We start from the raw sequence: 66,949 nt of genomic DNA on the forward strand, positions 1-66,949 counted from the left end.
GGGAGCACGCTTGTAGTCACCTGTGCAGCTGTGGTTGTAGGGATAGCTGTAGCTGATTGCTCTTGAGCAGCTAGTAGAGCAGTCATGACGTCATTAGCTTTAGCCAATTCCTCCTTTAGAGAGGCTAACTCGGTGCGAAGCTGAGCGTTCTCTTCTTCCATAGCCCTTTTCTTTCTTCTGTATTCTCTGGTTCGATCAATTCTATCTGGTTCGTAAACTCTCTGAGCACGAGCCACTTTTCACACTGCGGCAGAGGAACCAGGAGATAGTGAGCACTTGGAAGCCTTTGTGACCAATGCATGATGCATATGATGCATGATATGCAAATGCGAATGCAAAAGACTTATTTTTTCATCGAAGGATTTTAAAACAAATTAGAAATCTTGCAAATAATCAAAACTACATAGTATCTTTAACAGGAAGACTTTGAAATTTCAACAAGATGAACACATGAAGCTCTCAAGCATAGGAAGTAGTCGGAGGATCATCGGACTCGGAATCTGAATCACAGTATCTGTCAAAGAAATCTCGTCGTCCTCGAGCTCTCTTGGAATCCCTCATAAGCAGCTCGTCTTTCTCTTCCAATTCCCTCCGGGCCTTAGCTAGCTCTTTCTTCAACATTAGATTCTCATGAGTCTTCTGCTCATCTCTACCATCCAAAGTCATGATTAGATTTTCGGCTTGATTGTACCGAGCTTTCCACACTTGCTTCTCACGACTCTCCATGGCTAGATGCTCCTGATACATATCCTGAGTCGCAGGGAGCAAAGGTAGAGGCATAGATGGAGTGGATGAAGATACGTATCTCATAGCTGGATAAGGCATACCAATCTCCTCAGCTCGATCTATCACCCACTGAGTATAGGCCTCATGAGCGACACCGGATCTCACACCTAGATGCTTCACACTCTTCCTTCGAACCTTGGACCAAGCATCCATGAAAGCTTTCCTTTGTCCGGTAGGAGCATTCGCATAGAAGAAGAACTCTGGAGATGTAGCAAGATTGATGGGCTTCGACTTCATAGGAAAACCAAACTGTCTCATAGCAAGCTCGGGATTGTAGTTGATTCCTCCACGAGTACCAAGAAGAGGTACATTGAGAAAGTCTCCACAACCCATGATAATCTCCTTCACCTGAGCGGCCGGAGCGAGCCAGACGACCTCGTCAGGAGTGAGGGCCATAATCCGCTGCGAGTAGGACCAATTCTCCGAGTTGTCATGGAAGGAACTCGGAAGGTGCGAAATAAACCACCTATACAAAAGAGATGTGCAGCAAAGAATATACCCACGGCCCTTGAGAGTCCTGTCATGAATGGCGTGGTAGGTATCTGCTAGCAAAGTAGGGACCGGGTTCTTGGAATGAAAGATCTCGATAGCATTCATGTCCACGAAGTTGTCGAGGTTCGGGAAGAGAATGAGCCCGTAGATAAGCAAAGCAAGAATAGCCTCGAGTGTGTCCTGACGAGTAGTACCGAGATTGGCCTGATCAAGAAGATACTTCGAAGTGAACCCCCGGATGTGAGACTTGGTGATAAGATGGTTGGAGACGTCGGAAGTCTTGAGGTAGAGATCCTTAGCAATAACCAGAGGAGTAAGAGGAGTTCCGGGACCGGTGAAAGGTGTCTTCTCGGCTATAGGTAAACCCACTAGATTGGAGTAAGCCTCGAGAGTAGGAACCAACTGGAAGTCCGGGAAAGTGAAGCAACGAAAGCTCGGATCATAAAATTGCACTAGAGTGTGCACTAGCTTCTCGTCCACATCGGTTCGGAGCAAAGTAAGCAATCCCCCATACCGGAGTCGGAACCCTGTTTGACTCTTGACCTTGAGTGCCAACTCTCTCAAACTAACCAAATCCACTTCCTTGAACTTGTAGCACTTAGTCTTCTTCATACCTGTGATTATTTACAAAAATTTCCATTTGTTTAAACCCTTCGATGAATGCATGAAAAATGTTTATGCATGAATGCATGTATGCATGATTGTGTTGTTTAGTTATAATGTGGGTTGAGATTCAAAGTAACGGATGGACATGGCGTCCGGTGAACTAAGGCTTTGGATAGTAGTAACCAAGGTTCTAACACAGTTCCCAAACTGCAACCTCTCTCACATATATCATGGTAGTACAGGACGACACCCGTTCCATGATTATTTGTGAGAAGGTCTAGCTTGAGTGTAGTATCGCGTGACGACTAAAGTTTGAGACAACACTCAATTTAGCCACCGCACTACGTCCTAAAAAGGCTAGGATGGGTTTGGTAACTACGGTTCATAGCTTCGTCGAACAATTGAAAGTGAAGTGCCTAAGCATGACAACACACGCCGACAATATCACCTTCAAAATGCCTCAGCTATGTGAGATTGATCGCATAATCCAATACACGAGGCAACCCCCGGATCGAATTGTCGATTATATCTCTACCTAAACATAAGTTCACTCAGCCCGGGTATAGGACTTTTGATATCCTCACCCCACACGTCAAATGAAAGTAAACAAGTATTCACATATATAAGCAATAAAACAAAGCGTAAATATAAACTAAGGAAAACTAGGCGTGACCCGCTAAAAGAAATCCCCAGTGAAGTCGCCATTTCTGTTATCATGGTTTTTGGGTGCCAAGCCATTAATTGGACTTGAACCTTTCGACCGTTGATATCTCTCTTTTTTCTTGGGAAGGGAAAAATTGAGAAAAAAACCCTTAGATTCTAAGTTCGGGGGTCGGTTTTACTACGGGAAGGTGTTAGGCACCCGGAGTAACTATAGTCCTCTATAGAGTCGTTTTCCTAAGTCTATATTCACGCTTATTTTTACTTACTTTTGAAAATGGGAGGTTTATTTAGTTAAGAATGGGGGTGAGAAGAAGTAGAATTTTGATTTTATTTCGGCTTGGATGAGTTTTGACTCATTGCCTACGTACCCTTTTAAGGGATCAAAACCGTTCGTAGTTCTTGCTAAAAAACTTGTTTTTGTTCTAATTGTTTGATTTTAAGTTTTGAAAATGGTTTTGAAGAAGGAGATTGGGAGGCTTCATGAGCATTAGATTTAGCAAAAAAGTGAGGTTTGATTAGTGATTAGAAAGAAAGTCTAAATGGTTAAGATGAATTGAATTTTCCTTAAGAAAAAGAAAAGAAAAAAAATGAAGTGTTGACTTCATATTTATTATGAAATTTTTTGAAGTGAAGTTCAATTGTTTTTTTGGAAAAAGATGGATTTTCTCTAAGTGTTTAAAACCTAAACGCTTATTTAACCATACAATCCTATGCATACATCTAAGGTGAGTGTGTGCGTGTCGGTGCGCCATAGTGTCCATAGTCCATATTACAACATTTCCTAAATACATTCTATGGCCTCTTTGCCAAGCTACAAACCAATGATAACAAATTACATCACTAAATGAATCAAAACTTGCAAAAAAAAATAAATGCTAGACTAAAGAGGGTGGAGAGTGGAGAGGGTGGTGGAATGCTTATGAAATGTATGGCACATGAGATGAAATGGTTAGTAATCATAAAGCACAAAATAGTAGGAAATAATCAAAAGGAAATGTATAAGAATGGCAAAGGAAAGGTAATAAAGTGGCAATAAACCTAAAACTTTTGATGTGATACCTAAAGGTGCTTGTAACCCATAATCATCACATCATGGCAATTTTGAAAGAAATTTTGTTTCAAGCCATGACATGAAATTAGTGGAAGTACATGCAAGCAAAGTATCACACCAAACATAAAGAAATTTACCACTTTATTCCTAAAAATAAACGCTTATTACTTGTAAAACAAGAAATCCATAAAATCACATCCAAACACAGCAAAAATAAACACAATTCCAGAGGCATATTCATCACCATATTAGGCATCATTTATCCATGTCATACTATCAAAATGTCAAGAACAAAACATAGCAAAATGCATACAAAAAACATAAAAACACATGGAATTAGTTCACACCATTTTAACATCTTTTTTACATGCAAAGATACCCTAAAAATACCAAGAATATATCAAGAAACCACTAGGATTTTTTTAGAAATTTTGTAAACAAAAATGAGCAGGCCACAGGTGCAGATAGCAAAGAAAATGGTGTAAATAGCATACAAAAGCAAGCAAAAAAAACGTAAAACCTTAAGCCCAAACCAAAACCCAATACAGACTGGGCCTGGATCATCCAAAGGCCTTAGAGGCGTTGGATTGATCCAAACCTAGATCTGACGGTTCAAAACACGCAGCGCATGGTAACACAGATCAAACACGTGGGAGCAAACGCATCACAGCCATTCAAAAGAGAAACCCTAGATCCTACGGTCCAAAAAGGAAACCAAAGTGAACCGGACCGGTCCAGGTGTCTATATAAACGTAAGGACACCGGTCCAGCTCACTTTGCTCACCTCTTTCTCTCTCTAAGCTCTTCTCTCCTCTCAGTCCTCTCTCTTCTCTCCAGAAAACCACCACCGGAGGTGATGAAGCTACGGCGGAGACCTTGAAGGTCCGCCGGAAACTTCATCTTCTCCGGCGAGACTTATGAACTTCCGGTGACCTAAATTTCCAGATTTCAAAGATTCTTACTCCTTTTGATTCGTCCTTTAACCCTAAACACGAATCCAGCAACTATTTTTTCAAATACGGTTCGAAACGACGTAGATCTTGAAGGAACTTTGTACGGTTTTGAAATGATTTTTGATTTTTGAACAAAAACGTTTAGATTCTTACATCGTTTCGTTGTTTGATTGATTTTCTGGTATGCGTTCTTGCTTTCAAAACTTAGATCCTTATGGATCTAGGTTTTGTGTTTACGGTTACGGCTTTGGCTTTGAATTCTGGAAATCTTTGGATTCGGTTTGTTTTTTACTTCACTGATTCATGCTTTTTTTTTAAAGAAAATGATGTTGAAGTTATGCTTTTACCTGTGATTTCAATTGGAGGTGCTGATGAAGATTTCTTCGGAAAACTTCAGATGCGTTTCTATTGATTCTTGCTGCTTTGAACCGAAAATAAATCGGTGTTCTTCTTTCTCACTGATTCTTCGTGATTTTGGCTGGAAACTTCATCTTCTTTCTCTGCTTCTTTCTCACTGATTCTTCTTTGTGATCGGTGCTGGAGTTTGCTGCTGCTGCAGCGAGCTCGTGCCTTGAATTGCAAAGAAGATGATTCGATGATGATGATTCCTTAGGAATCTCTGAGAATCAATGGAAAATCCAATGAATTTTGATGATTTTTTGGTCTTCTGGAAATCTAGGGTTTGGATTTTGTTCTTGCTTGTTCTTGGAGAATTTCTGTTTTTGATCTGTAACTGAATGGAGAGAGAAAAGAAATCTGTTTGTGATGAATTTCTGACTTTTTGACTGTGCATTGAATGCGCCTTTTATAGGCTGCCATGTGTGCATTGGGACCAATAGGAAATCGACATGTGGCATTGGACTTAAAATGGACTTTGGACCTTTCTGCAATTTTGTAAAATATGGGACTGGACTGCAATTTTAAAAACAGAACTAAAAAAAATAAAAAAATAAAAATTGGACAGTTTGGACTTAAATGCAATTTTAAAAAGTTGAAGGATTAAAATGCAAAGTAAAAATAAAAAATGAATTAAAATATGTAATTTGACTAAACGTAAAGCGAAATAGAAATAAAAATAAAATCGACAAAACGGACTAAAACGAACCAATGGCCTAAATGAGGTACTTCAAAGTAACCTCCCTATGTCAAAATTTTGTGTGAAATGACCAAAATGCCCCTAGGGCTAAAACGACCTAAACAGATTCAAATTGATCTGACACTGACTCAGACGCAAATTTAAAATGAACTTAATCAAGATTTACTAATGAAAATGCAAAAACAATCTGAAAAGACTCAGAGACAGTCACAAGGATGAAAATGGGTCCCACTGCAGGAAATGACCAAAATACCCTTCTGTATGACTTTTTGCAAATTTTGAAATAAACTGTAGAAAAAGCAATGCAATGATTCAGAGACACTTCTGAATGACTTACAAGACAAGTAAAGACACTTCAAAAGGTTTTATGCAAGAAAAACATAAGTAAAATTGTGATTGGAAATACTGCGAGGCAGAGACAATTTGAACTTTGCAGTTGAAATCTGATAATTGACAAAGTTTGAAATGAAATTGGGCCCAGTATTTTTAGGTCCAAAAACAGGGTATAACAGGGAGGAATTATTGAGATGCTGAAAGAAGCTCAGATCTTCACAGATGAACAGTTGGGAACTGTTAGAGGGAAGATTATCAATGGTGAGACTCTAAGGGCTATGCATCTGATTAAAGCAAAAGATGTGAAGAAGAGTCCTACTGACTTGAAACCTTCTGATGCCAAATCAGATCTTATCCCAGACTTTCCTCCCATCTGTAAACAAGATCCCTTGGAGGTTCAAAGGGCATATATCATGGATCACTACAAATCCTTTAACCAGAAAATCAGCTTGAAGGATGTTCCTGACCAAATGTATGGTGGTGAGCTGCCTGTGGCCAAAAGTAGAAAATCTAAGAAGAAGCAGATCACCAAGGAAGAATACCTTGCTGAAAATGCTACTGAGGTGGGTGCTCAGAAGCATAAGAAAGCTAAGAAGGTAAAATCTGCTATGTCCACCATTCTTGAGGAAGTGGAGGATTTGGAAGATGTCCCTCTTATCAGAAAAAGGACAAGGAGTACTCAAGAAACAGCAGAACAGCCTGCTTCTGAACAAGCTGGTTCAGAACAAGCTGCTTCTGAAAAGCCTCCAAGTCCCAAAAATAAAAGAGAAGCTGCTCTTCAGACCATCAAAAGGAAAAGGTCTAATTTAACAAGAAATCTGAAGACAGGTGAAGGAAGAAGGGCACAAATGTTGGAAGAACTGGAAGAGAACTGGGATGAAGACTCAAGCCCTAAGAAAGCAAAAAGGACTGCAACTTCTGAGCCCATAGTCATGCCCAGTTTCGAAATGACTGAAGAAATGGAGCAGTATACTAGGGAGGTTGCTGCATCCAAGATAGCAGAAAAGAAAAGGATGAAGATTTTGTATGAAAAAGAAAGGGATGAACGTCTCAAGGCTGCAGGGTATGTGCCTACTCCTGACATTGCTGCTTTAGCATCGGAGTTAGAAACTGTTAAGTATGGAGCAACTCTGCTTTCTCAAGCCTTGAAGAATAAGCAAGCTTCAGGAGCAACTTCATCAGAACCAGCTTCAGAAGCTCCAGAAGCAGTTCATCCAGAAGCTCAGTCTTCAGGTAATCCATCTAACGCTCCAACTAATACTCAGATTCCATCTCTACCCTCTTCACCCTCTTCATCATCAACAGAATCAGATGACCAACCTCTTAGCCAACACATAGACAAGCTTCTAAAAACCAAACCTACCAAACTAACAGATTTAGGAACACTTGACTGGGAGCAAACTCAAATAGAATTTTCTAAGAATAGAATTAAACTTTGTGAGAAATTCAATTTGCCTCCTACTCATCCACTCTATCCAGATAATCCTGAACCTGTTAGTGTACAACAACCTCAACCCAACCCAGAACCTACAACAAACTCACCACATAACTCAACCACACAAAAAGCCTCTGAAGTAGCTTCAGATGCAACTACTTCAGAAACTCCCCAACACCAAGAATACTCAACCCTTCACAACTTAGAAAAACATCTAGGTGGTGAAATGCAACCAACACCCACTAAGGCCTCTAAGACAGTTCCTGAAAAGACTGTCTTGGAAACCCAAACAGAAACCCAAACCATCCCTGAGCAAACTGTTCAGGAGCAAACTGCCTCTGAACAAGTTGCTCCTGACCAAACAACTTCTGACCAACATATACCTTCTGACCAAACAACAGAACAACAACAACAACCAGATTCACCCACTATAATAGACTTAACCTCTGACCAACCTTCCATATCAAATACAACTCAAACCGAACCTTCACCCATCCCTGACCATATCCTAGAGTCTGAGTATATAGAGGAACAACTGATCAGACTCAGTGATGAGATTCAGGCACTGATTCTTCGCAGAACAGTTCCTGTACCTCCTATTCACTATTATGATCAGTGGATGGATCTACAGAAAAGCTTTGATGAGCTGCTGGATCAACTTAGAACTAAATGTGTGTCATCTCACTCTGCTATGCTGAAGAAGCTTTTGGATGATATGCATGAAGCAGCTAAGGAGAAAGAGCTGAATTTTGTGCCTCTGCTGGACATCACTCCTTTCTATCCAGAAGAAGAGTACATCACTAGGGCTGCTAGAATTCAGGCTGGATATAAAAGAAGAATGAGAGAAAAGGATGAGCTACTTCAGAAGAAGGATGATCAGATCAAGTATCTCTTAGAACAGTTGTATAAGCAAGCCCAACCTTAGTTGCACACCCAACTCTAGCTTGTTTTTTACTTTTGTTCTTAGTAGCTGTGTCTTTGTATCTTAATCTTTCTTTCTATATATATTATCATTGTTTCTGAATCTTGTGCTTTTTCACCTTCAATATGTTTTACAAGCTTTAATTCTGATGATATTTACTGTTTTCAATGCTGCTTGCTCTGAAATACTATCTTTAAAAGTTATATGTTTATATCTTGGAACAAAATGTGTTTCACAATGAACCTTATTAAGTTTTGATGATAACAAGGTATTAAAAATTGTCAATTGGTTATTACTAATAATTGTTCAAGTGTACAGGACCAAAGGCTACTCAAGTTATTTCAATAGGTCTTGGAAGAACAATGGAAAGAAAAAGAAATTCTGAGCATCTGAAGAAAACTGCTCCTGAAGCTAAACTGCTCCTGAAGAGATGACGTCATCAGAAGCAGAAAGCTGCTCCTGAAGCTAAACTGCTCCTGAAGAGATGACGTCATCAGAAGCAGAAAGTCATCAGAAGCAGAAAGTCATCAGAAGCAAAAGTTTTCATCAGAAGCAATATTTTCACCAGAAGCTACATTTGATCCTTTAATCAAACTGAAGATTCAAAGTTGCTGATTCTCAATTCAGTCTTATCAAAGAAGAACGAAGAATTGAAAGGGAGGTATCAACGGATATATGGATAGCACTGAGCACTTGTCTCTCATTAATAGAGTTGACAAAGTACAAGTGTACAACCACTACCTCCACTACTCTGTTTTCTGTCTACGCTACAAGACAAAACAACAGCCATGCCTGCAGAATTTGTACAACTCAAGATGGGAATGAATTTGAAGTTTATCCTTCAAAGGACTACACCCAAATCAGGCAAAAGATCACTGGTGGATAATCAAAGGATTTCAAACGACTCTTTAGACGTGCTGATTATCTCAACGTCTCTTTCACGCCTCTATATAAAGGAGTGAAGACTTGAAGATTCAAGATAGAGATACATAAGTTCAAAAGCGCCAAAACTCTGTCAATTTGATTCTACAAAGCACACTGAATTTCTGCACTGATTTGATACATCTTAGAAATTCAAAGTCTAGAGTCTTTTCTGTATTGTATTGTGAACACCACTGATTGTATATCAAGTGTTCAATTCAAACTCAATTCTCTGTATTTTTGTTTGATTAGAAGTCTCTTGCCTGCGTGCTTGAGCATTAGAAGTCTCTTGCTTAGTGCTTGAGCATTGGAAGACTCTTGCGTGTGTGCTTGAGCATTGTTTTGTGAAGTCTCATACTTTGAAAGTATTGAGCAGTTGTAATCTTGTGATTATAGTGAAATCTCCTTGGAAGTGCAAGGGGGACTGGACTACTTCCGTGTTGTGGAAGGAACCAGGATAACTGCCTGTGTCTTTGTCTTTCTTTTCTCTGCTCTGTTCTTTTCCGCTGCAATCTGACTCTGATCATTTCATCAGAAGCAATCAAACTGCTTCTGAAGTTTTATCAGAAGAAGAATCCTTTTTATTAAGAGAAAAAGAAAACACAATTCAACCCCCCCCTTCTTGTGTTTTTCACCTTCAGATTTTGGAGGATTTTTGGGGTTTATATGAATTTTTTAAATTCAATCTATGTTGTTATAATATTCTTAAAATTAAAGATATAATAAACATAAGCATTAATTTATCATTATCTAAAAAATTACTCTTTCTCATTCAATAGAAACTTTTTCATAAAATGTGAAAGATTTCTGCATTTCTCTATATATTTCTTACCTCCAAAACTCTCACCTTCAAACTCTCAAACAAACCCTTAGTATATTGTTACAAAATATAAAATATACGGTATATAGTAATATGTGCTAAACACTTGATGATTTTTTTCTTTTTTGACTCAGTAAGATCGTACAAAGTGTAATCTCATAACCCTTCATGGGAAATACAACAATGTCAAGCTACACTTTTTAAGCACAACCCTAAAGGGTAAATAACAAAATAAACAAAAACTCAGCCACCACGTGTACAATCTAGCGAACACAACTCGGAGTGCGAAACCAAATTGCAAAAGAAAGTGGTTTTTGAGCGTTCCTCTCCGTAACAATGGAATGAGTGTTTCTTCGTGTCAAAATTGATAATTGAAATTGTCAGCCAGCACAAAAGCAATTACACTTACCCACCACTCACTGATGAAACCAACAACAAATTTACGGCTATGAATCAACCTCAAAAAGCACTACAAGAAAGAAAAAAAAAGCTCTTTGCAACAGTTAAATTGAGATTCGCGACTATTCAAACCGTCGCAATTTTCCATTTGCGACACTTTCCCAATTGTTGAGGAAAAGGGGTCGCAAGAGCATTTTGATACAGCTCAAAAACCCGTCGTTACAACTGCCGCAGAGCGTATTGCAAAGCACTCGTTTTAATTTTGAAAAAGGGTGTTGCGATCGTTTAGAACCGTCACAATTCATGAAAAATAAACTTACAAAAATATTGCAGCTGTTTTGAACCGTCGTTATTTGGTGAATTTAATTTGAAAAAAAAAACAGATATTTTAGAATTAATAATAGAACATCCGAGTTATCATATTTTAATGACAACTAAATTAATTCATAGTAAAAAAATATGAGCTAATCCATAAACTAAAATATGAATTACATTCAAATAAAATGATTCAATAAAACATAAACAAGTGATAATACAATAAGGTTTCTTGAGCTAACATAAAAATTTAATCAATTATGTAGATGCTCCGTGGCAAGAAAATTGTTTTGATAAACTCAATGTGAATAGACTCCAAAATTGTTAAATAGTAGTTATTATTAATAAGGTTTCAATTTTCTAGAAATTAAAACAAAAATATTGAAAGAAAAATCAAGAAACAAGAAGGATAAAGAAGAAAATACTTAAGATTTTCATTTTGTTTGGATTATCTCTTTTTCCTTATGAAAGATGAAGTGACGAAGCAGATCTGACCTGAGACTAGGGTTTAACGAAATTGGGAACGGATTTGAGAAAAGGAGAAAGGGGCAACACACAATGAAGGAGGTTAGGTTCGATCTAAGGGTTACATCTTTTTCTTCGGTTGGAGGTTTGAATTGGACATGAGAGAAGAAAGAAGGGACGATCGATTCAAGGTTTAGAACAAATGTGAGAGAAGAGAGAAGGCTTTTTGGGATGGCCGATTGGGGGTTTCTCTTTTGGGATTTTTTCGATGCTGGACGGAGGTTTTTTTTTTCTTTCATAGATCTATATGCTAAAAGTTTTTTAGCGGTGAGATTTTTGGATTTTGAAAATTCAAGAGAGAAAAAAGGTTAGCGAGCTTTATGCTAAAAGACCACCTTTAATTTCACTCTAAAATTTGCGACGGTTGGGATTACCAGTCGCAAGACCCGCCTCAAATATACAATTGTGACCCTTATTATTGAACTGTTGCAGTTCATGTGTCGCAAAATAACAAATTTCTTGTAGGGAAGATTGCAAAGTCGTCGCCCTTTTGAGCATTACAGAACCAAATCAACAAATTTGGTCCTCTATGAATAGATCAACGACGAAGCTAGAAAGTGCAAGAAGGAATTGTTGCTTTTTAAGGTGGATTTCGAGAAAGCCCATGATTATATTGATTAGGGTTATTTAGATGAGGTGATGAGAAGATGATGTTTTCGACGCTTTGGCGAAAGTGGATTAGAGAATGTATTGGTACAACAACAACTTCGGTCTTGGTCAATGGGTGTCCTACGAATGAGTTTCTTATGGAGAAGGGCTTGAGGCAAGGCAATCCTCCCTATCTCTCTCCTTTCTTGTTCCTCTTGGCAGCAGAGGGGTTCCATGTTTTGATGGAGTCTTTGACTGAGAATGATCCTTTTGTTGTTTCTCACTTTCAATTTGTGGGTGATACGCTGATTTGTCTGGTTTGAAGGTGAGCTTTCATAAGAGCCAATTGGTTGGGGTAAATGTGTTTGATTCTTGATTAACAGAGGCAGCTATGGTTTTGAATTTCCAAGTTGGTAGGTTATCCTTTGTGTATTTTGGGATGCCAATAGGTGGTGACGCGATACATTTGTCTTTTTGGCAACCGTTGATTCTAAGAATTAATTCTAGAAGGTCGGGTTGAAAACCTAAGAACTTATCTTTGGGTAGTCGTCTGGTTCTTTTAAAGTCTGTCATGTCATCTCTGCATGTTTATGTTCTTTCTTCCTTCAAGGCTCCCTCAGATATTGTCTCCTCTATTGAATCTATTTTAATTTTTTTTTTGGGGTGGGGGGTGCGGACCATAGGAAAATCTTTTGGGTTGATTGGAACTATGTTTGTTTGAGAAAAGAGGTTGGAGGTTTGGGGGTCAGCAGAATTAGGGAGTTTTAACATTGCTTGGTTGGGGGAAATAGTGTTGGAAGTTGCTGATGGATAAAGAGAGTCTTTGGTTTAGGGTGTTGTTGGTGAGGTATCGTGTTGAGGGAGGTATTTTGAAGGAAGGGACGGTTCTATCTGGTGGCGCGAGCTTGATGTTGTGCATAATGGCTTAGTGATCATGTTAGCCGAAATGTGGGGAATGGCGGAGGTTCTAAGGTGCGGCAATCTATTGTGCACTTGATTTGGTTTGTTAGTATGTGAGAAATTTGGAAAGAAAGAAATAACATGATCTTTAATGGTAAAGAATGCTCAATGTTGCAGCTTGTGGAAAGATTAAGTCGATTTCCTTTTTGTGGTTGAAGGCGGAGTTTAGTTCTTTCCTTTTCAATTATCATATTCGGTGGATTAGTCCTCTCACAAATGTTGGGCATTAACTAGTTGTTATTTCTTCTCTTAATCTCTTGTTTTTTTATCTTCTAACTTTTGTTGCGACTCTTTTGTTCTCTTTTGACACACCTCATACTAGAAAGGACATTTTTAGTTAGTAATATATTTTATTTTGGCTTCTTAAAAAAAAAAAAAAAAACACTCCTCCATTGAGATAAAGAGTTGTCTCTTCTACTTAATACGAAAGTTCTAATATTATTTAGTCATCATATATATCATCCTTAACATGTGTGTAAGGTCACTTTCTTGAAAAGTATGAGTAACTGATAAGACAGAACACCAATGACAACAATTTTTTAGAGAGATTGTCATAATATTCTAACCAATTTATTGAAAATTTTATTAAAAAAAATATGAAGGTTAAACATGAGTTGACTAAAAAGTAAGGATTAATTCTTTCAAAAAAAAAAAAATTATGGATTAATTTCATGGATGAAATTTTTTGGAGGGACCAAAAGCCTAAGGGATATTTTAGGAAGACTAAAATCAATTGTTAGTATATTTAGAAGGACCACCATTTACTTATTTTTTTTTTTTTTTGGGTAGAAGACCACCATTTACTTATTTAAACCTTTTTTCAATTTATATGTGATATATGAATTCAATTTATATATTTTGTTTAACTAAACTTCATTATTATTGTATCTTTTTATTTTCTAATTTTTGATGGAAACTTAAACCTTTTTTTGTTTTTGGTGGTATCCAAAATTTGCCTTGAACCTTACATATATTATGCATTATCTATACCAACTGAACTAAGTTTACGGAGATAAACTTTTTTATTTAAACTCATACTAATAAATATGATATATGAGTTCAATATAAAGAACAACATACTTTATTTTAGTCTGTAAGAAAAAATGGTTTATAAATTGAACCGAAAGATGCACAGTAAAAGAAAATATATAAGAAGAGGCATTGGCAAATGTGGGCTGTTTTTTCTTGCTTAGCGGGTAGTTTTTTCTATTATGAAAAATAATAAAATAAAAGTAAAGATTAAAAATGGTAAAATGCATAAAAAGTTATAAGTTATACGCTCAAAGTTAGTCTTTTTAGCTTCTAAAAAAAGACTATAAGCTAACGAAAAAAGTTAGTTATCAAACATTTAATTTTGTCAAACAAACTTATAACCTAGTACAACAAACTATAATCTAGCTTATTTTATCATACAGGCTTTATTATCCTATTAAAATTTTCATTCATAGATAGAAGAACATCAATATGATTTATTTATCGAATTGATGTATTCTAGATATTTTACTAATAAAACTATATCTATTTATAAATCGATTTTGTAAAAATAATCAGTTATATATCCGCAAATAAATTTATAATAAAATAAGTCATGATTATTAATACATTTTTTTGAAGCAATGATTATTAATACATATCCATACAAATATTTTATAAGTGGGTATAATTTGGTTGGTTAAAATATATATTTTCTTTGAAATAACAAGATATTATATTAATGGATTAGATCATGAAAATATACATCATTAGTTTCATACTACATCCATCCCTAATTATAATGTCCTTTTAAAAAAATAACGGGAATTAAGATAGTGGATATTTGTATTAAATATGTTTGTAATTACTATTGTTTTTACAATTTTATCCTTTAAGAAAGAGGGTTGACTTATGTTTTCAACATTCTATTTATTGTTGATTAAAGAAAAAGATGTACAATAAATAGGGGCATATATGTAAAAAAATAATTAATGTAGTCGGAAATAAAAAATGAATTTTATAAAAAAGAACAAAAAAAAAATCTCAAAAGCGTCTTATAATTAGGGACGGATTTAGAATGGGAAATTTGAGCTAAATTATGGGCTATCTTTATACAAATTCTAGGGATAGATTGCACTGCCATTTGTCAAAATGCCATTGGAGGGATTGGACTTCCTGGTGGGACCTTTTTCAACTATGATGAGTTTTGACTTTTGACTATAAATGCTTGATCGATATCCATATAGTCTCCCGTGATCACCCATTTTCCTGTTTCTTAAGAAATCATTATCCATGTCGTCTTCAACCTCCAAAACCAAATGGATCTACGAAGTGTTCATAAATTTTAGGGGGGAAGATACTCGTAGCAATTTCGTTTCTCATCTTTATGCAACCCTTTCAAATGCTGGAATTAACACTTTTCTTGACGATGAGAATCTTGAAAAGGGAAAGGAGCTGGGACCAGAATTATTGCGAGCAATACAAGGTTCTCAAATAATCATTGTTGTTTTCTCCAAAAATTATGTTCAATCTAGTTGGTGTCTTGATGAACTCGAACAAATCATGGAGTGCCACAAAAGTACGGGTCAAGTTGTTATGCCCGTATTTTATGGTGTTACTCCTTCATTTATACGTGAATATGCTAGCCAAACTTTTGGGGAAGCTATCGTTAGCAAAACAAATCATTTCGTCCTCCATAATTCGGATCCGAGGAAAAATCCACGAAATAAGGCACAAGGCGATGATCATTATAGGTATTTTTTTTACTAAGATATTTTTTACTATGATAATTATAGGTAAATGTCTATTTTTGTTAGAGGTATGGTAAATGTCATCGTGAGTTTAACGGTATGAACTCTGAACAATGTATAATATATGTAAGGTCTGAGGTTCAGACTATGGCCACCACAAAAAAAAAAAAAACGGTATGGTAAAAAAAAAATTTGTCAAGTACTCGTAGCTGGAGCTCACATATTTTAAATGTGGAGATGTATGATAAATAAATGTTTAATAATAAAAATATGTGTTATTTCCGTAGTAGCACAATGGATATTTCAAATCTAAAAAAAATATGTGTTATTAGATTTCTTACTTACAGGTAAATGCCTCTTTTTTTAGGGGTGTGGTAAATGTCTAAACGTAAAAATACGTGTTATTAGGTTTCTTACAAATTTACTAAATTTTATTTTTGATTATAAAATATTTCTGGTAATAGAAAAAGTTTCCAAAGAAAAGGGTGTAAAATTAAAGTTTCTCGGAGATGGAAATAATATCTGTATATTTTCATAAAAGTTATTTTTAAGAATAAATATAGTAAACTTGAATGTCTATTACCAATTTGTAAATTATTATTTGACAAATAATCCGTCCATTTTAAAATGGATGTCTCTTAAGATTTTTACACACATATTAAAAAATATAAATTATAATGATTAAAAGGAAGATAATATCTATTTTTATCAAATTATCCTTATCAACTATTGATTTCATTTTTATTATCATAAATGCAAAGTAAAAGTAATGTTTTGGGAGTAGTGTGTATAAGGGTACGATTGAAAATATGTAATTAATATTGCATTGGAAATCAAAAGTGACATTCATTTTAAAACAATTTTTTTTACTAAAATGACACTCATTTTAAAACGGAGAGAGTAGTAAATTAATATGTGTTCTAAAATGTCTGATCAATTTTCAATAAATCAATAATTATTTTATTCACCTATACTCTACTCCCTTTAGACTCATAAATAATTGTTTTTTTTTTTTTTTACCAAAAAATAAAAAATAATAATTGTTTTTAAGTTCATTGAAATAAACCTAAAAAAAATCTTTTCTTATATATGAGACTAGATTGAGTAATTAACGGTACTTCTTTCACTTTCGATTTCATGTATTTCACATCCCATTTATTATAAATATGAATACACCAGCGCAAAATAAATTTGTTAATCTAGATAAATTAGTCAACTAAATCTTTTATTTCTAGATAAATTTGTCTTTTGAAAAATATTTATTGTTGCTGCAATTATGTAAAGCCGTGACAGGCTGAAAATTTCAGAAAAGAAAGATTCACTTGAGCAAGCACTCGGGGATGCTTCGATCTTGGCTGGTTGGGATATGGATAATTACAGGTAAATGTTTATAGTATTATGTTTTGTTTAGTATACTTGTAGCAATGATAAGAATTCCGCTCTTCTTCCAACAAAAATCACTTGTTCCCAATTGAAATATCCACTAATAAACTCACGCACCTTATGCCTACAATGTGAGTTAACTCACGCACCTTTGAACAGTGGCAACGAGACTTAACTCAAGCACCTTTGGTTGGTGGCGTGAGTTAGATCACGCAATTTTGGTCGATGGTCTATGCACAAAGAACACATTTTTTTGGACGTGGTCACTTATTCAAACTTGGTTTTACTCGATTTTTACAAGTTTTTACACGTTTTTTTATTGTATTTAGTGTAGTTAAAACCTATCTAAGACATTCCCCCTATAAATACCCTTCCAACCTTCACCATTTCTCACACCATCATCTCACACTCTCTCCTCCTCTTCCTTCTACAACAACAATGTTTTTCCATTCTTTGCCTTTCTTAGAAAGATTCATCTTTGAAAATTTCAGGGATTGTATGAACGGTCAATGAAAATGGCAACACACTGTGTCGCGTCATTTTTGGAGATCAAGGCTATTTGATTAGCTTTTGACTCACTAATTATTTCACGACTGAACATTTAATTTTTAAGGAAAAGGGGAAAAAAGTTCAAAACACCCCATATTGAAAAGATTTAGGGTTCGGGGGTTAGTTACATAAAGGGAAGGTATTAGCACCCTTTACGTCCGTAGTACTCTACGGGAACCTCTTGGTTTTATTTAATTTAATGTGCTATAACTTGCTTGCTTTTGAAAAAGAAGTTAATGTGATGATTAAAAGAAAAAGAAAGTGAGACCTAATTTATCTACATTTTTTATTGTTTGGAAGGACGAGTGTCCTCTGCCTACGTACCCGTGAAGGATCAAAACCTCGTAGTTCGGGGTAGAAAATGACGCTTGATTGGTTTTGTGTTTTTTTATTAGTTTTTGAAAAAGGTTTTAAAGATAAAAGCCAAGTGGCAAATAAGAATTTGTTTGTGTTTTTTAATTTAAATGAAAATAAACTCAAGGTAGAATTAAATTGATTGATGTTTGATTAAGAAAAGAAAATAAAGATGCGGTCACTTGATTTGGATCAAGGTTTATTATAAAAAATATTTTTTGTGATTTTTTTTTTGGTTATTTGCATGTTTTGTGATTTTTTTGAAAATATTTAAACTAACGGAGCATAAAGAATAAAAGCGTGGCTACCCTAAGTTAGAAATATAAAATCTATGACTATTACATAAAAACCTATTTACATTCTAAGGTCTGCAATAAAATTAAAATGCTAAGAAAAATAAATAAATACGAAAAAGAATAAAAAAAGGTCCAAACACATGGTGGGGTGCAGTGGTAAACAGGGGTGTGCAGAAAGCAGAAAAAAAAAGGATTGGGCTCAAGGAAAATGAACCGGGTTGCGGGTCATGGGTCATGGGTCGTGGGTTGACCCGTTTGGGGGGTATATAAGGGCTGTTGGGCCCTTTTTCTTTCATTTTTCTTTTTCCTTTCTCTCTCTTCCTCACCGGTTCTCTCTCTTCTTCTCTGTTCTCTCTCTAACTCTCTTCTTCTCCGGCGGAGTGGGGTGGGGGTTCCGGCGGGATTCCGGCGCGGTGGCCGGCGAGCCATCGCGGCTGCGCCGCCGCGCCGGAGCTAAAAAAACTCCCCCTTTTTTATTTTTTCGCTCTTTCTCTTCCTCTTTTCCCCCCTTACGTGATACTAAACCCAAAAATCCCAAAACCTTTACTCAAACGTCTAGATCTAAAAAGAAAGAAATTTATACCTTTTTGTTTTTTTGTTGATCCGGTTTCGTGATGTGATTGTCGCTGTTGTGACGGTTTGTGCGCCTCTGTGTGTGCGTGTATGTGCTGTGTTGTGTTGCCCGCGGCCGTATTCCCGTTTCTGTGCACGTGCGTGTGTTGTGGCGTGGACTGGTGCGTGTGTGTTGTGCGCGGACTGGTACGGTTTGGACTAGTGCGTGGCGTGAGTTGTTGGCTTGTGCGACTGTGTTGTTGCTTGTGCGACTGTGTGTTTGGCTCTTCTTGCTGCTTCTGTTGTTTGTGGCCTCTTTTTTTCGTTCTGCTGCGTTTTTTGTTGTGTTTTTAATTGTTGTGCAGGTCTCTATTTATAGAGTGGGTTTGAAGCTTGAATTTGTTACTGATGAGCACAAAATCAGTGGCTTGTGGAGGAGAAAAAAGGAAATGTGTCTGTTTGTTACTGGATTTGTTTCAGAGGAAGCGTGAATCCGGATTTGGATTAGAATGGAAAAGGAACAGAACGTGTATAAGGATTGAGATGAATTTGGACTATTTTGTTGGACTTATTTTTGGACAATTTTGGGATTTTAATTAAAAAGAAAAAATTAAAAATAAAAAAAGGATAATGTCTATATTTTTGGTTTTTAAAAAGGAAAATTTAAAATGGGAATAAAAGGAATTTAATCTAAATTGGACTAAAATTAAAATTAGAGTTCTAAATTAAAAATTTAAAAGATGGAAATAAATAATTAAAGACTGAGAGAAGAGGGCCCGATTCGGAACTTTATGAGGTATTTCAAAATACCTCCCTGCCGAATTTTTCACTGAAATGCGAGTCTGGTCCGAGTTCGGAGACGTGTGTCAGTGGGACCTTAGGTCAAAATTTGGGGTATGACAGATGCCCCTATTTAAGTTTCTTCGCTCAGAGATTCGAAGGTAAAATCCTTGACTCGACGAGCCGAAGAGACTTAAATACAAAAGTGCACCAATTTTGACCTAAGAGGTTTATGAATGCTCATGATTTAATTATGAATGCATGATGATAATGACGGCTCGACTGGAATGAAAAGACACTAGGATACCCAAATTCTTTGAAGAAAGGGATCCGACTTTACTGGGGAATCTGGTTTCACTGGGGAAAATGGTTGTTCCTCATTGTTTCGACATCTCGAAACAAAGTGCAATGGTTCAGACCTCCATGTCTATTTGTGGACTTGGTTTTGAAAATGGAAAAAAGAAAGATACAAGCTTTTTGTTGGTTGAAATTGGCCACTTGTCACAGATTGTTCGTTGGTTGGAACTGGTTGCTGAGCATAAAGATAAAAGATTGGCTCGAGTTGTTCGTTTGTTGGAACTAGTTGCTCGGAAGGTAAAAGACATTGGCATAGGCTATTCGTTTGTTGGAATCGGTCGCTGGGCATAAAGATAAAATATTGTCATGAGTTGTTCGTTCGTTGGAACTGGTTGCTCGAAAGGGAAAGAACTGACATAGGCTATTCGTTTGTTGGAATCGGTCGCTTGAAACATAAGTTGTTCGTTGGTTGGAACTGGTTACTTAAAATAAAGACACAAGCTGTTCGTTGGTTGGAACTTGGTCGCTTGAAAAGTTTGGATTGGTGACATCTCTAGAACAGCTATGCTGGGGATGATACCTGGAGTTTGAAGTTGACATCGAGATCAACTAGCGCCATGACTAGTACGGCCTTCTGCCGGGGATGTCACTTCGAAACTAAAATTGAAATTGACTTTGATTAGTGGCATGACTTAGCACGGTTTTTCGCCGGGCATGACACCTTTGAATTTTGAAATTGAGATTGACATTGATTAGTGACATAACTAGCACGGCTTTACGCCGGGGATGACACTTTTGAATTTGAAATTGAAATTGACATTGATTAGTGACATAACTAGCACGGCTTTACGCCGGGGATGACACTTTTGAATTTGAAATTTGAAATGGAAGACGCTCATTTGTAGAAACTTGCGGCTTGACACAATGGTAAGCTTTGACTGATGCGATTATGTGTGAATTGATGTTATGCATATGTCGTGTACGCGTAAACGTATGATCATGTGAAAATTTTGGTGAATGCATGATTGTATGAATGTATGGATATGTGAATGTACATGACACGTGAATCGATGAACCGAGACAAGACAGGTAAGATGGGAGTCGGACCGACATTGTATTCCAAACACTCGGCAACCTTCCTTGGAGATGATATTATTGTGAGCAAATCGAGCCGTTGATGGCGTAAGAACCTGGCACTTAGGTAGCCACCGATGCCTCCTGGGGGGTGAGCCCATTGTCGATGAAAGAAGTCTGAAGAAGTCGCTATTTGTAAATCGGCACAGAGTGTCCTTCCATTGGTATGCTTCAGCAGTCATACCTTTTGTTTTTTAAACGAAAATCCCTAATTTTTGCCTGGACCGCCCTTTCGGGTTTTCAGTCCACCGGGAATATTTTTGTTTTGCCCCTAATTTTTGCCTGGACCGCCCTTTCGGGTTTTCAGTCCACCGGGACGCCCTCTGTTGCCTAAGTCGCCTTTTCAGGTTTTCAACTTAGCGAGCTTTTTTTGTATTATTTTTGTATTTGTTTATTCAGAGACTTTCCTTAGTGTCGAGCCACACTTTTAGCGGGATCTAACCTCTCTTGAGTTGATATATGCCTTTCTTACTCCCGAGTGCCAAGTTGTATCTATTTGTTTATGCTTTTTATTATATAAACCCTTTTTAGAAATCTATTTCAAAGTATTATCATCAGTAAAAGAGAAAAAAAAAAAAAAAAAAAAAAAAAAAAAAAAAAAACGAGAAACAAAACAAGTAGGAGTCAAAAGAGAGGTAAAGGCTCAAAGTTTATTAATCGAGTGACGCTATGCCAATGGCATGACTTCATGGAGTTATTTACAAAGTTTGAAAAGAAATGGTAATTTAAAATGGAAAGGTACGTTGAACTTCATAACCCTATCGTTCTCTAGCAACTTTGAAATCCGTTATCTTGTGGCTCGAATGTTTTTGATATCAGGTATGCCCCAAGTGTATCTGTGTTCGACTGGATGCAGTTACTTTGTCTCTATTTTCCCTTTTTTTTTTTTTTTTTTTTTTTTTTTTTTTTTTTAAAAATCCTTAATTTTTGCATAGACTGCCCTTTCGGGTTTTCACTCTATCAGGATAATGATCTCTGTTTATTGTCTCTAATTTTTGCCTGGACCGCCCTTTTCGGGTTTTCAGTCCACCGAGACGCTCATTTTTGCCTAAGTCGCCCTTTTCGGGTTTTCGACTTACCGAGCTGTTCTTTTAAAATTTTTAGACAAAGTATTTCTTGACTGCATCTGTGTTCACAGGTCGTGGAAGTTCTTCACCGTCCATGGTTTGTAGAGTCATGGCACCACCTGAGAAGGCTCTTTTAACAACATACGGACCTTCATAATTAGGAGCCCACTTGCCTCGGGAGTCTGGTTGGAAAGAGAAAATCTTTTTGAGCACGAGATCACCTTCTTTAAACTCACGGGGACGAACTTTCTTGTCAAAGGCCTGCTTCATCCTTTTTTGATATAATTGTCCGTGACATAGGGCTGTCATGCGCTTTTCTTCAATTAGATTCAACTGGTCGTATCTATTCTGAACCCATTCAGCTTCCGATAAGTCAGCCTCCATTAAGACTCTCAATGATGGAACTTCGACTTCTACAGGGAGTACTGCCTCCATGCCATATACCAGGGAAAAAGGAGTTGCCCCTGTTGATGTGCGTACAGAAGTACGATATCCATGTAATGCAAAGGGAAGCATTTCATGCCAATCTTTATAAGTCACCACCATCTTCTGGACAATCCTCTTTATATTCTTGTTCGCAGCTTCGACAGCACCATTCATTTGAGGTCTGTAAGGTGAAGAGTTATGGTGCTCGATCTTGAAATCATCACACAATTCTTTCATCATCTTGTTGTTTAGATTTGTTCCGTTGTCGGTGATGATCCGGTTGGGGATGCCATAGCGACAAATGATATGATTCTTGATAAATTTGACCACTACTTGTTTGGTCACGTTGGCATACGATGCGGCCTCAACCCACTTAGTGAAGTAGTCAATAGCCACTAGGATAAAACGGTGTCCATTTGAAGCTTTGGGCTCAATCCTTCCGATCATGTCAATGCCCCACATAGAGAAAGGCCACGGAGAGGAAAGCAAATTGAGTGTAGTTGGCGGCATATGAATCTTGTCGGCGTATATCTGGCACTTGTGACACTTTCTGGTATGCTTGTAGCAATCTGATTCCATTGTCATCCAGTAGTAGCCTGCTCGCAATATCTTTTTAGCCATTGTGTGCCCATTAGGATGAATTCCGAAGGATCCTTCGTGTATTTCATGTATCAATAAATCAGCTTCATATTTGTCTACACATCTGAGCAAGACCGTGTCAAAGTTTCTTTTGTACAAGATATCCCCATTCAGGAAGAAATTACTAGATAATCTTCTGAGAGTCTTCTTATCTTTGTTGGATGCTCCAGGAGGATACTCTCGAGTTTGGAGAAACACCTTAATATCATGAAACCAAGGTTTATCGTCGAAAACTGCTTCAGCGGCAAACACATAAGCGGGTCTATCAAGGAATTTGACACTGATTAGTGGCACGTCATTGTGATGATTCACCTTGATCATTGAAGACAAAGTAGCCAAGGCATCCGCCATCTGATTCTCATCCCGAGGAATATGATGTAATTCCACTTTGTTGAAGAAGGTCAATAAGCGTCTTGCATAGTCTCGATAAGGTATTAGTCCTGCGTGAAGAGTTTCCCATTTTCCTTTGATCTGGTTGATTACAAGAGCTGAATCTCCATATATTTCGATGTTCTTGATTCTTAGATCAATGGCTTCTTCAATACCCATGATGCAGGCCTCATATTCAGCGATGTTGTTTGTGCAGTCAAACCGGAGTCTTGCTGTGAAAGGGATGTGAGTACCCTTAGGAGTAAGGAGTACTGCTCCTATGCCGTTGCCGTATACATTGACAGCCCCATCAAATATCAAACCCCACACTGAATCTGGATCAGGACCTTCTCCGAATAGTGGCTCGTCGCAATCTTTCATTTTTAAATACATAATCTCTTCATCAGGAAAGTCAAACTTGATAGGTCGATAGTCTTCAAGTGGTTGGTGAGCTAAGTGATCAGCAAGAATACTGCCTTTAATTGCCTTCTGGGAACGGTACTCGATATCATATTCAGATAGTAGCATCTGCCACCGTGCAATCCTTCCTGTCAAAGCGGGCTTCTCAAATATGTACTTGATTGGATCCATTTTAGATACCAGCCACGTAGTGTGATTAATCATATAATGACGGAGGCGTTTGGCAGCCCAGGCTAGAGCACAACACGTCTTCTCGAGCATGGAGTAGCGAGATTCACATTCAGTAAACTTCTTGCTTAAATAATAAATGGCGTGCTCTTTTCTTCCGGTTTCATCTTGTTGTCCGAGCACACAACCCATGGAATTTTCTAACACTGTTAGGTACATGATCAAAGGTCTCCCTTCAACTGGAGGGATGAGAATCGGTGGTTCTAGCAAGTACTTCTTTATGCTGTCAAAAGCCTTCTGGCATTCTTCGGTCCATACAATACCTTGTTCTTTGCGGAGTAGTTTGAATATCGGCCCACAAGTTGCAGTCATATGAGAAATGAACCGGGAGATGTAATTTAGTCGTCCAAGAAAACCCCTTACTTCTTTTTCTGTTCTCGGAGCAGGCATCTCTCTGATGGCTTTGACTTTGTCAGGGTCTACTTCGATGCCTTTCTGGCTGACGATGAAACCTAGAAGCTTTCCGGATCTGACACCAAAAGTGCATTTGTTGGGATTTAAACGAAGTTTGTACTTCCTCAGGCGCTGGAACATCTTCTGTAGATACTTGACATGGTCTTCTTCAGTAATCGACTTGACTATCATATCATCCACATAGACCTCAATCTCTTTATGTATCATATCGTGGAAAAGAGTAGTCATACCCCTCTGATAAGTAGCTCCTGCATTGATTAAACCGAACGGCATTACTTTGTAGCAAAAAGTGCCCCAAGGTGTAATAAATGATGTTTTCTCTCTATCTTCGGGTGCCATCTTGATTTGATTATAACCGGAGAATCCATCCATGAATGAGAAGACTTTAGACTTGGCAGTACTGTCAACCAACACGTCAATATGAGGTAAAGGAAAGTCGTCTTTTGGGCTAGCTTTGTTTAAATCACGGTAGTCAACACACATTCTGACCTTACCATCTTTCTTTGGAACAGGCACTATGTTAGCTAACCATTGGGGGTAATTTGATGTGACGAGGAAACCTGCGTCGATCTGCTTCTGTACCTCTTCTTTGATTTTGAGAGCCATGTCAGGACGTGTTCTTCTCAATTTTTGTTTGACTGGCGGACACTCAGGTTTCAACGGTAGGTGATGCACCACAATATCAGTGTCTAGACCCGGCATATCTTGGTAGGACCAGGCAAACACATCAACATATTCTTTGAGGAGCTCTATCACTTGCTTTTTAACACTTGTTTCGAGCGATGCCCCAACCTTGATTTCTTTCTTGTCTTCTTTGGTGCCCAAATTAATCACTTCTAATTCGTCCCCATAAGGCTGAATGGTCTTCCTCTCTTGTTCGAGTAGTCGAGAGATTTCGTCAGGGATCTCTTCATTCTCTTCTTCCTCCGTTTCATACACAGGGAACCCAAAGTTGGGAGAGATCATAGGGGTATGTTGTTCAACGGGTTCGTCGATTTCTAATCTGCACATGTGATGGATGATTTTTTAGAAAAAAGATACATGCAGATTTTTTTGAAAATTCATGTTGGGTTTTTTGTATTACCACTTTTCAGAAAAGCATAAAAGAAAATGAGACAAAACATCGGGAAAAAAAACGACATTTTTATTTTATTGATGATAATTTCTTGAAATAAAAAAAAGCCCTAGATAAGTTCACTTTCGCTTGGGGCGGGGCGAAAGGATTTTTTTGAAAAGAAAAGCATAAACTAGACAAATGCATTACTTGGACAAGTGAGTAACAAAAGGAACATCTACGGCAACCCAATTGTGGCTGGATACTCCTGGCGTTATAAAACCTCGTGGCACACTTTCAGGACCATCTTCAATGATTGCATGGATAAAGCCCGAACTGTGGAAAGCGCCCTTCTTCGCTGTGGACAAACCAGTAGATGGGAAGAAACCCAAACCTTCTCGGTGCTTGTTTTCTGGAAGCTCTATCAGCTTTCCCCAGCTTGTGGACCCCCCTGCTTGTATGACCTTCTGAGCATCTTTTAGGGACGAGATAGAGGCTTCATTCTTCTGGGTATTCTTATCTTCTATAGTAAACCCTTGAAAAGGTGTCCCTTCGACATCGTCTGCCCCAATGAAAGAGAAAGATGACAAATGACTCACCAATAAAGCCTCTTCACCGTTTACAGTTACTAGCTTCCCATTCTTTACAAACTTCAGCTTTTGATGCAGCGTGGATGTGACAGCTCCTGCTTCGTGAATCCAGGGTCGACCCAGTAAGCAACTATATGAAGCTTGAATGTCCATGACTTGAAAATTAACTTGAAAAACTTGTGGCCCAACTGTGATAGGTAGAACCACCTCACCAAGGACATCCTTCCTCGAGCCATCAAAAGCTTTCACCATTACCCCACTTCGTCTTAAAGGTGCGCCTTGGTAAGCGAGTTGGGTATAAGTTGTTTTGGACAACACGTTCAAAGATGATCCAGTATCCACCAGTACATTTGACAAAGCATCGGTTTTACAGTTCACAGATATATGCAGCGCCCGATTGTGGTTCCTTCCTTCTGCTGGGAGCTCTTCATCACTGAAACTCAAGTTGTTGCATGCAGTGATGTTCCCTACTATTCCGCCAAACTGACCCACCGTTACATCATAATCCACAAAAGCTTGTTCTAAAACCTTCATTAATGCATCTTTATGGGCCTCAGAATTTAGTAATAAAGACATTATGGATATTTTGGATGGAGTCTGCATCAGTTGGTCAACAACCTTGTATTCGCTCTTCTTTATTAACTTGAGAATCTCATCAAACTCTGCACTTGTACCAGCCCCATTGGGTTGATCCACTTCTTTGGCGATACCAGCATCTTTAGTCCGAACCTCCTTGTTTACTGTAGCATCAATCCTCCTTGGGAACACTATGGGGACAACGCGCCCATTTCTCAAAACTCTGCTGTCTTCAACAATATTATCCACACTGGACAGAGGCGGTATTGGAACCTCGCGACCCTCTTCAATCATGGTGGCATTGTATTTGTATGGAACGGCTTTTTCAGAAACATATGGCAGTGGACCTGGTAAGCAGATTACCAGAGGGGTGATAGTTGACTTTCGACTGTCGTAAAATACCTCCAAAGGTCCTTCGGGAGTTATTGCACACACATCATCGCACTTCCTTTCGACCACAAGCTCTCCTCGGTCTAGAAGCCCTTGAATATCATTTCTTACTTTCTGACATCCTCCGGAGTTCATAAGGCATATTTCACAGAGATCATGATCATGCTCGAAAAGGTCGACTTTGCATAACTTGGCATGTAACGGAACCAAGGGTGTTCTGATATGTTGAACATCCTGAATGGGACGAGTCTTTTGACAATCTTCGATCATGTTGACTGTTGCGGCACCATGATTCGGCAATGGGTTTGTTTGAACATTTGGCGCCGAATCTGTGAAAGTTATTTTTCCATCATTGATCAACCTCTGCACTGTGCTTTTAAAGGCATAACAAGTTTCAATGTTATGGCCACGGCCCCCTTCATGGAAGTCACAAGTTTGGTCAAGTCTATACCAAGATGGTAGTTTTTCTGGGATAGGAGGAGCTGTTCTGGTTTGGACAAGGTTTTTCTGGAGTAAGCCGGGAAGTAATTCTGCATAGGTGACCGGTATTGGGTTAATCGGCATTCTTGGTGGTCGAGGTTGTTGTGGGCGTTGTTGATAAGGTTGTTGTTGGAAATTTTGTTGAGGGTATTGTTGATATGGGAATTGTTGGTATGGTTGTTGTTGGTATGGTTGTTGTTGGAAATTTTGTTGTTGGACATTTTGTGGTTGGACATTTTGTGGTTGGACATTTTGTGGTGAAGGATTTTGTGGGAATTGAGGATATTGTGGTATTTGAGGATGGTTATTTGTTTGTTGAAAAGGGTGAGAGGTGGGTGTGATGGCAGCAATGTGTTGATAGGCTGGATAAGTTTGTTGAGGCCCTCCATGAGTCACCATACCGACTTCTTGTTCTTTCTTCCTCGGGAAATGGTTCCCGGTCTTCTTGGTCCCACTGGCCGGAGTTGTATTCTTTACTAAGCGTCCTTCTCGGACTCCTTCTTCTAACTGTACTCCCATACCAACCATCTCCGCGAAGCTCTTTGGTGTACTCCCGACCATCTTTTTGTAATAAAAATGATTCAAAGTTTTTAGGAAGAGCTTGGTCATCTCTTTCTCCTCAATTCGTGGGCTGACTTGGGCAGCGGTGTCTCTCCACCGTTGGGCATACTCTTTGAACGTCTCTTTATCTCCCTGAGTCATGGCTTGGAGATCACTTCGGTCCGGAGTCATGTCTACATTGTAACTGTACTGTTCCACAAAAGCTTCGCAAAGGTCACGGAAAGTTTGAACTCTTGTTTTGTCTAGGTTTGTGTACCACTTTGAAGCAGGGCCGGTCAAGCTTTCTTGGAAATAGTAAATAAGAATCTGATCATCTTGGGCGTATGCTGGCATCCTTCTCACATACATTTTTAGATGTTCCTCAGGACAAGAACTCCCTTTGTATTTCTCGAAATCTGGAATCTTGAATTTGTGAGGTACCTGCACACTTGGTACCAAACAGAGATCGTACGCAGTCTTCCCGAATTTCCCTTTTTCATGGAGAGCTTTCATGTCTCGGCGTAGTTCATCATACTTCTCTCGTAGGTCACTTACCTCCCCGTAAGCCTCTGCATTCCCTGAATGAAAGATAGGCTCTTCAGCTTGCGGAATTGTATGCATCACGGGTGCTGAGTAGGTTATGGTGGCGGGAGTGGCCCTCATGGCAGGTAGGGGTACTTGAGCCGTGTACTGGTGAGTGGGCATCTGAGCTTCACAAGTGATAGGACGAAATATCTCCCCAGCAGTGAAAGGTGGAAACCAAGGCGTGGAACGTTGCGGAGCGGACTGCGTTGGAGTGTCAGCACATAGTGTCCAAGAAGAAGATGCCTCGGCCTGAGTTCTGACAGGAGGAGGAGGTGGAGGTGCTTGTGATCGGGCCTGCGCCTGAGCTTGAGTTTGAGCTTGTGCCAATGCTTGCGCTTGTTCTTGAATCTGTGCTTGAGCTTGAGTCTGAGCTTCCGCCATTGTTTTTATTAATTCAGCCATCTCGTCCATCCTAGTCTGCATGGCTGTCATTTCTTCACGAAGTACCCGATTTTCCTGCTCAAGATAATCCATCTTCTTTTTTACGTTTGCCCGAGTGTAGTGAGTACGGGTTGACTTGTAGATGATACGTGGGGCCACCGTATGAAACGAGTTGACCCTTTTTCTGGAAAAGGAAGTTTGTGTGAGACTTTGATTTGAGACTATGAAATGCAGGATGATGCATGATTGTTTATGCAAAAATGGACGTATATTTTTTTTATCGAAGGACTTATGAAAGTATTTTTGTAAATATCATAGTTGAGAGTTCCATTTGAATAATTTACATATTACGAGATAATTCCCTTTCTAAACAACGAAACCAAGGGATAGACTTTGCAAATAAATAAGATAAATATCTAACTTAAAAAAACAAAAATAAAAGAAAGACTGGGAACTCTCAAGCTCTTTGAAGTAGACTATTCATCAGAATCTGAATGTGCATCTTTGAAGAACTCCCAACGCTCCCCTGCGCTGATAAATTGTGATAGCCTTGTGCTCTGAGCTCGGATCTGAACATTCTTTTTTACTATTTGCCGTCTCAGCTTGTGAACCTCATGCTCTTGTTGTTCTATCTCACCACTCATAGTTTCCATTTTGAGCATAGCTTCATCATACTTCCTCTTCCAAGTAGCACCCACACATTCCGATTGGGCCAACCTCTCTTGACATTCCTCCACAGTTGCGGGGGCCAAGGGTAAAGCCGGCGCTGGGGTTGTTGAAGATAGGTACCTCGGCAAATGATATGGTAAGACCAGATCGGAAGCTCTATTGATGACCCATTGAGTGTAAGACCCCTGTAAAGAGTCTGATCTCCTCGCCAATTGGCTTCTATTGAGTGTGCGAATGGCATGCCATGCTTGGACAAATCTCCCTCTTTTGTTTGAGGGATCTTCATGGTTGAAGTAGAATTCACCCTGTAAGTAGATGTTATCTGGCTTAGCTTCCATCGGGCATCCGAACTGACGTTTGGCAAGGATAGGATTGTAGCTGATTCCTCCTTGCGTACCGAGAAGGGGTACATTTGAGTATTCTCCACAACTGACAATGATGTTCGTGAAGTTACAAGTGGCACGGTACCAGGTTATGTCGGATGGGGTAAGGGACATGATTCTTTTGGGCCAGGAGAGATTTTCTGGGTTGGCTTGAAAGGAGTGGGTCTGAGGTAAGTGAGAGGTAAACCATTTGTATAGTAAGGGTGCGCAACCAAGGATAGCTCCACGACCTACCTGGGTTCGATCGTGAATGGAATGATATATATCAGCTAACAATGTGGGGACTGGGTTCTTTGTGAGGAAAATTTGGATGGCATGGATGTCAACATAGTTATCAATATTCGGGAACAATACTAGGCCATAGATGAGTAAAGCTAGGATAGAGTAAAAGGCCTCAACATTGTTTGTTTTGGAAAAATTGAAGGCTTGTTGGTAAAGAAATTTAGTAGGTAAGCTTGGGAGATTCCCTTTTAGGGTGAGTTTTTCTTTTATGAGGGAGGTTTTGAGATGGAGGGCATTTGCAATAGTGGCGGCTTTGGGAAAAGGTTCTAAACCAGTAAAAGGTACCTTATCAAGTACGGGTAGGCCAATTAAGTGAGAGTATTCTTCGAGGGTAGGCATAAGCTGGTAGTCAGGAAAAGTGAAACAGTGGTAAGCAGGGTCATAGAACTGGACCAAGGTCTCCAAGCACCCCTTCTCGATATTTGTCCAGAGGACACCAAGCAACTTCCCATGACGATCACAAAAGTTCTCCAAGTTAGTTACTTCAAATGCAAGCTTCTTTAAGTTCTCTAGATCCAATTTCCTGAATGTAAACTTCCTAGTATTTCTTCTTTCCATGCCTATGATATTTACAAAAACAAGTATAAGCCCTTCGATATTTTTTGATGAAAAAAGATAAAATTATGAATGAATGCATGTATGCATGATTATGCATAGGTTAAGCTTATCATGTTGGAGTTTAAAGGTAGTAACCCCCATTTGGTAAGGACTATGGTTTCATTTGTACCTGTATCACGGGTTCTATTAAGTTCCCAAAGTCATCAACTACTTCCGAACGTTATCAGGTTACAAGACTACTCTCGATCCAATAATATCCGTAAGAAAGTTTCATTTGAGTGTAGTATCGCGTATCAACTAATTCAAGACTACTCTTGATTAGCCACCGCACTACGTCCTAAAAGGCTAAGATGGGTTAAGGGTAACTAAAGGTCCTCAACTTCGACGGTCACTTGAAAATATAATGCCAACACGACTATTCATGCCAACATAGATTACTTTCAAGATTCCTCCATTGAGTGGGGTTGTACCACATGAACCTAAACACGAGACTTGACTCTCGGAAAGGCACTTTGGTTATACCACCGTCCTATCTTATGTTTCTCTCAAGCCCGGGTGTAGGGCTTTATCTCACCACTCATATTTAAAAAGAAAGGAAGAAAGAGAGAAGATAAAAGATATATACAATTTATTTCCATCTTTATTTTTTTGTTTTTTTTTTGTTTTAAGCAAGTTATAGCACAAAGAATTAAATAAAGCCAAGTTAGGCTCAACCCTCTTAGGGGGGGTCCCCAGTGAAGTCGCCATTTCTGTCGCGTCATTTTTGGAGATCAAGGCTATTTGATTAGCTTTTGACTCACTAATTATTTCACGACTGAACATTTAATTTTTAAGGAAAAGGGGAAAAAAGTTCAAAACACCCCATATTGAAAAGATTTAGGGTTCGGGGGTTAGTTACATAAAGGGAAGGTATTAGCACCCTTTACGTCCGTAGTACTCTACGGGAACCTCTTGGTTTTATTTAATTTAATGTGCTATAACTTGCTTGCTTTTGAAAAAGAAGTTAATGTGATGATTAAAAGAAAAAGAAAGTGAGACCTAATTTATCTACATTTTTTATTGTTTGGAAGGACGAGTGTCCTCTGCCTACGTACCCGTGAAGGATCAAAACCTCGTAGTTCGGGGTAGAAAATGACGCTTGATTGGTTTTGTGTTTTTTTATTAGTTTTTGAAAAAGGTTTTAAAGATAAAAGCCAAGTGGCAAATAAGAATTTGTTTGTGTTTTTTAATTTAAATGAAAATAAACTCAAGGTAGAATTAAATTGATTGATGTTTGATTAAGAAAAGAAAATAAAGATGCGGTCACTTGATTTGGATCAAGGTTTATTATAAAAAATATTTTTTGTGATTTTTTTTTTGGTTATTTGCATGTTTTGTGATTTTTTTGAAAATATTTAAACTAACGGAGCATAAAGAATAAAAGCGTGGCTACCCTAAGTTAGAAATATAAAATCTATGACTATTACATAAAAACCTATTTACATTCTAAGGTCTGCAATAAAATTAAAATGCTAAGAAAAATAAATAAATACGAAAAAGAATAAAAAAAGGTCCAAACACATGGTGGGGTGCAGTGGTAAACAGGGGTGTGCAGAAAGCAGAAAAAAAAAGGATTGGGCTCAAGGAAAATGAACCGGGTTGCGGGTCATGGGTCATGGGTCGTGGGTTGACCCGTTTGGGGGTATATAAGGGCTGTTGGGCCCTTTTTCTTTCATTTTTCTTTTTCCTTTCTCTCTCTTCCTCACCGGTTCTCTCTCTTCTTCTCTGTTCTCTCTCTAACTCTCTTCTTCTCCGGCGGAGTGGGGTGGGGGTTCCGGCGGGATTCCGGCGCGGTGGCCGGCGAGCCATCGCGGCTGCGCCGCCGCGCCGGAGCTAAAAAAACTCCCCCTTTTTTATTTTTTCGCTCTTTCTCTTCCTCTTTTCCCCCCTTACGTGATACTAAACCCAAAAATCCCAAAACCTTTACTCAAACGTCTAGATCTAAAAAGAAAGAAATTTATACCTTTTTGTTTTTTTGTTGATCCGGTTTCGTGATGTGATTGTCGCTGTTGTGACGGTTTGTGCGCCTCTGTGTGTGCGTGTATGTGCTGTGTTGTGTTGCCCGCGGCCGTATTCCCGTTTCTGTGCACGTGCGTGTGTTGTGGCGTGGACTGGTGCGTGTGTGTTGTGCGCGGACTGGTACGGTTTGGACTAGTGCGTGGCGTGAGTTGTTGGCTTGTGCGACTGTGTTGTTGCTTGTGCGACTGTGTGTTTGGCTCTTCTTGCTGCTTCTGTTGTTTGTGGCCTCTTTTTTTCGTTCTGCTGCGTTTTTTGTTGTGTTTTTAATTGTTGTGCAGGTCTCTATTTATAGAGTGGGTTTGAAGCTTGAATTTGTTACTGATGAGCACAAAATCAGTGGCTTGTGGAGGAGAAAAAAGGAAATGTGTCTGTTTGTTACTGGATTTGTTTCAGAGGAAGCGTGAATCCGGATTTGGATTAGAATGGAAAAGGAACAGAACGTGTATAAGGATTGAGATGAATTTGGACTATTTTGTTGGACTTATTTTTGGACAATTTTGGGATTTTAATTAAAAAGAAAAAATTAAAAATAAAAAAAGGATAATGTCTATATTTTTGGTTTTTAAAAAGGAAAATTTAAAATGGGAATAAAAGGAATTTAATCTAAATTGGACTAAAATTAAAATTAGAGTTCTAAATTAAAAATTTAAAAGATGGAAATAAATAATTAAAGACTGAGAGAAGAGGGCCCGATTCGGAACTTTATGAGGTATTTCAAAATACCTCCCTGCCGAATTTTTCACTGAAATGCGAGTCTGGTCCGAGTTCGGAGACGTGTGTCAGTGGGACCTTAGGTCAAAATTTGGGGTATGACACACTGCAAAGAAGATTGACATCGAATGTCTTTTTCGCATTAGACAAGAAACATACCTTACCTGGGAGGGTTTCCTTTTACCCTAAGAGGGTTTCTTTTTACCCCAAGAGGGGTAAAAAGTTCTTGGGGTCAAAAGAAGCAGATTTAGTACTACCCAGGGTTTCTTATAATAGAAATTTTTGCTTTACCCCTTCACCTTCATGTTCTTCTGAAGTAGATTTAGTATGATCCTAATCCCCCTTCCCTAGACAAGAAACATATCTTTTTGTAAATGTATCAATTATATTAATAAAATGAGATTTTATGTGCTATATTTTTGTTTTTTATTTATATTTGCATTTATTTTATGATTTTGGCATCTAAATAAAAGTTGTGTATTTAATAAATAAATTCGAATAAAGACTAATTAAACCCATCATGAATTTGAATAAAAATTGCATATTGAATAAATAAATTTGAATAAAGTCAATTCAAATAAAAGTAGCATATTGAATAAATAAATTCTAATACAAACTAATTAAACCCAGCATGAATTCGAATAAAAATTGTGTATTGAATAAATAAATTCGAATAAAGTGACACAAGTACACAAAATCAATTAAAAAAATACACAATTTTATTTAGTTTTAATTTCATCTACATTATTTTATCCCTAAATATATGTGGTATCATCATGATGTTGGATTTAAATTTAATTCTTGAAAGTTTGCTAAAAAAGTTGGCATGGAAGTGTCGTATACTTCGGGTAGAGATTTGCAACACCTTTGAAAAGTCAAAAGAATGAAGAGAACACAACACATGTGTAACACCCCGTTTTCCCAACATAAAAATTTCACATAAATAATCATAGTATTCACATAAACGGAATGTCACACTTCTTTCGTAAATTATAATCGGGATAAAATTACTATTTATCCTTCAAAATTCAATAGCATAATCATTTCAAACTTCGCAGCGGAATTATTTCAACATTTAAACAGTCTTTGGTACGAAGGCCTCATCATAATATCTCATATGCTTAAATATGCAAACTGTCCCTGTAAAAAAAAAAAAAATTAATTACATCCCTGTAATTTTTTTTTTTGTTTTAAAAATGTCCTTGGCCCCACTTCGCTGGTGATGTGGCAACGTTTTGGGCCACGTGGCAGTTGCTGACTAGGCAACTGATGCCACGTGGCAGTCCATATAATTAAAAAATTAAAATTATTTTTTTAAATTTAAAAATATAAAAAAAAAACATTTTAAAAAATCTGAAAAAATAAAAAAATATTAAAATAATTTTCTGAAATTATTTTTATCATATAATTTTTATAAAAAAATATTATTTTTTAAAATTATAAAATCTGAAATTTCTGAAAAAAAATGAAATGATTTTTTAATTTTTTTTTTAAAATATGAAGAAAAAAATATAATTTTCAAATTAAAGTCGAAAATTTAATTTTAACAGTTTTTTTTTTCAATTTTTATAATGATTTTTGAATTTATTTTCATATTTTTTTAATTTAAAAATAATTTTAATTTTTTAATTATGTGGACTGCCACGTCAGCGCCACGTGGCAGAAGTTGCACAGTCAGCAACTGCCACGTGGCAAAACCCATGCCACATCACCAGCGAAGTGGGGCCAAGGACATTTTTAAAACAAATTTTTTTTTACAGGGATGTAATTAATTTTTTTTTTACAGGGACGAAAATCAAAATGAGCCCAAATTACAGGGACAGTTTGCATATTTAAGCCTATCTTTTAAATCAATCATAAATATCTCATAAGTCAAATCCAACAATCTAGTCATAAATCCTCATAGAGCAATACATAAGGAATAGAAAGAAAAAAAAACAATAACAAGTTTCAATCCCGTTACGTATCAGAGCACCTAAAGACACACGTGAGAGAGTCCACTCACGACCGCAACTAATCTTGGTTACCTGCAAGTTACCCATGTATAGAGGCAACATTTCAAAGCAGAAGGGGTGAAATTCACAAACAATAATATTAAGCATATTATTCATCACTTATATTTAACAACATAAACATCTTCAACGCATCATAATATTAATTCTCAATAAACACTTCATTAAAATATCACAACTTAACAACTTGACTTGACAATGCAACTTCAACTTGACTATGCAACTCTATCTTCTTAATCATGCATGTGGTACCAATCCAGGGCATCAAGCCCTCAACATAAGAGTATAAATATACTCACAGGGCATCAAGCCCTCAACGAGTAGAGCAAAGGCTCACAGGGCATCAAACCCTCAACGGGTAGAGCAAAAGCTCACAGGGCATCAAGCCCTAAACATAAATGAGTATGCATGGACTCAACATCTTACAACTTAGAAAACATCGACATCTTATGATTCCAATAATTTGGATCAACATCTTACATCTTAGACCGACTCATGCAGCTTAATCAATAATAAACAGCAACATAGGCAGCACATAAAACAGCTCATGATATAGCAATATCAAATGATAATCAACATCAATCTTAAACATCTCTTATAATTCGCATACTGTATATACAATTATATCACATTATTAGCAACATCAAATCATTTATATCAGGCTTACTGAAACAGCAGCAGTAGTATAAGCAACTTCATTTCCTACCCCAAGGATCATCTCACAACAACTCGTGCGACAAAATCACATAAATCCTAAACAAGGTAGTTTGTCTAACAGGAGCTCGCGAGGCGAGGGCCTCTACTCGCCTGGCGAGTTCACAAATTTGGTTGTTCGCCTTGGCGAACAAGCAGCTCGCCTTGGCGAACTAGAAACTAGGTGCTCTCGGGAACTTGACATTTTTCACCCAAAAATCCCATTTTTAACTTCCCTGTGTTCAATCTCAGTCTAAAAACTTGCCTAATCATTCTTATACATATTCTGGCACTCAAAACCATCTAAAGCTCGACTAAAGGATTAATTTCCAAAATCAAGGTTGACTCATTGGTCAACTCGCTATGGCGAGTGACTTGCTCACTGTGGCGAGCAACTTCTAGGTACTCGCGTGGCGAGCGATGAACTTCATCCCTCGCGAGGCGAGACATGCTGCTCGCAAGGGCGAGCGATGAATATAGGCTTGGGCAGAATGCAGATTTTCACGAAAATCCACCTAATCACATGGTTTTAAGCTTAACATTGATTCCTGTAATCATCGTATGGCTTATCTAAGGTCTGTACACGCTTTCTCCATCAATTCAATGGTTTCTCACCCTCTAATCATCAATTCTCACTCTTAACCCGAATTCTTAAATTCTCAAAAACTAGTCCTACAACATGTTAAATACAACTATCAGAATTAGAGGCTTAAGAAAATTGAGTGCTAGTCCCACCCTTACCTTAAGGAATCGATTGGACAGCCTCTCTTGGTTATTCTCTTCTCTTGTTCTCCCTTTTCTCCAAAAACTGCTTGTACGTGAAAACTTTTCTAAACCTAGTTCTCACCTATTTATATCTCCCCATCTATCTTATCTTATTCCACTTTTTTCCACAAAACTCTCTAAATTCACAAAACAACCCCTCATCTCAATATTTATTTTATTTTCAAATCTTAATCTATTAAATAATAAAATAAGCCACAACACCTCATAAAATTTCTAAAATCACATGAATCACATAAATATATTTCAAACTCAATAAAATAATTCAAATAATCAAAGTGGGCGTTACAACATGTATTCTATCAAATCAACTATATAAATTCTCTTTCTTAAAAAAAAAACTATATAAATTCTCACATCGAATTCCCTCATATAAAATGAGTATTCACACAAAGGAATGCATTCCAAGAGGTTGCTTTGAACTTAATCTTACTGCCCTGCCAACTGACAAGTTTCAATTGACAGAGGAGCATGATCAAGTTCAAAGGAACCTCTTAGAGGTGCATTCCCGTCATTCTTTGACTTTTTAAAGAATATGCAAATATCTATCCTAAGTATACGACACTTCGATACTAACATCTTCAACAAACTAACAAGAATTAAACTTAAATTTCTAACAAAATAAAGACAATACATAATAACGATGCTACCTAATCATAATCTTTTGGCGGAATCAAACTGTTGAGAATATCTTCAGGCAATCTCATCAACGTGACAAACATATCAATCCACGGAAACATGTTGTGCTGCCAAAAAATCGAGAACATGCTCCTCACGTCGTCATCGTTCGTTAATTCTAGCCAACTGAATGTTATTCTGCCCCTCGTCCAACGTTGGGCATTCATACCAAATGTATTTCACTCTCCTTGTGTCTCCGGGGTTGAGTCCTTAGTTGATTTCATTCAGTTGATCCTTGAGACCTTTTAACGTGACATTAATGTAAAGAACCTTGAACATCTGAGGATTTTCACCGTTGAAGCGTATGCAAACATTGAACAAATCAGCCATTGTTTCAAATCTACACCATAAAAAATTAAACGATCAATGAAAAACTCATTCAAACATTTCATCAAACACTTGGAGTGCAAATTATACATAAATCCTAAAACTAATAACTACAACATCAACATGCAAACATCTAAACAATTAAGGAATATAAATCATTTACATGTAATATTGTATCATTGCTTGCCAAAAAAAAATGAAAATTTAAACAAACCCTAAAACTAAAAAAATTCTAATGTAAGAAGAAAAATCCAACATATAAACATAAAAAGGTTAATGGTGTTTCATTATGAAAACTTACTTGTTATTGGAGTGTTGTTTGATTTAAACTTGAAGGAATTTTGGATTTGGGTGATTTGAGAGAGATTTTGGAGATTTTAGATGGGAAATGAGGAAATAAGGTTATGTCTGCCTTTAAAATAACACGCAACGTGAGTTAAGTCACGCAAAATTAACACTAGCATGAGTTAACTCACGCAGGGGTAATTTTGAAAATTTGGTTGGAAATGAGCAAAACATGTTGGGAGAAGAGCATAATTCCAATGACGATGTGGACCGACCCATCTCATTTAGACTTGTCCTGCTGGTAGCCATAAAAATGGGACTATTACTTTTCCCACCCTATGCCTTTACTCGCGAGCCCTATTTTTTTCCAAAATTACCATCTGAGCATTCCGGATTTCATAATCCGGAATGGTATTTTCCTTTGTTATAGGGTGAAAAATGGAGTTACGGGTTTTTCCGGATTTTGTAATCCGGAAACTTCAAAAAATAGGGCGCGTTACATGATGTTTCCGGATTACATAATCCGAAAACCCCCTAAACACCCTTTTTCAACGTAAAACATTTCAGATTATATAATCCGAACTGTATCAGCACAAATTCTAAACATGTTTGTAACATGGATAGTCATTTTATGGACAATATTATTCTTCCTAATTCGCATCCTTCTGTTTTGGGTCATTGTTACATGTTCTTAGTCAAAAATCGGGTTTCCGGGCTACTTGACCGGATTGCTCCGAAACTTGCCCAGAAAATCAAAAAAAATTCAAGGACCATGCCTCCCCTAGAAGGGACTTCCAATGGGACTCCACCCCTCAAAATCCAAAATTCCATCGTTTAGACCAATTTTTAATTTTTTTAATTTTTCATATTTTCAGAAAAATCCGAAAAAATTTGCATTATTTTTATTTGATTTTTAGAATTTTTTGATGCTATTTTTATATTTTTATGATTTTATTTGATAGGTTTTAAGCATTTTTTACTTAGTTTTTTTTTTGTTGTTTTGAAAAGCAAAACTCAAAACTGTTAAAATGTGAGAGAGTCTGATGTCTGATTATACATAAGAATTGTCCGGATTATAAAATCCGAAATAATAAACATGAATCCGGATTTTAAAATCCAGAATGCACAAGGGCATTTTTGAAAAAATTATAGGGCGCAGGAGAAGGCGATAAGATGGGAAAAGTAATAAGAGTAAGGCGAGACGGGTAAGTTTGAGGTAGTGCGTTCAAACACAAATTTCATTTTATTAAAAGACATAATAACGAGTTTTAATTATTATTTTTTAGGGCGACTGAGGAGTTGGTAGTTGACAAAAAAAATTAGGAAGAAAATTTGCAACATTTTGTTTTTTTAAAAAGCGTTGTCTACGAAACTTAAACTTTTATATGTAAGATATAAGAGCATTTCTTAAAACACGGAAAAAAAGAAAAACGTTAAGAAGGAAATTTGCAACAACTTTTTATCTCCAAAAAGTTTTTTTTATTGAAGGAATGATTCTAAAAATTTTTCTTTATTTGAGGGAATATCTCTAAAAAGTTGTTTAATTGACTTAACAAGTTTTAAAGAAAAAAATTAGTAAGAAATTTTCAACAACTTTTTTTCTCGAAAAAGTAGTCAGATAGATTTTTTTTTAAAGAAAAGTTGCCTAAAAGATTAAAGAACTTTTTTTTCCCATAGAAGATAAGATATCATTTTAAAAAAAAAAAAATTAGTTAAAAAGGAAATTTGTAACTTTTTTGACTGTAAAAAGTTGTCTAAAAGACTTAACTTTTATATATAAGATAAGAGATCATTTATTTAAAAAAAAACAAAAAACAAAAAGTTAGCAAGGAAATTCGAAACAATTTTTTTTTCTCAAAAGAGTTGTCTAAAATCATAAGAACTTTTATATATAAGATAAGTGAGAGAATTCAAAATATCAAGAATAGGAGTAATCTTCAACTCTTCTTTTGACTTCATTTCTAATAGGTTACTTGCAATCATACATATATAGTATTGACCTTGATTAAGGGTGTCGAGTTTACTTGATAGCAAATTCAATCAAATGTCATTTAATGATTTGAATTACTATGTTTTAAGCTTCTAATCTTTCATTATAAATGACCTTTTTTGTCTTTTGAAAAATATTTATTGTTGCAGTAATGAAAGCAGTGTTGTGAAGGAAATAGTTGGCAATGTTTTGAAAAAACTAGACAAGAAATACTTGCCTATCCCAGATTTTCCAGTAGGATTAGAATCCCGTGCGGAAAAATTGATTCAGTTTCTAAGAAAGAATACAAGAGGAGTTTGTTTAGTAGGGATTTGGGGAATGGGAGGGATTGGCAAAAGCACCATTGCCAAAGTCGTCTACAATAATCTTTGTTATGAATTTGAAGATCAAAGCTTCCTTGCTAATATTAGACAAGTTTGGGAGAAAGAGAGGGGGCAAATTGATTTACAAGAACAACTTCTTTCAGATATCCTTAAAACAAGAAATGTAAAGGTGCATAATGTTGAGTGGGGAAAAGCTATGATCAATGAACGACTTTGCACGAAACGGGCACTTGTTATACTTGATGATGTCAGTACACGCGAGCAATTAAATGCATTATGTGGAAATCGAAATGGGATTGGTCCAGGAAGCATAATAATCATCACAACAAGAGATGCACGTCTACTTGACATCCTTGGAGTTGATTTTATTTATGAAGCGGAGGGATTGAATGTGCACGAATCTCGTAGGCTTTTCAACTGGCATGCGTTTAAGGAGGCGAATCCAAGTGAAGCTTTCCTCATACTCTCCGGAGATGTAGTTTCCTATTGTGGTGGACTACCACTAGCTCTTGAAGTCCTTGGATCTTACTTATTCAATAGGAGAAAACGAGAGTGGCAGAGTGTAATATCCAAGCTACAAAAGATACCCAATGATCAAATACACGAGAAACTAAAAATAAGCTTTGATGGTTTAGAGGATCATATGGAAAAGAATATATTTCTTGATGTCTGTTGTTTCTTTATCGGTAAGGATAGAGCTTATGTTACAGAGATACTAAATGGGTGTGGACTTCATGCTGATATTGGAATAGAAGTGCTGATAGAGAGAAGCCTCCTAAAAGTTGAAAAGAATAACAAGCTTGGAATGCATGCTCTGCTACGAGACATGGGAAGAGAAATTGTTCGTGAAAGTTCACCTGAGGAGCCTGAGAAACGTACTCGATTGTGGTGTTTTGAAGATGTAGTTGATGTACTGGCCGAACAAACCGTAAGAATTCTACATTGCATTTTGAATTTTTGTCATCCTTCACGATCTTTGAAGATAAAAATAAAACTATGTTTCAGAAATGTTTTTTTACTTTTCCCATCTATTGGCTGAAAATTGTGGGATTCATCATCTCACAAGTGTTTGTCCAAAGTTTTTGGAGAAGTTAGTTCATGAGAAAAATGTCATTTTATATATGATTGGGTAAGGGTTTAAGCAGAAATTTTATGTGTTGCTTTTTAGTTACCAAATAGCAAGTTAAGGATTCCTTTTTATTTTATTTTATTTTTGTTTTTTCTATGGTCTTTCTTTGTGTCACAGGGAACAAAAGCCATCGAGGGATTGGTTTTGAAGTCGCAAAGGACCAGTAGAGTTTGCTTCAATACAATTGCTCTTAAGAAAATGAAGAAATTGCGATTGTTGCAACTTGATAATGTACAAGTCATCGGAGATTATGAGTGTTTTTCGAAGCAGTTGAGATGGCTTTCTTGGCAAGGATTTCCTTTAAAATACATGCCAGAAAACTTTTATCAGAAAAATGTAGTTGCTATGGACTTAAAACACAGTAATCTTACACAGGTTTGGAAGAAGCCTCAGGTACATATGACAATAGATATTCCTTTTAAAATTAATGGTTAATGGAAATAGTTATTTTGCATCTTATTCTCTAATTTTTATTTAAAACATTTATTTTCTTGTAGTTGATAGAGGGACTGAAGATCCTAAATCTCAGTCATTCTAAGTACTTGAAAAGAACCCCCGACTTTTCAAAATTACCAAACCTAGAAAAGCTAATTATGAAGGATTGTCAAAGTCTGTTGGAGGTACACCCGTCCATTGGAGATCTCAACAATCTTCTTCTGATAAATTTGAAGGACTGTACGAGTCTTAGCAATCTCCCAAGAGAGATCTATCAATTGAGAACAGTGAAAACTCTCATCCTTTCTGGTTGTTCAAAGATTGACAAATTAGACGAAGATATATTGCAAATGGAATCCTTGAAAACTCTAATGGCAGCAAATACTAGAGTCAAACAAGTGCCTTTTTCGATCGTCAGATCAAAAAGCATTGGATATATATCTCTATGTGGATATAAAGGATTATCACATGATGTTTTTCCTTCTCTCATTAGGTCTTGGATATCACCAGCAATGAATTCCTTACCATGCATTCCCCCTTTTGGTGGCATGTCAAAGTCTCTTGCTTCCTTGGATATAGAGAGCAATAATCTGGATTTGGTGTCTCAATCACAAATACTTAACAGTTGTTCAAGACTTAGAAGTGTTTCAGTACAATGTGACTCAGAGATTCAACTGAAACAAGAATTCAGAAGATTTCTTGATAATCTATATGATGCAGGTCTTACTGAAGTGGGAACATCACAGGCATTACAAATTTCGGATCTTTTCATGAGATCCCTTTTGTTTGGTATCGGAAGTTGTCACATTGTCATCAATACTCTTGGCAAGAGCTTATCACGGGTTTCTTCTCCATCCTCCCACCTTTACTGATAATTATTAATTTATTACTTAGGAAAACATAGAACTACTTTCCATTTGCATTTTTTTTTTTTCAAATGGTAAAAGATTTTAAAATATACAAATTTATTCAAGTATCATAAGAGAAAACATATTTTTTCTACATATCATTTTTTCTTTAAATTTATCTTCATTGCATTTATTTGCTACTGTTAATATTTATTACATTTGTTTAGCTTATTCATATATTCGTAACACATGTTTAACTTTGAAAGGATATTTGAATAACTATTGAAGCTATACACGGGGTTTAGTCGTTTACATATTGAACGAGAAAGAGAAACAGAATAATAAAATTATATTTTTGTTGGTCTGGATGGTTATATTGGATCTTCTTGCCATACAAAACAAATCACTAGCTCGACAATTGTTTTATAAAAAAAGTTTAGTACATAACTACAATCTAAAACGAATAAGGTAACTAGATAACTTTTTACCTATATTTTTTGAAGTGCAAGTATATGTTATGTTTTTGCTCTCTACATTAGAAGGGATCCATGACCATGTAAGCTAATGTTGCTACAATGCTACCTTTTATTAGAAATCAAAGCTTCCAGATGTTTCATATGTTAGCTCACAAGCCTTTTGTATTCATGAAAGTGAATCGACTGTGTGTGAAAAGGAGACAAATTACTCTACATAAACGAAAACAATACTATTCCTAATGTTTTGAAGACAGAAAATGATTGGTTTTTCTACGATGTTGATACTAGGCCTTACATATTATCAGACACTCTTCAAAGAAGGGAATACAAAAGTAAAGTGCAAGTAGAGCTAGTTAATGAAAAATCTTCTTATGGATTCATAAGATAGTAGAACCCTGAGAGTGTGTTTGGATGGGGGAATGTTTTGAGGGAATGTAGTGTTTTGAGGGAATTCAACTACTTTGAGTTGAATTCAAATTCCCTCAAAACATTACATTCCCTCAAAACATTTCCCCATCCAAACACACTATGAGAGAATTTGTAGACAAACATACATATGTTATTACAATGGTTACTGTGAAAGATGAGTTGTAGCCTGTAGGAAAGTGGAAAGAAACTATACTGCATTTTCCATTCAATCTGTTTCCTTGTTTATATTTTTTTGTACACTATTTTAATTTTTAACACAATAAATTGCAGAAGTTGTCCATTTGCGTAGCATAATTAGAATTGCATAAGTAAGTAACGAAGCATATTTTCATGATACAGGGATTGACAACCAATTTAGGTGATTCCCTTCCGGGTGACAATTATCCTTCTTGGTTAGCCTATAAAGGTGAAGGACCTTCAGTACTTTTCCAAGTGCCGAAGGATAGTGATTCTTGCATGAAGGGAATAGCTTTATGCGTTCTTTATTCATCAACACCTGAAAATTTGGCAACTGAAAGTCTCACTAGTGTCTTGATCATTAATCACACAAAATTCACTATCCAGATTTACAAACGAGACACAATAATGTCGTTTAATGATGAAGATTGGCAAGGCATAGTGTCAAATTTAGGAGTTGGTAACAATGTGGAAATATTTGTAGCTGTTGGGCATGGATTTACTGTTAAGGAAACTGCGGTTTATCTAATATATGATCAATCTATTTCTACGGAAGTTGAGCCATCAAGTACTATTGAAGTTGACCCATCAACTAGCACAAATATTGAGCCATTACATGAAGTGGAAGTGCAATCATCACTTAGTGTGAAAATGGAGGCATCGGCCGAAGAGCAACTACAACCATCACTTGATGTGAAAACGGAGGCATCAGCTGAAGAGGATGTACAACCATCACCTAATGTGAAAATAGAGCCATCAGCTAAAGAGGAAGCACAACCATCACCCGATGTGAAAATGGAACCATCACTTGTCAAGAATGAACCATTACCGAACGCAAATAGAAAAATATTTACAAGACTTGCAAAGAGAGTGGGAGAATGTTTATGCTTGAACCAGAAATGAGTAACAACTTTTGATTGGGCATGCCTATTGTCCTGATATGGAATTCCCATGTATGTGTTTTTTGCTTAATGAAAATATGTAGAAAATATGTGTTTATGCTTGAACCAGAAATGAGTAACAACTTAATGAACCTATTGTGCCAAGTTGCTTGCCTTTGTTTCATCTTCAAATACACCATTTTTGCACGTCTACTATTCTGATGGAATACCAATTACATGAATGTCATTCTTTCGTCAATTGGTTCATTTGGTTCTTGATTCTGAAAATTTGACTCATTTGTTGTGTTTCCTTCTACCTACTGGTTCTTATTTTTCATTTCTTTTACTACTGGTACTCTGGTAGCATGTGTTGGATCAAATTTACATTCTCACTATAGTTGAAATTTTCATGGAGAGTAATATGCACTGTTAGTCTGTTACTCCTGTTAGTCCTAAACCGAGATTCCAATATTGGGCGTACAGTAAAATTTGAAGTAAAAACGACCATCGTAGTTAATGAAGTAAACTGGAGAATGCAAAAATAGTACATTTCCCCTTAAAAAAATAGTACATTTCACAAAAATTCAAATAAAAAATAAACCTAAAATGCACACATTATTTTTTTTTCTTTCAGTGATATAATATATACTAAAATTATTTCTATAAAAAATATTACTAAAATTATTGAAGGAAAAAAAAATTGAGTGAGAGTGAGATATTGTGTTTGAAATGATTTTGAATGGTATGAAATGCCAGTGCTTTGTTATATCTTGGTTTTCTTCCAAACTTGTTTTATACTACTATGTTTTAAGTCAATAACAAGATTTCTTTGATAAAAGTCATCAGGTATTTTGTTGAAGGTAAATCCTTTCCAATGTATTCGTCTCAGGTCATTAGAAAGACACTTATAATCTCTAGTGAGGTCGACATGATCAAGTTGTAAAAGTCTCGTTTCTTCATCCTTTTTAAAGAATCAGTACTGACGAAAAGTTAAATGCTTTGCAAACTTCAAAGCCAAGTCATTTACAGGTTCTGTTTCCTACAAAAACATAGAAGTGTAAAGTGAAACCATTTTCGCTTCCTTGCTAGAGAAAAGTATAACAAGCTGCAGAGATGCAAACCGAGCAGAAGCTACTCAAGTCGAGAGGGAATCAATAAATACACTGCTTGATGACTTAAGACATATAGTTTTTTCAAGTAACCTTTTGAAATATCTTCCAAATCACACAAACTGTAGAGAAAAGTTAAAACATTTATTATTCAAAATCGGAGATAGGGTTGATGAACTATCTGAGAAACAAGTTTTGGGTCTTACTTAGTTCACTAAAATCTTCAAAGAAACAAATTCAATTACTTAAGGAGCAAGTAAATAAGCTTCATCAAGAAAAGTCTGTCTTGAAAGATACTTGTTCGAAATGTCAAGAAAAAATGGTCGACATTCTGAAAGAAATCAAAAACTCTATCATCCAATACTTTAAAAATCCTTGAGAAAACTTCTCTCCTTGAAAAGAAAGAACAAAAATTCAATTGGAATTGCAAGAGACTCCAAGAGCACTATACCAAAATGAAATCAGCACCTCCTTGAATTTAGATCTTTTTATCATTTGTTTAACTACTTTATAATTTGCTATATGGTATATAACTATGATTACCATATTTCTTCTCTTTGTTGTATATATGTAATTGGGAATGATAGTTTTCTATCTCAATACTGAAGTTAAATCGGAAACATTATGTATTGTGGTTGTATTTTTCTTCATTCATCTCTGTGAGGCACTAAGAAGTTGTTTCAATCTGTTTATTTATGTTATCCCCCAGATATATTCATTGTTTTCTATTGTTTTGGCTTGAAAAATGAAGAGAAAATGAATTGTCTCCAGTTGATTAAAAAACACTACAGGATTGATACACTTTTATAGACTTTATTGAATCTATCCTAATTAATGAGATAGAATATAATAAAATCAGAATATAAACTGTAAATATGAGTGAATAAATAATGTGATATAGTTGCTTCTTGTTCGTTATATGTTAGGAGCACAGATAGCCAATATCAGTAATGGTGTATTGCCATAACATTATGATGCTCACAAAGCAGAAAGTAAAATAAAACTAATTGTTTTTTCTTTCAAGCGGTAGAAGGCTTTCCTTATAAATCATTATCCGGCAACATGAGTCACCTTTAACACCAAGCTCTTCGATTCTCTGGGTGCTTAAATCAAACCAAACTAACTCATTATCCTTTTTTCTGAAGAATATATCGCCCTTCTTACAAATTCCAATAGGATGTTCAATGCCAGGCAAAGGACCTACAATAAAGAGTTTGGTCCATGACTCTTTGAACCCAACTTCACCCAAAATTGATATGTGAAATTTTGATTTCTTCAGTTTAATTTTTGATAAACATCAACTACTACTACCTATATATTTCTTCAGTTTAATTTTATTACATGACTATAATCCTATTGCCTTCAACAACAATCACACAACTCAATCCTTCACCAAAAATCAATTTTCACATAAAATCCATTTTCACATGCATCAACCAACCACAACAAATCTAAAGTTCAAAAAATAAGACATAAAATATAACTACCTTAGCATCCTGATCAAACCTCCTTAAGCATCCCAATAGAACCAGGATCACAAGCATCATATGTGTCATTGAAAAATCAACATAAACCCAACTTTTATTGGACTAAAGGTAACCACACAAGTACTTTTGAATTAGGAGGAACAACCTATGAATTAGGAGGAACGACCTATACGCACTGCAACTTGATCTTGAGTGGCCATGAAGTAAGAGATATGAAATCAGCTAATATATGTTTTTTATAATTTGTAGTCAACAGAATCATCAACTGATATATTTGCATCAATTTCTTTGTTACAAAAATGCAGATATTTTTGTAAGAATTTAATACCAGAAGTTTTGCTCGTCCTATGAATATTTGTGCACAACTATTTTTTGTGAACTAGAAACCTCATTGTTCACATTGATAATAGAAAGATCTTTGAAGCGTTTCTTCATTGATTTTGCTCCTTTAATAAACAAAAGGCATGTCATATTAACTAAATAGTATGTCTTTGGTTAAGCTAATTAGTAATTAGATAATTGATTGAAGATTATTATGTTCTATTAGAGTATGTCTTTATTTCAAGGAATAAAAAAAATGGATATATGTTGAAATTAGAAGTTGTTGCTAACAAAAATTGATCAATACTTGTTCTATTGAATTGATATGCTTGTCATCAATAGGAAACTGCATTATTATGTCTTTAAATTTTGGCACATATGTTGTGCTTTCAAACCACATCTACCACAAAATATATGTAGCTGGTTGTAATTTGTGGCATGCCTAAATTTTTTTTTTTTTTGGTGTTGTAACAAAAAACACATATATATATATATATATATATATATATATATATATATATATATATATATATATATATTATGTCCTGAATGTTTATATAATTTTTTTTATGGAATTATATATATATAGGGGTTTGCTAGAACACACCCACTAATTTTTATGTGGGAGTGTTTTAGCAAAGCTACACCTTAGGGTGTATTTAACCACTTTTTAGTTATTAATTTGCTAAAATACTCCTTCTAAAAAATAAGTGGGTGTATTCTAGCAAATGCCTATAGGATTTGCTAGAACACACCCACTTGTTTTTTTTAGAAGGTGTGTTATAGCAACATACACCTTAAGGTGTATTTATTAACTTTTAAGTTGTAACTTGCTAAAACACTCCCACATAAAAACTAGTGGATGTGTTCTAGCAAATTATATATATATATATATATATATATATATATATATATATAGCCGAGTAGTCCCATTATCCTTAATCTTAGTTATCTAATTCTCTTTTCTCTCTTTACCTGATCCATGTGATTTCAACATAGTACCAAAGCCATATTTAATTCATATTTTGTTAAAACAAATCTACTTTTTTAAAGATTTTTACAATATTCTACATATTTCTGCATAATTTCATTAAAAAAAATACAAATATTACTCATGAATTGACTTCAAAATTGGGACCAAAAGTGGAAATTGAAAATCTTATAAGGACTAAAAGTTGAAAAAAATAAATTAAAGGAACTAAAACGAAAAATTGATATATTTATTGAGACTAAAAAAAATATTTAACTTTCCAATGTCTCTCCTCCTCTGTTTGGACTCTTTATTAATTAGAGGTGATTTTAAACTTCAGATGTTTCTCTTGTTGTTTTGAGATTTGCCATTAAGCACCATGTTTGGATTGCCTTTTTTCCTTCTGATATAAATTGGTTCTATTGTGGTTTTGTTTAGCTCTTTTATTTTTTTTACCATTGTTGCTTTTGCATTAGCACCTTATTCTTATTTTTGTTTGTTTAAAGGAATGATCAATATAAATGCTTCCGGTTGTTATACTTATGGTAGCTTTTATTTATAGATATTTATGATTAATTTATAGAAATATATATATATATATATCAAGGATTAATTACAGATGAATAAAAGACAAGCGAACAATAAGTTGCGTCATTAGGCCTTTAAGAAAGGCAAAATCAATCCTCGTGAACACGACATTCATGGGCCTAGGAGACATGACATTGCTATACATGACCATTTTGAACTCTATATAGGTCAACAACCTCTCGTGCTAGGAAAGTCATCAAATGTAAAAATGGAATAAATTTTGTTGGATGTAGTATAGAATTTGCCCACATATTATTCCGTTCATGCATGTGAATGCTTTTGTTGCGGCCGACTCAAGTATTACTGCATCTCCACGGTGGACGCCAAATGTTCTTGCTGGTACACATGGAGACGAGCCATGAGATATTTGTGCCATTTGGATAAAAGTTAATTATTTAATATATATATATATATATATATATATATATATACACTCTTTTTTAAAATTTTAGTCCCTATTAAAATTTATTGAAAAATTTAGTTCTCCATAATATTGTAGCTTAAAATAACGGTTCCTATTTTAAAAATATTTTACTTAAAATGAATACTTTTAGTCCTCAAAATAATCGACATAAAAGGAAAATAAGGTTTCAAAGTGAATAGATTTTTTTGAATAACTAAATTTGAAAGCTCCTGTTTTTGTACTAAGATATTTATAACCAGTAATAAAATAAATTTGTAAGCCAAATCTTGAGAAAACAATTGTCAAATGTAATGTTGTAAACTCTTTTTGAAATCTTCTTTTACGTATCTTATTCTTATGCTTGAAGGCAGCGACGGATCTAGGATTTTTTAATAGTGGAGGCATCATATAAAAAAATTTGTAGCATTAATAATTGTCCTCTACAATTTTTCATATTACGGAAACTTTGAACGGTTTTCTTATTTTGAAAATCAATAAAAATATATTTCTCTATATAAATAACTAAACAATCATTTAACCGATCATCTCTCATTCGATTTTGCATCCAATTCTTGATAATATTCATACTATCAAAAAATAATTTGAGATATATGATGATATATGTGGGCCAAAAGAAAAATAATTTGTGATAAGTGTAGACCGTGTGGTCAAAATGTGAACTATTGATACATTATACTACTAAAAATAATAGTTTCTAAAAATTTAATGTAGGCACAAGCCCACACATGGATGAATGAACATACATCCGTCCCTGCTTGAAGGACTTGTGAGCTTTGATTATTTTTATTTTATTTTGGCTTTTAAAAAAAAACAGAGAAAACAATTGTAAAAAAAATTAAAAAAAATCCTGCAAAAGAGTCAACAAAACACTTCTTGAGTATTTAGTTTTCACGTATTTGCAAAATCTTGCCTTAGCAAGCCTTAACTCATAACAACCATGTCGTTCTTTCCCTCTCGGACTCACACGAAAAAAAGTAAATTGACTATTACTTTTCTCACCTTATGTACTTTTCACACGCCTTATTTTTTCCAAAATATCATTAGTTCGGATTTTATAATTTAAACAAGATTTCAAGAAATATTCAGATTATATAATCCAAAAATGTCTTTTACCAAATTTTTAATTTGAGTTTAGTTTATTTTATATTATTTAGATGCGAAAATCATAAAATAAATGAAAAAAATAAAAGAACAAAACGATATACATAAAAATTTTATTTTATTATTATATCAATACATTTATAATAAAGTTGAAGCTTAAAGCTTATTACATAGAACATTCAAACATAAACCAACCTAACACTCAGACAAACCGTGCTTCTTTGTAGCGCGTTGTCTTCCCCGTTACCCGTTCATACAATCCTTGAGTTTCCAAAGTAGCATCTTTTTATGAAATGCCAACGATGGAAACACATTGTTGTATAAGGAAGATGAGGAGAGGATGAGAGTGTGAGATGATGGTGTGAGAAATGGTGAAGGTTTGAACGCTATTTATAGGGGGAATGGTTGCATAGAGTGTATCTACACTTAATGTTGAGTAAAAAAATATGGTTCAAAGGGGTTTTACCACCCATCAATGCTGATAAAAACCTTTGAAAACATGTTTTATGTGGTTCAGACCACCGGCCAAGAAACTGACTTGGTTCAAATTATATAATCTGAAATCATACCCATGGTTTTCGGATTATATAATCTTAATTTATTCAATGTTAGGTGGAAATGAAGGAACTTCATACCTTATGCAGGGTGAGAGACATTTCGGATTATATAATAAGAAAATGTTTAGGACATGATTTTTTCTGTGGTCCACATTGCACCGACAGTTTATGTGCTACAAGACACCCAAGTACCTCTATAAATAGGTGTCCCTGTTTTCATAACCAAAAAACCACACACAAAAAAAAAAACATGGAAAACTCTCTTTGATCTGAACACCAAGCTAGTTACAGTGTACTACAACGGGGAGAAACCAATCCATCTATTTAGGATTCACACTTATGTCGCCCTCTCTGTGTTGAAGGGTCAGCTGGATCGAATCAACCGCCAACTCAACTAAAGAGACACACGGAGGGTGGATGGTGTTCAGTATCGACATCCATCGATCGACTCAGCCAGGAGTGTGCGGTTCACCCGGATGAAGCTTATGAACGGCGACGTGAGAACCATATTCTTGATCTTTGGTCAATACAGTACTAGAGGACCGATCGAGTTGGACGCTTCGTTGGTCAGATATGTTGAACAAATTCATAAAAGTTTGATCCGACCCAAGAACTACGAAGAGATTAGGGCACTCTTGGACGCACCATATGAAGACATTAATTTAGCTGATCTGTGGTATGAATGTCATCAAAGGGTCCATATTGTCTCTGGTTCCCATTCTCTATTTTATGGTTTTATGTTGACGTGTAATGCGTTTGAATCAGGTACCTTATTGGGAATTCGTGTCTTACAATTGGACCTTGACCCGGTGAAAAACAATACCTGAAAAAAGAAAAACAATGTGCTAGTTATTGGCTTATGCAGTTAATACTTAGTAATTCAGTTTTTCAAAGATCACTTGTTCTTTAACATATTTGAAAACATATACTAATGTAGAACAATGTTAAAAAATGTCAGAATTGTTAACCTCTAATTGTTGCATATGAAACAACAATTACAAACCATCACCATCAAAATATAAAATTGAATTATAAACACTTTTGATGTCTAAACTACCAATTTAAAAGTTTTTCCTCTATATTTTATTTCATTTACTTTTATTTTATAAACCCTCTAATTCTTGCCTTTTTTACAGTTCATATATATATATATATATATATATATATATATATATATATATATATATATATATATATATACACTCACAATTTTGTCTATGCATTAATCATTAATGAACATGATGAAGTTATATCAGTTTGAATTGCTCTTATCCTTTCTATTCATCATTGTCAATACAACCCTTTCGGGTTATATCCCTCAATTGCCTCATTCTCTTGTCAAACAAATAGACAAGATCAAACAATCTCCTCCATCAGATGAAGATTCAAGGTCTATCTCAAATCAAAAAACATTTGAGCACTTTCGGCTACTTCCGACAATTTCTACTGAAATTTGATGATGTTCTAGACGAGGAAACAATATCCGCTATTAAGACCTACCAACAATTTTTCAATCTCCAAGTTACTGGTAACCTAAACACCGAGACTTTACAAAAAATCTCGTTACCGCGATGTGGTATTCCTGATATGAGATACGAGTATGGCTTCGATGTTGGAAGTGATGTATCATTTCCGAAAGGAAACAAGTGGTTCCCTAAGGGCACAAAAAAGCTGACATATGGTTTTCTTCCAGGGAAAAAATTCTCGTTACTGCGATGTGGTATTCCTGATATGAGATACGAGTATGGCTTCGATGTTGGAAGTGATGTATCATTTCCGAAAGGAAACAAGTGGTTCCCTAAGGGCACAAAAAAGCTGACATATGGTTTTCTTCCAGGGAAAAAATTCTCATTAGACATGATCGAAGGGTTTAGAAATGCCTTCACACGATGGTCGCAGACCACTAGGGTCCTAAATTTTAGCGAGACTACATCATACGATGATGCTGACATTAAGATTGGATTCTACCATATTTACAACAATGATATTGTTGATGATGTTGTGGTGGGTGACTCTTTCATCAGCAGAAACCTTGATTCGAATGTGAAATCAGGTATGATACGTTTGGAGCGTTCAAAGTTTTGGGTGTCGCCAACTACCACCTACTTTAAGAAGTGGGAATTGCAAGAATTCGATTTGGAGACTGTTGTCATGCATCAAATAGGTCATCTACTAGGACTTGATCACTCTTCTGATAAGGAGTCTATTATGTACCCATTAATAGATCCATTGCAAGAAAAGAAGGTGCAAATAACAGATTCAGATAACCAAGCTATACAACAACTCTACACCAACACTGCCAAAGCCAATCCAAACTCTGATCATAGTGGGTGCTTTAAGCTTTTTGAGTCAAGTATGTTCTTATTAGCTTTTTGTCCCTTGGTTTTGCTTTTGTAGCTCTCGTGAACTTGGCTTCCTAATTAATATATCATTTGATTAGGGACTCACTTTAATATCCATTGGAGTGCAAAAATCACTTCAACTAGACTTTCGACCTATCGACTATAATAAAGACCAATAAGTTAGATTATCTATTTTTATTGATGTTAAATAAGTCGTAGGTTGTATTATCCTAAACTACAGTATTCCCTTCGTCCCATAATAACTGAGCTATTTGCACCCAAAAAAATGTCTCAAAATAACTGAGTCATTTCACTTTTCAATACAATATTAATTATTTTTTTCTTTATAACTCTAATTAATACTACTTTCATCACTCCAATTCAATATGATAGTGGAAAATACACAAATACTTAACAAGAGCGCTTAAAATAATTTTTCTCTCTCCTTCATTTATACATTTTTTTTAATATATGTGAAATAAGCAAATGACTCAGTTAATCCGAGATTGAGGTAGTATGATAAACATTCATATATTTTAGGAATAAGGTGCAAACAACGTTAGTTATTATAAATAAATAAAAAATACTTCTTTATTACAGTCAATAGGACCCGTGCAATGTATATTAAAAAATACAAAAGAACTAAATGAAGATATAATATTAAGATTAATATTGTCCTATTACGACTTTCATTGACATTTAAAAAAAAATATGATATGACCATGGTGATTAACATTCCTAAACAAAAAATTTAAATTGAAATAGTACATAATGATGAGTTCACTCATTTAAACATATATCAAAAGTTAAACTTATCACCAGCTTACAGCCACTTTACTTTACAAACTGATCTATATCCATGGTATATATTTGTTTCTTTATTTCAGTTCTTTATAACATGCACTCGTATTTCATTCCTTAACCTCGACTGAATTAATTGATATACATTCTTTTTCGAAACAATGCTATTCACAGTGCATAGATTTTGAAAAACTCACAAACTAAGAATTTGAGCTTTGCAAATATAGAAAAAAAAGTGTAAGTGCAATAAATTGCAAGTGCTTTATCAAATAAACCCTACTTTTATTGACTAAAGGCAATTAACCACACAAGTACTTTTGAATTACAAGGAACAAAAGGCATGTCATGTTAACTAAATAATATGTCTTTGGTATTAATTAAGCTAATTAGTAATTAGATAATTCATTGAAGATTATTATGTTCTATTAGAGTTGGTCCAACATCCTATATCTATTGGATCACACTTATCAGAGATTTCAGTTGCTATGTAGCTCATGCTTTTTGTATATATAACTGCATCAAGGAATAAAAAAAATGGATATATGTTGAAATTAGAGGTTGTTGCTAATAAAAATTGATCAATACTTGTTTTATTGAATTGATATGCTTGTCATCAATAGGAAACTGCATTATTATGTCTTTAAATTTTGGCACATATGTTGTGCTTTCAAACCACATCTACCACAAAACATATGTAGCTGGTTGTAATTTGTGGCATGCCTAAATTTTTTTTTTTTTTTTTTTTTTTTGGTGTTGTAACAAAAAACATATATTATGTCCTGGAATGTTTATATATATATAGCCGAGTAGTCCCATTATCCTTAATCTTAGTTATCTAATTCTCTTTTCTCTCTTTACCTGATCCTTGTAATTTCAACATAGTACCAAAGCCATATTAAATTCATATTTTGTTAAAAAAAAATCTACTTTTTTCAAGATTTTTACAATATTCTACACATTTCTGCATAATTTCATTAAAAAAAATACAAATATTACACATGAATTGACTTAAAAATTGGCACCAAAAGTGGAAATTGAAAATCTTATAAAGACTAAAAGTTGAAAAAAATAAATTAAAGGAACTAAAACGAAAAATTGATATATTTATTGAGACTAAAAAAAATATTTAACTTTTCAAACAATATCTCTCCTCCTTTGTTTGGACTCTTTATTAATTAGAGGTGATTTTATAAACTTCAGATGTTTCTCTTGTTGTTTTGAGATTTGCCATTAAACACCATGTTTGGATTGCCTTTTTTCCTTCTGATATTTATTGATTCTATTGTGGTTTTGCTTAGCTCTCTATTTTTTTTACCATTGTGGCTTTTGCATTAGCACCTTATTCTTATTTTTATTTGTTTAAAGGAATGATCAATATAAATGCTTCCGGTTGTTATACTTATGGTAGCTTTTATTTATAGATACTTATGATATATATATATATATTTCTTTTGCGGGGAAGTCAAAAGTTTCAAATGTAAATGGAATAAAAATATCTTGATTGTCAAAAACACATTTTCTCATGTTTGGTCACTTTAGCGCGGCTTTTAGAATTGTTTGTCATATTTTAAAACCCCCGACCTCTAATCCCACAAGTGATGAAACCCCGATCGAATAGAAATAAGAGAAAGAATGAATGAAAACATAATTGCAATAATTAATAGAGTAGTTTAGAGATTACAAAGCAAGATTACAATATATCAAGGAGAGGAGTGGGCTCTAATTGCAGTAATCAATCAAAATGTTGCTGAAATTTCAATTATCCAAGAAGTAACTATCATGTTCATCAATGGAATGGGATGAGGGGTTGTGAGGTCTCAAATGGTTGCTAACCCTAGCTGGAAACGACCGCTGAAATTGGGTGAAGATTTCAGACCATTAACAACATTGTCATCATCCTAGTACAAGTCTTGTCTATACGTCCCAAGTTATTCCCTTTGATAATTTTCCATGTGAGGTGTCCTAGTCTTATCCTTTGGGAATCTCATATTCCTTATCCTTTCCAGTATTGCTAACCATTGGTGATTCATGGAGCTTCGTTTGCAAGTATCACTATTGATGGACCCACGTTTTACAATTGTACTAGGTACCGGTTTATCATACTGCAACTTCAAATTTAATTTAAATACCATGCCAATATTTTTTGTCATTCTATCTCCACAATCAATAATAGCAAACATATATGTCTGTGGACAAAAACCATCTTCAAAAAAAAAATCATGCTTAAAGTCATGTAACACTTATCCTTCAGACTCATTCTCTTCACACAATCTCACCAAAGTTCTCTCAAGTGTTTAACGGTTAAGCAAATCACTCAAAGCGTAGATCATGCATCCCACTACCGTAGGCTTGAACAAATTCTCTACGACGTCACAAATACATGGTTTAGCACAAATACATGGTTTAGGAGTATATATTGTATAAAACCCATATAAAACACTAATAAGTTTCATTTCGATAAATGTTATTTGAAAGTTAAACTAAAAACAACTTAGTTTAACTGAGTTTATATAGACTCATTTGTTTCTTCAATTTATGAGGTTTACAGTTTACGCGAATTGAGTTGTTTATAGTATAGTACATACAAGTACGTAAACTCAATTTACATACACTACAGTAAATCCAGTTTACATGACTTACGTAAACTGAGTTCACCTAGACTTAGTTTGTTGAATAATATAATGGATCATTTGTTTTATTTTAAGAGTATTTTAATCATTTTAAGGTGTAATCAATTTTTTTTAGGTATGACTAGAAAAAATCTAAACATAACTAGTAGATCAAATTTTACAAATTCAAAACGCACTAAGTCATTAACCCATACATTCAGTTTTGTTACTCTAGCATACAACTAGCATGTGCAATTAAACAGACAATCAGCCATAATCGATTAGAGAAAAATAATAACGCAGAGAATAAATATCACACACAACGAGTTTTAGTTGAAAATTTTCCTTCAATATGTGAAAATAAAAACCACGGAACGTAGTCCGGTTAAACCTTCATTATAAGCAATAATAATAAAAGTCATAGAACCTAGTCTTCTTCAACGGACCAGGGGTCAAATGGTGGTGGAATCCGGCGTGTGTTTCAAGAAGTTTCTTTTTTTCTTTTTCGGGTGTTTAATTGTACTCAGCGGTGGTGAGTTGATGAGAAGTTGAAGTTATGTTTTCATGGCTTTTGATTGGTTTGATAGTTTTTGAAGGGTTTTATGTTGATCGGTGAAAGATAGATTATTGGATTTTGTTTATGCTATGTGTTGATCGGTGAAAGATAAAAAGAATTAGAGTCAACCTCTTATTCTAAAAAACATACTCCCTCCGTTTTTCGGTATTAGTCGTTTAAGGTTTATGCACGATTATTAAGGAAATGTTTAATTGTGTTGATTTCAATGGTAAAATTAGTAGCATATTTACTAAAACACCTTTATTAATTGTAATCAGTGGAGTAGTTAAATTGGATGAAATTTAATAAATAAAGGCATAATAGTGGAAACAAGTAATTAATGTTGCATTGGTATTGTAAAGTGACAGTTATTTTGAGAAAAATAAAAATGCTAAAGAGACAATAATTGTGAGACTGAGGTGGGTGACTTTGAGTTTTTGTGACATTAGTATTTTTCTTAGAGTAAATGATTAAAAAAAGTAAAAAACCATTTTGATCAGAGGGAGAATGAATGATTATAAGAGAGATAGAAACAAAGTTACCAATATCACCAAAAGTCAAAGTCATATCAAATTGGCAAGTGGAATTACTTGATCAATCTATATATAATACATACACTCAGTTATGTTTGTTCATTAACCAAAATGATGAAATTATATCAATTTGAATTTCTCTTATTCCTCCTCCTTATCATTGTCAATACAACCCTTTCCATTTCTTTCTCTACACTCTCTCAATTTACGAAACCATTGGAGAAGTTTGACAAGGTGATTAATAGTGAAGGTTCTGACATAGCATGGGATAAGTTTGTAATGGACCCGCTCAAGGACAAAGTCATGGAATCTGAAGCGAAGAAGATGGTGGAAAATATCAAACCGTCCCCTCCATCACAATTACTAAAATACAAAGGTCTAGATCAGATCAAACAATATTTGCAAAATTTCGGCTACCTCGAACAATCTGGGCCGTTCAATAACACTCTAGACCAAGAAACAGTCTTAGCCCTTAAGACCTACCAACGATATTTCAATATCTATGCAGGCCAAGATAGCTTACGCAAAATTTTACAACATATAGCATTACCACGATGTGGTGTTCCTGATATGAATTTCACGTACGACTCCACCAATGATATATCGTATCCGAAAGGAAACCAATGGTTTCCTAAGGGAACGAAAAATCTTACCTATGGTTTTGCTCCCAAAAATGAAATCCCACTCAATGTGACCAACGTGTTTAGAAAAGCCTTGACACGATGGTCGCAGACCACTAGGGTCTTAAATTTCACAGAGACGACATCATACGATGATGCTGACATTAAGATTGTGTTCAACAATATGACTTACGATGATGGAATCTATGATGTTGTCGTGGCTGTCACTCTTATCAAACTTGATTCAGCGAATATGAACACGGGTTTGATAAGTCTGGACATTACAAAGCACTGGGTGTTTCCAACTGAGGACGGAGAATTGGATTTGGAGACCGCCGCGATGCATCAGATAGGTCATCTGTTAGGACTTGAACATTCTTCTGATAGCAAGTCTATTATGTATCCAACTATATTGCCATCACAGCAAAAGAAGGTGCAGATAACAGATTCAGATAACTTAGCAATCCAAAAACTCTATTCCAGCTCTACAAAAGCCAATGCAAACTCGGATGATAGTAGTGGGTGCTTTAAACTTTCTGGGTCTAGTTCTAGCCTCTTTATCTCTTTGTCCATTGTATTTGCTTTTGTGGCTCTGTTGAACTAGCATTTAAATTATGTCATTTGATTAGAGTCTTTTTTTTACATAAGTTTAATAATTAATGTGTAATCAATTACACATTTGGGAAGAAAAAAAATTGTCTTGTGGTTTAATGATAAATAAAATTTTTAGTTTTTGTTATGTTGTTTGCCTTCGGTTTATCAAGTTGTTGAAATAGTTTTACAATCAAACACAATACAATTGATGTTGTCATGTCCAACCCATTAAAAACACTTATTGTAATTTTTTATTGAAAAACAATAATTATTTATTAAAAGGTATTATATTTAATAGAAAATGTTCAAATTTCAATACAAATTTACTATTTTGAATTTCTTGACATGTGTAAATTTAAACATGATAGAAAAAACTCATCTATTATACCTTTTGATGATTAAGAATCCATTTCACATGCTATCCCATAAACACTGCTTCTTACCCAATCATTAACATCATTTAGTAATGATTTCACAAATATGGAAAGGAAGATATCCAGCTCTTCTTGAAAATTGTTTTAAGGTCCTTAAACTGTTCAGTGCTGCTGAATTGTATTAATGTCAAGTCCCTTCATGCTTCACCACTAATTCTACATGTCCCTTTAGAGTATGAAGTTCCCTAAGCCTGTCACCCATTTTAAAAAAATTGTTAAAGGAACCTTACTTATCAACCATGCAATAATATCCCCCAATATAATTGCCACTTGCTAAACATATTTTTTTGGTAATAACTTGATGCTTGGCTTGTTTTGCAGTCTCCTAAAGTACCCAATTGTTATTCTTTTCATTGTTCTTTGTAGTAAAGGTAGTTTGTGATGAGAGAAGCATGAACATGATTAGATCACATTGATTCAACCATATGATATCATATTGATTTTACTTGGAAAGGCATTTTAATATATCATATTGATTTTACTTTGAGGGTTGCTCAATCCAAGGCCCGTTCATTACATTCAATATACTGCATGCCTCGCTATATTGAAGATCTGGCAACAGCTTTGATGTAAGTAAGAAACACCTACATACGATTAATCATCACTTACGCGTTAGAAATTAATGTGGGGGAACAAAGCCCAGCAGTGGCTGGCAAATCTGCAAAGATCAACCTTCATTTCCAAGTTAGAACGAATGCCAAGCATCACATTCAAAATATATGGGCTTTTTTGCCTCACATATATTACTCTTATTAGTGTTTCGTCTATGTGTACTGGGTTACAGGCTCGGCCCTAGTTAATCCAATAACTCTTACAGCATTTCACTCTTTCAAGCTTCATGCTTGGCCCATATCGTCATTATTGCCTAAGCCCATTGGCCAAACTAAAGAGCCCATCATCCGAGACCTATACACTCCTAATGTGGGGAGCAAGGTCCCAGGCCCTAAGCGAAATTTAGGAGCAAACAGGATATACTTTAGGAACAAGCAAGAAACCCTGAAATTCTCCTATATATATAGGGGTCACTAGCTAACCCAATTCTCATCTACTTCCTACCCGCCTCATACACAGTGTACAAGGCCTAGTGAACGGCTCATCGTAGGCTAGGTCAGACATCAGTCTAAGCAAGAACACCATGCATGCATTAAAGAGTGTTTCTCTTCAAGCTGATGTGATGTGACACCAGCCAGTTGATATATATAGCCATTGTTTATCCTCCTTTAGTTCAAAAGTCTTAAAAAATGAAAATACGGTCTTTTACTGACTGAATTAGGTATTAACATGCATTTATCAAGTTTTAATATCAAATTTTAAACAAAGGAACCAAAAAGATCAAGTAATAGTAGTTAGTAGTACTCGCTGTGGCGTATTTGGCTTGCTTGCTGCTCTCACTAGTTGCTGAAACATCTTCCTCTCATTTATTGGGTCCATCCCTGATGAAAATAGAGTCAAAGATCATTTCAGTTCTGAGCCGTTAATCCTGAAAGGATTTACTTCAAAGAATAACCAACCTTGATTGATCTCATCCACAAATCAAAATGGGCAGTTTGTAGGATCTTGAAGGGAAACAAGATAAACAATAGTTGAAACTGATCGCTCCTGGATAACCAAAATTAGAGGTTAATTAGTGAGAGTGGCGGTGGGGGAGCACAAGTTTTGTACCGCATACAACTACAATAAGTAGTGTACAGTACATAAATTTATGAAAGCAAATATTTCATAACAAGTTTTGTACGGTACACAAATCTATGCATTCAAAGTTTTGCCCTTTGTTTCTAGCAGGTGTATGTGTCTTACAGTATTTTCTTTTCCTGTTTTTCCGACACTTATTTTGTTGCCGAGTTATGCCAACGATGTTTTCACTGTTTAGTCTTAGAGTCCTGTTTCCTGAGCTTGCTGTTTGTTATTTTTTCTGGAATTTCTTGTTGAATATTTTTGCTGTTTTATATTCTGTTTGAGAAGGATTTCACAGCAACAGAAATAGAGATGACAGAGACAGATTTAAAAGAAGGGACTTTGACCACTGCAGGTACAGCAGCACCCTGTCTACGCCTCATTCCGCTGTTTCAGAGCAGCGTTTTCCACAGTCTAATGCAGCCAATATTGCGAGATCATAGTGATGCTGTGATCCTTAGTCCCACCCTAGCTAGTCGTAGCCCAGTGTGGCCATTCCCTCGCCATCTGTGGCCTCTCATAACGATTACATTAATCATAATAGTCAGACTGATATCAACAACTATGTAGGCTTAGGCGGGGTTTCCCTCTTAACAATGAAGTTGACTACTAACCAGAAGTTACAACAACCAATAATAAGAATGAACAGTAACCACTTAAAAGTACATTCTTAGAAACAGAATAAACAAAATAACTGGTTCAGAATAACACTCACCTGAATTTGACTTTTATAAGTATTCCAAATTGATCAAAATCCATATCATTCATTATCGGTGTTGTCTTATAGTGCAAGAAAATTCAACCATAAAAAGAAAAAACTTCAGCAATTTAAAGAAAAACTCCAAAGATCGTTCATTATCAGTGTTGTCTTACGGTGCAAGAAAATTCAACTGAAAAAAACAAAAACTTCAGCAATTTGAAGCAAAACTCCAAGGATCATTCATTATCAGTGTTGTCTTACTGTGCAAGAAAATTCAACCAGAAAAAGCAAAAAAACTTGACAATTTGAAGCAAAACTCCAAAGATCATTCATTATCAGTTGGTGGGTGACCATTTCTTTCTGCTAAAATATTTTTCTATGATTCTCAATTAAAATTTTGTGCAGCCGCGCAGTCCATTATCAAATTGACAAGTGGAATTACTTCATCAATCTGTATATATAATACATACACTCAGCTTAGCTATGTATTAATTAACATGATGAAGTTATATCAATTTGAATTGCTCTTATTCCTTCTCCTTATCATTGACAATACAACCCTTTCACAAAAAATTTCTCCTAAAATTGTCTCTTCTATTCTCAAACCAATATTGAAGGAGGTTAGACAACAAGCTACTGAGTATGCATTGAAGAAGTCATTGGACAAGATCACACAATCTCCTACTCCAGAGCAACAAGCCGAAGTGATACAAGGCCTATATCAAATCAAACAATATTTGTACTATTTCGGCTACCTCCAACAATATGGGCCATTCAATAATGTTCTAGACCAACAAACAATGTCAGCCATTAAGATCTACCAACAAAATTTCAATCTCCAAGTTACTAATGGCTACCTAAACACTGAGACTTCACAACAAATCTTGTTACCACGATGTGGTGTTCCTGATATGAATTTCGAGTACAGCTTCACCAATGATAAGTCGTTTCCCAAAGGAAACAAGTGATTTACTAAGGAAAAAGAATATCTTACCTATGCTTTTGCTCTGACGAGCCAAATCCCACTCGACATGACCAACGTTTCACACGATGGTCACAAACCACTAGGGTCCTAATTTAGCGAGACGACATCATACGATGATGCTGACATTAAGATTAGATTCTACAATATTAATTACATCGATGGGGTTGATGATGTTGTGGTGGGTGACGCGGTTATCAAACTCGGTTCGAATGTGAATTCAGGTTTGATACGCCTGATTGCTTCAAAGTACTGGGTGTTGCCAACTGACAACTACATGTGGTCATGGCAGAACGGAGAATTTGATTTGGAGACGGCGGCAATGTATCAGATAGGTCATCTTCTAGGACTTGATCACTCTTTCGATAAGGAGTCTGTTATGTATCCAGCCATATTGCCATTACAACAAAGGAAGCTGCACATAACAGATTCAGATAACCAAGCCATACAACAAATCTATTCCAATGCGAACTCTGACAATGGTGGGTGCTTCACAATGTTTGGATCCAGTTCTGGTCTCCTTACCTCTTTGTTCCTTGGATTTGCTTTTGTGGCTCTCTTGAACTAGCATCTTAAATTATCCTTTAATTTTGGATATGCTTTTTTAATTTGTGTAATACTTTACTTCATGTGCCATTTTTCGTTAATGCTAATTATGTTACGGTATCCACTACTCTCTTATAATGAAGTACAAAAATTACATTATTTATGCGCAAATCCTTCAACCACCTTATCGCATATGACACACCTAAAGCTTCTCCTTCATCAACTTTAAGGATGGGTGAAATCCATTTTGTTTTTGCTAAAACGAAGCTTCCTTGATCGTCCCTGATGCATATACCAATGCCAACTCTATTAGTTGCCGTTGAGAATGCTGCACCGACGTTGCATTTATATCTTCCTCTGTCTGGCTTCTTCCACGTGTGATTGGAAATATGTTGCTGCTGTATCATCATCGTTCCACTACGACACACCTGCGCATTTTGCCAACAGATTTGTTCCCCTTGCACATACTGCCACCGTAAATTATTTCACTCCTCCATATCAGATAATTCATTTGCTTCCAAATTGACCAAATAGTGCAACCAAACACAGCTTGAAGATTCTTACTTAATTTGTGTAAAACGTTGAAAATCAAAGAACTCACACTTAGCTCATCTTGTATCAACGGTTGAATTACTTGTCCAATGGCCAATATGTTGCCAACAAAAACTGTTGTTGGAGCAATGAAAAAAGATATGCATGCTGACTTCCATTCCACCATCACACAAAACACAATTATACAGACAGTTGACACCGCAGTCGTGACTTCTTACCCTTGTAGGTAAACAGTTTCGACAAAACCGCCAGAGATTCTTGACTTTTAATTGAGCTTGGATAAAGATTCTTGACTTTTAGGTGAGCTTGGATATTCCAGATTTGATTCTAGTTGTCTTCTACTCTATGATTATTCAATGCAAGAACTTGCTGCAAACTAATATGATAGCCACTCCTAACAGAATATATACCATATGTCTCAAATTTCCAGATTCTCCTATCAGTTTGAATAAAACCGGTGTTTGTAGAATTCGCTGTAAATCAACATTGGTTACCAAGCTTTGAAGTGATTTAATATTCTACACCCTCAATTTGAGCATTCCAAAAGTCTGCAATTGTAAAGCTGTTAAGCTCTTCAGGAAAGTCTGCAGGTTTGTCAATTGCATTACCGTCAACTAGCCAATTTTGATCCCAAAACGGAATAGTTTCGCCTGAATCGATACTCCACTTTTTTTTTATCCGATACTCCACTTATATCTATCTTTGACCCCAAATACTACGCCAAACGTAACTTGGGTTGTATCCACTATAAATAGCAAACATGCTTGCGGAGAAAAAACATCATGCTCAGAGTCATTTTCATCCACAAACAACCAATAAAAAATGCAACACAACTCATTTATTACTCATCCTTCAGGCTCAAACTTTCTCTTCACTTAGTCTCACCAAAGTTCTCTCAAGTGTTCAATTGTTAAGCAATTCACTCAAATTCTAGGTCATGCATCCGCCTACCATAGGATTGAAAAAAATTCTTTACAGCATAAAAAATATAACATGGTTAAGGAGTATATTGTATAAAAACCCATATAAAACACTAAAAAGGTTAATATAAAAAAATACATCTAAAGTTAAACTAGAAACAACTAATAAATATAATTAATACATTATATGTTACAAATACAAACCTTACTGTTGTATCTTGACGAAGAAAAAGAACCTCACCGTTGTACAAGCAATAGTAGCAACAACGGTTTTAATCCTCATAACAGCATAAACAAATAGGAAAGATATTTTTACATTCTTATAGGTACACATTCAATCCAATCAATGAAACAAAAGCAAGTTCACCCGATTGCAGGCTAAAACTTTCTCCAAAAAACTATACAAAATGCTAAATAAGCGCTATTGCTCTGCATCGCTGCAACTCCATAGTGTTTTTTTTACTTTAACATGAAATCTCTCCAACATGTCCAGTGATAATACTCCATCGATCACCAGTAGTCCAGGCTGATTTACAACGAAAAAATGTATGGTAAGCAATATCAACAGTTAAAGAAAGAGAATATATGCAGTTTTCAGTATGAGAAATTACCCTTCGAGGGCTTCTCAATCCAAGGGCCATTCATTACATTCAATATACTGCATGCCTCACTATATTGCAGATCTGGTAACAGCTTTGGTGTAAGTAAGAAACACCTGCATAAGATTAATCGTCACTTACGCGTTAGAAATGAACAAATGTTGGGGAAAAAAGCCCATCGGTGACTTGAACTATTGTGTAGCTAGTATGAATGACAAGCATCACATTCAAAATTTACGGGCTTGTTTGCCTCACATATATTGCTCTTATTAGTGTTCCATATACATACTACGTGGACTGAGCTAAAGGATCGGCCCGAGTTAACCCAATAACTCTGAACATTTCATCCTTTCAGGCTTCATGCTTGGGGGTTGTGAACTGGGCTATGGTCTCGGTCCATATCCTCATTGTTGCCTAACTCCAATGGCCAAACTAAAGAACTCATCATCCAAGACCTAGATACTCCTAACTTGGGGAACAAGGCGGAGCCGGCCCTAAGAGAAGATTTAGAACCAAGCAAAAGACCCTAAAATTCTCCTATATGGGTCACTAGGTAGCCCAATTCTCATTCACTTCCTACCCACCTCATACACAACGCACAAGGCATCGTCTAACCCCAATTCTAAGCAAGAACACTATGCATGCATTAACCGAGTGATTCGCTTCCAGTTGATATAAATAGCCCTTGTTTATCCTTCTGTTGTTAAGAAG

General features: G+C 35.7%; 2 protein-coding genes and 2 pseudogenes across 3 annotated transcripts; all 4 read left to right on the forward strand.

The window, feature by feature from the left end:
- The first annotated feature begins 15,080 nt into the window (after positions 1-15,080).
- On the forward strand, positions 15,081-45,435 carry LOC11405998 (disease resistance protein RUN1). 2 transcript variants are annotated; one of them, XM_024783920.2, is made up of 6 exons: positions 15,081-15,591; positions 16,873-16,968; positions 40,671-41,772; positions 42,091-42,366; positions 42,471-43,250; positions 44,501-45,435. In XM_024783920.2, the coding sequence occupies exons 1-6, from the start codon at positions 15,131-15,133 to the stop codon at positions 45,239-45,241; spliced, it is 3,456 nt and encodes a 1,151-aa protein (XP_024639688.1). In that variant the 5' UTR covers positions 15,081-15,130; the 3' UTR covers positions 45,242-45,435. The 2 variants fall into 2 exon arrangements, with proteins under 2 accessions (XP_024639688.1, XP_024639689.1); XM_024783921.2 differs by having other exon boundaries at positions 16,882-16,968.
- Positions 45,436-53,002: 7,567 nt separating this feature from the next.
- Positions 53,003-54,474, forward strand: LOC11410102 (metalloendoproteinase 1-like; annotated as a pseudogene).
- A 4,226-nt stretch (positions 54,475-58,700) lies between these two features.
- On the forward strand, positions 58,701-59,976 carry LOC11410103 (metalloendoproteinase 1). The gene has a single exon (XM_003613358.3). It carries the CDS (start codon positions 58,729-58,731, stop codon positions 59,839-59,841), a length of 1,113 nt encoding a protein of 370 aa, XP_003613406.1. The 5' UTR covers positions 58,701-58,728; the 3' UTR covers positions 59,842-59,976.
- A 3,156-nt stretch (positions 59,977-63,132) lies between these two features.
- LOC11416979 (metalloendoproteinase 1-like) lies at positions 63,133-64,219 on the forward strand (annotated as a pseudogene).
- The last annotated feature ends 2,730 nt before the right edge of the window (positions 64,220-66,949 follow it).

The sequence above is a fragment of the Medicago truncatula genome, chromosome 5 (genome assembly GCF_003473485.1).
Source record: "Medicago truncatula cultivar Jemalong A17 chromosome 5, MtrunA17r5.0-ANR, whole genome shotgun sequence".
NCBI lineage: Eukaryota > Viridiplantae > Streptophyta > Magnoliopsida > Fabales > Fabaceae > Medicago > Medicago truncatula.

Coding starts and splice junctions, on each gene's coding strand:
- LOC11410103 (XM_003613358.3), top strand. CDS start 58,729: ATGATGAAATTATATCAATTTGAATTTCTCTTATTCCTCCTCCTTATC.
- LOC11405998 (XM_024783920.2), top strand. CDS start 15,131: ATGTCGTCTTCAACCTCCAAAACCAAATGGATCTACGAAGTGTTCATA. Junction 15,592..16,872: donor CAAGGCGATGATCATTATAG/GTATTTTTTTTA, acceptor AATTATGTAAAG/CCGTGACAGGCTGAAAATTT. Junction 43,251..44,500: donor TTGGCAAGAGCTTATCACGG/GTTTCTTCTCCA, acceptor TTCATGATACAG/GGATTGACAACCAATTTAGG.